We start from the raw sequence: 72,089 nt of genomic DNA, 5'->3' as shown, positions 1-72,089 counted from the left end.
CTGGAGTAACCCAAAGGGATTGTCTGATATTAATTGTGGAAACTTCCTCTAAAATGCAGTTACTCTCAAACATGCAGGCCAGATTATAATAGCATGTATATATATTATTATAGCACATATAATAGCATATTTTATATATACATATATAGTGTGTGTAGTGAATATCTGCCCAGAGTCCATTACTTCTTCTCTATTCATTTTTGAGGAAATATTCTTTTGCCACACAGTCTAAGTTGTTTTGACTAGCTTAAATGGGGCTAAATCTACCCTGCCCTGACTCTTAGTCCCTAGGGGTGAGCAAATAAACTATGTCTGACCAATTAGCATATTTAATTTCATGGGCCAGGGATTGGTTAAGACATGTGCATGTGACCCAAACCAAGTTAATGAGATTCATTCCAGGAGTTGTAGTGGTATTTAACAATTAAAGAGAAGTGGTCTGTCCAGTAGAATTGCTAGCTGAAAAGAGAAGACAAGCCTAAAGCTATTAAGGGTTCACTCTAAAAATAGAGTCAAAAATTGAGACAAGAGGAAGAGACAGTCTTAGTACGTTGTTTGAGCTCCTGAATACAGCTTTACCTAAACCTAATGCTTCTTTAGACTTTTTATTCTATACCAATGAATTCCCTTTTTTTCCAATACAAATATGAACAGATGAATAAGACATGACTCTGTCCTTGTCTGAAGCTCAGAGTCTGATAAAGGAAACATACAATACAAATAAAGGACAATAATATAAAGGGATATAAAGAACTTAGAGATAATAATCATCCTATTTTATCCTTAAAAATTCTGACACTCAGGGAGTTTAAGGTGCCATGGCTAGTGTTAGCACTTCCACATGCTTCCATGGGATCTAGCCTATTTCTCCAATAAAAATACATGTACTTTTTGGAAAAAACTCATCACTTTTGTCCTAAAAATATTTAGTTTAATCCAGTCTCTTCTAATTTTCATCAGTATCCAAACTGAACATCCTAAGGGAATGATGTTGTCCTCTCTTTGTCCTCTGAAAGTCATATGGAAAAATAGAGAAGGTGAAGAGATAAGTAGAAAATAAAAACTTTGGTATCATAAGATGAATTAAGAGTTTGTGAACCAAGGAGAATTCAATGGCCCACTGATTTTTTGAAAGTGATGTACACAGTTACCAAAATTTAGTTAATGTGGATGCCAGTTCTTTATCTTTTATCCTTAGAGGTCATATCATTTATATAACTAGCATTTGTTCATTTATCAAACAGTATACTGAGTACTGTTTTCTTGGGAACAGGGGAAGGCATTTAGTGTGTTGACGTGAAAATATTTACTGCAATGAGATAGCCATAGCAAGAGGGAAAATCACACTTTTGTAGAGAATCATAAGATCTTAGATGTGGAGGAAGTCCCGCCCAATGGAAGAACCACTGAACTATCATCTTAGAGAGTCCTCCATGATTTCTGTTTGAGTGAGCCTAGAATAGAAAACATTGCCTTTCACATAGTATATGCACCACATGTATTTGTTGAATACATGATGGAAATTCACCACTTCACAAGTTAGATGTATCCCTTGTTGGCCCACAAAAGGGGATCTTGTTATAGATTGAATGTTTGTGTTCCCCCAAATTCATATGTTGAAGCCCTAAGCTTCAATATGATGGTATCTGGAGGTGGGATCTTTGGAAAATAATTATGTTTAGATTTAATCCTTAGGGTGGGGCTCCTATGATGGGATTAGTGTTTTTATAAGAAGAGAGAGCCCAGAGTTGGTGCTTTCTCTCTACTATTTGAGGACACAGGGAAGCCAGCTGTAAGCCGGGACAAGGGCCCTCACCAGGAATTGACTCTGCTGGCACCTTGATTTCAGACTTCCCAGCATCCAGAAGTACAAGAAATGTCTGTTATTTAAGCAACCCAGGCTATGGTATTTCATTATAGCAGCCCAAGCTTAGACAGAATCTCATTTCAAAAACACACACTTTTACATCCCAATGACAAAACAGGATTACTAATAGATTAGTTTTTTATATTTGACTCATTCTCTCCTTTCCAGATCTTGTGGTTCTCTCTCCCTCTTTGGGTTTTCCAAAAGCAGTGGTAACAATCCCAACACTGGCCACTTAAAAAATATCTTTAGTACATATTTAGTTAAACCTGATATCTTTAGATCAACATATTGATCCTATCATGGAAAGACAAAGTTCTAGTTACAGAGAGCTGATACATTACCAAGGTCTCAAGAGAAATCCACTTTAGTCTTGTCATATTCTATGTTGGCATCCAGACCCAAAAAAAAGAAGAACGTTAGGAGAAAAAGCTTGAAATACTCTGTCGGTAAGATGATATCTCAACCAGATTTTTGGTGTGGTAGGTTTTGTAGATTCTATAGAACCAGAAAATCTCTATTTTAAGAACTTCAGTTGGTATTCATTATTCAGCCTAAGCATATAAATAATCCTACTCTGAGTAAGCAGAGAGAAGGTGGAGAAATCGCCTACTGATTGGTGCAAGCAGCAGGGAGTTCTGGGATTGGCTATGCTCCCAGAGAGCAGCATCATTTGACATTAGGAACAGAAAAACAGGTGATAACAGGGAATTGAGATTAAAATAAACAGCTCACAGAGATCAGGAAATGTAAGAGGAAAATGTGCGCCCATCCTATATTTACTGCTAAAATGTCTCTTCAATATCTATTTTGCCTGAGAACCAGGGTCAGTTAAAAAAATGCCAACTCTTCCACACAAAGGGGGCAGAATGATGTTGCATTTAAAGCACATTAAATAATAACATGAGATTTTCTGGGTGTGGATATAGCATGTATTTTCTTTTCAAATCTGTCGTGGGGACTGCTGCATTAGTCTGTTTTCTGAACAGACTTTTTTTTTTTAAATCCTTATATTGAGCTGTCATCTACCTGTCATATTTTCCACCCGTAGGTCTTGGTTCAGCCTTCTGGAACCACTCAAAATGCATCTAACACTTGCACATGGCTGCATTTGTGCATTTGAAGACAGTTATCATTCTTGCAAATATCTCAAATGTCTCCTTGGGTCATCTGTAGCAAATAATTTTCAAAATGTTTGAAAATTTTGCAGAGTATTTTTTCTGTATTATATTTTATTCATATCAACAATGCAGTTATTACTTTATACACACGTGCATGCACACATACATACACACCTGCCAAGCACACTTACATAAAAAGTGCTCCCTTTCATTCAAGACTATGATAATAATAATGTTAACATTAGTAGTAGGATGACCAACTGTCCCAGTTTGCCTAGTAGTGAGGGTGTGGCCAGGATAAGGGAGTTTCTGTTTTAAACCAGGATAGTCCTTAGACAAATCGTCCAGTTTGCCTTGAACTCTGGGGATTCCTGGAGCACAGAATCTTCAGTGCTAAACCCACAGAAAATCCCAGGCAAACATGGAGGACTCAGTCTCCCTAATTATTTGCTACCATTTATTGGTTGCTCACAGTGTAGCCAATGTCGGGCTAGGTGCCTTACACATGTGGTCTCTGACCCTCTCATCAGCCAGAAATTCAGAGATTCAAAGATGGCTGACTGCCTGCCACTATTTGTGTACCTGAGCTTGCAGTGGAGAATTGTGGCTGGGAAGTGAACTTGCAGGCTAGGGCTGCCTTTTCCTGGCTTCCTTGCTTCTAGGTGTGACCATGCGACAATGTGCCACTAACAGAATGAGAGTGGAAAATAGCATGTGACACTTCTGGGCCAAAGCTCTTAAGAATTGAGCATGTTTTTGTCATGCTTTCTTTCTTCTCCCACAAATCGGGTACAGAGACCCTCGGTGTTAGTGGAACCATGAGATCGAATGAGCCTGGATGCATGAAGTGCCACATGTAGGAAAGCTGCCTGTGCCCCAGTATCACCTGCTGGATTGATGAATGAAAAACAAATAAACTTCTATTGCATTAAGGTATTGAAATGTTGAGGTTTAGTTTTTACAAGTGCTGGCATCATATTGACTAATGTAGTAGTTATTCACATTGTATTAGGAAACTGTTACTCAAAAAGACTATATTATGTGTCCAAGGCCACTTGCTTAAAAAGTAGTAGAGCCTCGAACACACTATCTTGCCAGTCATAGACTGAAAGTGATGAAGTAATTTGTCCACAGTGATTCAGGCCAGGTGTAATTTCAATCCCCATTTTCCTTTGACTCTAGATTCTACACATTTTCCATTTCAAAGAGAAACCACCTGGATCAAATGTCTTCCTTAGTTTTGGATTTTCCACTTTTAAATAATGGCTCAAGAAAATTATGTAATAAATTTTAAGGATATATTATTACTGAAGCTCATAGATCGTAACATATAGCTTTAATTGAATGCATTGCAGTAGGAGACCCATGCTGGTTTGCCTTCTAAGATCTCATCCCACCTGATTTCTCTATTCCCTTTACATTCTTATTGTTATATTATTTTCTAGTTCTTTCATATGTAATATGAGGAGCCTAGAGAAATAAATACTATTATTGCTACCCAGAAAGTAAAAGAAGTAATTGCACATTTCATTTCCATCACATACGAGAACACTAGCAAACATATATTACAATTATTCAAAGTAAATTAATAGGTGTGTGTTTGGCACAGCACAAGTTAATATCTGTGTTTGTGGATATATTCTACTTCTGTGGCCTATTTATGTGACTGCCTCTAGGTTTGATGGCATAAAATAAAAGCAAGAACTCAACCTAGTCATACCTTTTCACAGATTCAGATTTTGGAAGAACCGATGGAACAGAAATATTCATCTTTCTCAATTCTTTCCCAGCATTTGACATAGTCTTTAAGAAAGATTAAACTTTCTTTTCTTACTTTCTTCTGATGTCACTGTACTCTACTGATGTTCCTGAATGCTTCTTGCTTTCCATAACATTTGATGATTTTCTTAGCACTTATTTATGTGACTGTCCTTTATCGTATCTACTGAATAGTGACAATAGTTACCATTTCTGAGGGCAACAAACAGGCTGTGTGATAATCTCACGTCAGCATTCCACTCTCAAATGTAGATTTTGTAACCACCATTGTACAACTAATGTAGGCAAGGGGAGGTTGAGCAAAGTGCAAATAACCCATAGTTTGTAGGTTGCAGAGATGGGATTTGAATTTAGATCTTTGTGACTCAAAGTCTATACCTTTAAGCAGTAAAGAAGATCCCGTATTAAACTTGATTGTAAAGCTGTCAATTCTGCTGTAGTCCTTTGAATCTCTCTGAGCACTAGTATAGGGACTGTGCAAAGCTGATCATCAGTAAAGGTGAATGGATAGATTGTTGAATGGGAGGAAGGACAGATGAATAGATTGTCAGTTGTCTAGATGAAGTGCTCAATGATTGTGCTCAGCTGGTTAGAAAATGACAGACAGACACCTTAAACTATGAAAATAACTAATGAAGGAAAAATTTTTTAAGAAGATATCATATATCATTCCAAGTTTCACCTAACCCTTTATTCTTTCTTCTTTGTGATGGTTTTCTTGATTTTCTGTGTATAATTCAGACAAGTGTAAGAAGATACCCTTTTTGATTTAAAGATTTAAGTAAACATCCATGATATTAATTTTCACATATCTTGACCAAAACATGTTGACTTGAACAGCATCTAACTTTGCCATTGCTCTGATAGTTATTAAACAAATAACAATGGAAAGGAAGCTTCCGAGCAAGCACCTGTATTGCAATATGTAAATTATGGAAATGAGTCATTTCATGGCTGAAGTGAAGATGATTAGAACTGGAATCAGAACTGTTGGTTTGGCTTAAATTAGTAAGAACATATTTTTTCTTAAACTATCATCTCTCATGGTTATGTTACAGTATTTCTGAGGGAAATTAGGAAACAAACGTGAGATGCTCCATGTATCCTAAAATTAGAATGACAATATGGAAAATGTTTGTATGGAAAAAAGTGCCATCAAACATAGAAAAGATGAAGCAAGTATGGAAAACTCTGAAGAGTGAGACATTTTATGAAAGCTGGAGACCAAAATTCTCATGTCATTCAAGAACAATTTTCCCCAACACTTATTCTTTGATGTTTAAACTGTAGGCTACACAGAAAGTCTGCCTGCAAGAACCAAGAAGCTTGGAAAAGGAACCCATCCAGTGGCTAGTGGTGGCTAAAGTTAGAACTGTAGATATTTTGTGATTATTACAAAACAGAATGGGAAATATAAAATTGGATTGGTCAAGCCTCTCCTGAGAACCAAGGGCAAGGAAATATCTACTGAGGATATTTGCTGGCAACTTACTTTGGTTATATGTGAACTATTATAGGTTTTGGGTGTTTTGTTTTTTTTTTACAGATTACTGTAATTACAATTAAATCAATATCTGGTGTTTTATAATATTTTGCCATATGATAACAAAGAATTTGAAAAAACATTCATTTAAAGTTTTTTTTTTTCCTTTTCATCAACAGTTTTTTTTTTTTTTTTAAATCTGAACAGTTGGCTTTATATAAGAAAGCATCATGGCAGAAAGTAACTCGCCAATTCAAGTAAAATGTCTTTATACATTCCTTACCTTCATTATGTTGTTTCTGAAAGTCAGCGTAGTTGGTTTATATGGTAGTCACTTTTAAGCTTAGAGCAAACGTATACCTGGGTGAAGTGTTTTCTAGTTTTCATTGTAGAAATACACTATTTAGTTTTTAAAAGAAATCCCTAAGCTTTTCATGGGGACACTACAAAAGGAAACCAGGAAGAGAGCAGTAGATGATCATCAAAATTATCAAATGTTTCAAATATTATAAAGAACTAAGAATCTAAATAATGTGGAATATCATATAACATTCAGTCTGCTATGTAATTGTTTAATTTAATATTTGATAATGGCAACATCCATGTACCTGAAATTAAATACATTACTGCTTACCTCATTATTTTGGAAAACTGAAATTGGTAATAAAATTGAGTTTAAAAGTCACTTTACAAAAACTTCAGGGCACTATAGTGTTATTACAATTGTAAAGCTTTTATCTTGAGTATTCTTACTGTTAATTGTGAGGTTTAAATATGGAAATCTATATGGAATACTAATATTTCTTATCTTGGTATGGACAAAGATTTGTAACTAGATTTTGTATTAAATCTTGAATTTCATTTTCCCAAGCTCTACGATATTAAAAGTGAAGGCGATCAGGATGAAGACAGAAGTAATTGAAATTTAGGCATTTTATATGCATTGTTTAGATAGTCCTGAGAGTTAGATATTTTGAATTCTCATTTTGTAGGTGCAGAAACTGTAGGTCATATTACTTCCATGATTTATAAAAGTTTGCTCTTCCTATAAGTGCATGGCTAGGATTAGAACCCAATTGTGTCTGGCTCACGAAGTCAATGCTTTTTTTGTTTTTTCTCTCACTAAGTAAGGATGTCATGCCAAAGAAAGATGTTAGACTTCCAAATTTAACCAAAATTAATTGCAAGCACATGATCAGAGTGGATGTTTCTTTACTCTGGGTATACATTAGCAGTTTGAGCTAATTAGGCTGTTAATTTCCATGCTAACATGAAAGAATCATGAAACATTTTAATATAAGTCAATTTTCTTACAAAGTCTAACTCTCAATGTCCTTGAAGTCACCTTTGGTGAAATGATGGAGTTGAAAGTAGTAATTGGAGCCCAATCTGTTTGATTCCAAAAATCTGTTCTCTTGTAATGTCCATGTTAAAGTGCCTTACAGTTAAATATCTGAAATCTGAAGCCAAATTTTGTGGGTCACTGTTGTCAAACTGTGACATGAGCTTCGCCATGAGGCTTGCTGCTCCCAGATGTCATATGGTAGCTGAAAGCAGGCAATTCTTCTTTCTGTTTTCTATTTAGGTTCAGCTTCCATAGCTTTATTTCTTTATGATTCAGCAACTACATTTTACTACAAGCTGCAATCATTTGTTTGATTCTTTCTTTCATCCATTTAATGAAATTTTGGTTATGCAATTAAATAAAAACATAACAAATTCTAGATTAGTTTTAATTATTAATGAGGTATATAATTTCTGCATCATATTCTTTTTGTATCCTTTTGGATTGTAATTTTATTTTATTTTCTAAAAACTATACAAATATAAAATTTTCAGCTATACTCAAATTGGTAGTATCTCATGTCTTCATAATCATTGGGAATCATGTGGCTTTTGTTTTAGAAAGATAATCAATCACCAATTATATTATAGAGATAGGCAGTAAAGGACTTACTCTTTATTTTAGACAAACAGCTTAAATTAATTGCAAGATTTTCTGCCATGGATATAGAAAATTTGAGGAGCATCACTCCCACAATTAAAAAAATAGTCAGATTAATTTTTAATTCTTGACTTTAAGTCAATTTAGAAGAGCACCCAACTGACTCAAAAGTCTAAGGAGAGATAAGAGAAGTAGATTAGTGCATTTGCTCATGTGAAGGAGACACAACTTGACACTGGTAAGAAGAGTTGGCAAGAATCGTTGACAAATTGGTGAAGGCTGAATATGGGAATGCAGGATGGTGTAAAACCATTGTGGGCTGCAGAAATTGGCAGGATCCAAACCTTTTTGCAAGAAACCCCACTGGGCTCACCTACAAAATATTGGAACAAGCCTGTATAGGTGTCATTGTCGGGGAGACCTGTGGAAAAGCCAGCAGAATACTCTGTCTTCTCAAGTACACATGAAAAATTGACCAAGATAGATCATATCTAGGCCATAAAACAAATTATAAACAATTTAAAAGAATACAAATCATACCAAGTATGTTCTTGCTCATTAATGATATTAAACTAGAAATTGATAACAAAAAGATTTCTGGAAAAAATATGAGAAAGTAAGCACACTTTGAAGAGAAATTCTAAAAGAAAATTAAAAAAATATTTTGAGATAAATGAAAATTTTAAACAATATATCAAAATTTGTATGATGCAGCTAAAGCAGTTGTTAGTGGAAACTTAATTTAGAGATAATAGAGATTTAAAAATCAATAATCTATGTTCTGCCATAAGAAATTAGAAAAGGAAGAGAAAACTAAATGCAAAGCAATTAGAAGGAAGGAAATAAAGCAAAAATCAATAAAATTGAACACAGAAAAAACAAGGAAAATCAATGAAAATGAAAACCAAAAACTTATTCTTTGTAAACATAAATAAAATTGATAAGTGTCTAGTCAAACTGACCAAAAAATAAAAAAATAAAAGGAAGACAAAAATTGTCAATGTTATGAAAGGAAGAGGATATATCACTGTAAGAACTCACAAAAGGAAAATAAAGGAATACTATAAAAAAAACTCTATGCCTATAAATGTGACAACTTGCATTAAAGGAATAAATTTTTTTTTTTTTTTTGAGACAGAGTCTCGCTCTGTTACCCGGGCTAGAGTGAGTGCCGTGGCATCAGCCTAGCTCACAGCAACCTCAAACTCCTGGGCTTAAGCGGATCCTACTGCCTCAGCCTCCCGAGTAGCTGAGACTACAGGCATGCACCACCATGCCCGGCTAATTCTTTTCTATATATATTTTTAGTTGACCAGATAATTTCTTTCTATTTTTTTTAGTAGTGACAGGGTCTCACTCTTACTCATGCTGGTCTCGAACTTTTGACCTCGAGCGATCCACCCGCCTCGGCCTCCCAGAGTGCTAGGATTACAGGCATGAGCCACCGCGCCCGGCCAGGAATAAATTTTTGAATGACACTAATTATCAAAACCCACTCAAGCTTTTGTCTTTTGCCCCACACATTGAGGTGGGGCCCCTTGTCCACTGTTCAATATCCAGGAGGGCCCAGGGGTCTATGCCACAGCCTCTGTTGCCTTGTGACCTGCAGGTACTGGGAGATCTGTAGGGAAGACACTGAGATGCCCTAGAAGCTGGGAAATGGGAGCCAACTAAAAACATCATGAAGAAAATTCAGGCAGAAGGGGGCCAAGATGGCAGACTGGAAAGAAGCAGTCTGCATGGGGCACTCTCATGCAGAGGATTGAAAGTGTTGAAGGTGATGAGTGGATATCCACCTGCAGATCGATTGTCTAAGAGAGAGCATTCTGAATCAAAAGAGAGGTGACAGGAGGCACATATAACAGTAAAGGAGAAGGAAGAGAGGTGACCTGCTCTGTGGTTTGAAGGTACAAAGGGAAGATGAGTACATATGTGGGGAAGGCACAGAGGGAAGAATCTCAGGGCTCCACACTCCCCCCACGATCATAGCTATCTGACTTGGAGCAGAAATCCTTCACTTCAGTAGGCTACAGGACTGACTTAGGAACCTATTTGGAGACTGTGCAGAGACATTGTTCTGGAGAGAGGACAAAGCAATGATACACTGGTTTGCAAACCCTGGGCACTGTGGCTGGACATTTTAAAACCCTAGACCAAGAGCTCTGCTTTTATCCAGGGGTCAGATCCATTGCTGCTGCCTCCCCATGACTTCTGCCAGTAGGGGCCGGGGGGTGGGAGCAAGGAGGCTGTGCACTCTTGTGAGTCCCATGGGCAGGTGCCACATGGACCTACTGCAGTTGGGGGACCTGAACAGTCTGACAGTCGCTGTAATCTGTTGATATGAGAGAGGCTGGGCATAAGCTGGTGCCTGGGCAACAAATGTGGCAGCCAGAGGTTCCAAAAAAGGCAGCTATCAAACTGGAGTGGGCTGACAATCACCACCAACTGTGGGCATGAGGGAGCTGCACTCAATCCGGCACATAACTGACAAATGCTGCCATCTGTGGATCTGAGCAGGCAGTCCTCAACCTGGTGCAGGGCATAAATTGCTGCTTTCAGAGGGCATGAGTGGAACTACACACAAACCACAAGGGGCAACAAATGCCACCACCACGAATCTGAGCAGGGCAGCTCCCAAGGCACTGCGGGCAGATAATCGCCACCACCCATGGATGTGGGTAGGGCTGTGCTAAAGCTGGTGCAGGTTGACAAAAGCCACGCTGACAGAACTAGTTGGGGCATTCACTCACTCTGCAAAGCAGAAACTGGTAATGACAACCATGGGGGAAAGGTAAGATGCAGAAGAGCAGCCGTGTTAAATGCTCATAGTACATCTGTCCATCTAGGGCTGAGTCAATCCTCCAGAGTAGGACACAAGTGCACCGCCCAGGAACCTCTCCTTTTCACCAAGGAGAAGAGTTCCCAGTAGAGAACAGGTGCACTACAAGCTTATCTGTCTTAAGCTGACAGAACAGATTTCAGATGAGAAGGAACCAGAAGAAGAACTCTGGCAATATAAAAAAAAAAAAAGTTTCAACATCCCCAAGGGATCACAATAGATTCATAGCATTGGGGCATAACCAAAAGGAAATTATTGAAATGTCAGAAATGGAATTCAGAATATGGATGGCAATAAGATAAATGGAGTTGAAGAAAAGGTTGAAAACCAACAAAAAGAAGCCAAAAATATCTTTTAGGACCTGAATGAAAAAATAAAAAAATCACTACAGAGATAGACAACATAAGAAAAGATACAGCAGAACCTAAAGAAATGAAAGAGTTATTTACAGAATTTCAAAATACAGCAGAAAGCCTCAAAAACAGACCACACCAATCAGAAGAAAGAATCTCAGAGCTTGAAGGCAAGGCTTTTGAACTAACCCAGTCAAACATGCAGAAATAAGAATAAAGAAAAATGAACAGTCACTCATAGAAATATGGTACTCTGCAAAACAAACCAATAGAAGAATTATAGTCATCCCTGAGGGAGAAGAAAAAAAATGAGGACACTCACTTGAGGGAATTACTGAGTAAAAATTCCTTGGTATCACCAGATTTGGATATCTAGGTATAAGATGGTCATTGAACACCAGGAAGATTCATAGTAAATAGGACATCTCCAATACACATAGTCATCAATCTGGCCAGTCAAAATAAAGAAGAAAATTCTACAAGCTACAAGGCAAAAGCAACAACTAACCTACAAAAGGAAGACCCATCAGGCCAACAGCAGTGTTCTCAGCAGAAACCTTACAAGCCAGAAAGGATTGGGGTACGATTTTTAGTCTTAGTAAACAGAGCAACTGCCAAGCAAGAAATTTGCAAAATTAAGTTTCATAATTGATGGAGAAATAAAGACTTTTCCATACAAACAAACACTAAGGGAATTTGTCACTACTACCCCTATCCCACAGAAAATATTCAAAACTGCATTATACATGGAACAGCACAATAGATACCCACCAGTGTAAAAACAGCTGAAATTTAAAGCTCCTAGCTCTAATAAAACAACCATAAATGTGTGGATGCATATGTTAACTAATTTGATTTAGCCATTTCACAATGTACATAATATGTCAAAACATCATGTCTACACCAGAAAGAGTATATGTGATTTTTTTTGTCAATTAAAAAAACTCTGTGTAATATTTTTATATTGAAAAAATAGAGGAAGGGGATGGTTCTGCTGCTAGAGTTTAGAAAATCACTGGCCTTGGTACCTATGAAGTTTCATATATGCACATTAATAATATATATCAAGACTGAAGGCCTATAAACTCCAATTAAATTTAACATCATTTTGTGTATAATTGAGAAAATAATGTTGAGTTGGTTTTACTCACATAATGCTGAAGTAGTAGAAATTTCAAAAAGTCATTTTCAAGTGGAGGGGAGCAGCAGCAGCCGAATTGGGTCTACACTTTAATACTGAATTAGTGACTGGCTTATTGTAACATTAACTCGTACGTGACAGACATTATGCATGAATAAATAATCACAGCTAGACATATTAATGGCTATAATGTTGTCACGGGATCATTTAAACAACGTGTAATAACAAATTATTTCAAACTTCAAGGTAAAATTACCTAATAGGCAGAGACGTTAACTAAAAGTCATACTCAGCATACACATGTAATATTTTAAAAATGCAATTAGAACAGAATTTCCCTCCGGATAGTGTGGAAACTCACTGTTAATCATGCTTGGAAAACAGAAAGTTAAAATAGTTATATAGCAAGAAGGATAAAACTGTAAATAGCCAGTGCAAATCTAGTGAAGGAAAGACAAAGAACGTAACGTTTTTAAACATGTCATTTTGGGAATCCTTTTTTCCCTTGAATTATGATGTTGCCAAAACCTCACATATACATACAAGCTATAAAATGTGGATGAATCTATGAAGTTTAAATAATATTTAATATGCTAGAGGCATTTAATGCAGAAGGTCAGGATTTTACCCCCAAAATACCACACCTATCTTCCTCTGAGTTTGCCTTGGGGAAAAGACAGTGAAAGGAAAAGACAGTATGCCACAGTTTTGCATTTCTCCTGGTTTTTACTCAATAATTTTCATATTCGGGCTCTTAAGGAGCTGCCCTGAAATTAGTCAGGCTGTGAGCCTGGTAAGGAACAGATTTTGCTTGATTTCTGAGTGATAGTTATTTGGACTCACCTTACCAGAATGAGAGCACCCTAGACTGGTCATTACTCAAAGGACCCCGAAAGGGACAGTTCCTGCAGAATGGTTTTCCATGCTTCCTCTTTTGCTAGCTTATCCGTTTCATGTTTTGAAGAGCACTTATTCATGCTGTTATTCGATAAATGATTCTTAGGCATGTATCATTTTCCAGGAACTGAGCTAAGAATTTTTCTTTGACATACTTAGATATTTACATATCAGACATATTACATGCCAGAATCCTTTTCATGTTTGTGTATTTTCTGAACTTTTAACCGGGGTGCTTACCGAAGTTGGTAGCAGAGTGCTTGTGCTATCATTAGCTAACATTTATTGAATACTTACTTTGTGCCTGGCACTTTGGTGAGCACTTTGTGGTCATTACTGCTTTCATTTGTTTGCTGACTTCTGTAGTCTTTTCTTAGGAGAATGACAGTCATACCAGTCGACATTGGGGTTATTAATGGGACCAACACACTCAGAATAAGTTGCCATTGATCCCTTGTGCAACTTTGCAGGCATTGTAATTAGCTGGCATTGACTTTTGAGTGAAAGTCACTGGCCATGACCACCACACTCATTGTTTTTGGATTCTAAATTAGGCTTTTATTCTCAGCACTGTAGGAGATTTGTTCTGGAAAATGGCATTAATTAGTCACTGAATAAAACCATATGACACAATTGGAGCCTAATGGAGAAACAATGAAATTGTTTGGGGAAAAAAGAAGTGGATCTCTTAACTTTACGGTTCCTAGAAACTAATATTTGTGCCTTGGTAACCCTCATCCTTGCCTTAAACAAGGTCATTTTTATAAGTAGAATAATGAAACATCTGATAGTTGAACAATAACAGGATGGAATTCATTTTAGTCCTTCTATAACAATTATGCATGGAATAAAATAGTGGGACAATATGCCAGTCAGCAAAATTAACGTAGAAGTGATTGTTTTAAAATAATTAGGAAAAAAACTATTTTAAGTACTTGTCCATTGATGTAGTAATTGAAAGAATGGTGTGAAAAAATAGTTAACATATAAAGGTCAATTTTTAATAAGAGAGGGAGAAATTATCAAAATACAGCAATACTCATTTTCAACATCATTTTATTATTTTTCCCAGTATTTCATTTCAATCTTCTTATAACTCTTCAAAATCTCTCTAATACAGTATATTATAGTATACAATTTATTGCTAATATGAAGTAACTCCTACCTATGGCACAAAATATTTCCTAACTAATGTGTTGACTCTGGGGATTAATGTTATTTTAAAGATATCTCACAAAGGACAAAGTTTTAAAGTCAGAGAATAACAGATTTTAAACAAAGCAAATTTCCACTGCAAAATATTTTTAGACCAATTGTTTAGAAACTGTAGGGTGTGTGTGTGTGTGTGTGTGTGTGTATAGGCATGTACACAATATTTATATAATAGATTTAGTACAGTAGTTCAGAAATATTGCAATCTTCTTTAATTTTCTCTCATTCTTACTAACAGGAAATCATAAAATTTAAGGAGTAGTTAGAACATTATCATTCAGAAAATTATGCATTCTAATTACGATTTGTTTGTCAGAAATTGCATATGGTGCCTTTAGGATTGCGTGTGGAGGCCCTATAGGAGAGGAAGCATAAAGAAATAGATACGGCATAGGAAACACACCGCGTTTCAGACAGAATCCATCAGGGCCTTCGTAGCCCCCACTCTGTGTTCCTGCTCCCACTGGCTCCGGGGCTTGAGTGGTTTCTCCTTTGTTCCTCCACAGACTCCGCCGTCATCATAGGCGTTACCTTGTTTGCTCTCCTTGCACCTGTGCTACCCCATTTCCTACGGGAACCAGTTTCAAACGTCTCAATTTCATGCATCACTCCCTGTCCCTAATTTCCAAAGTCTTTTTTTCTCACGTGGCTTACTACCCTGTAATTCCACTTGCATTTTGGATGAATATCTTGAAGTCCTTATGTCTGTGGTTAACTCTTCTTCACCCAAACTTTTTCCCTCCCTTTGCTTCCTATATTTGTTATCAATGTCACAGGAACTCAGATGAGTCACTTGTCATACCCACTCTCTCCCTATTGTCCTGCTAATTTTCCCAAATACATCCTTAGCTATTATCCTCTATGTATCCCTAAGTTTTTAACACAACAGCTGCGTTGAGCATTGTAACAAAAACTCTTATATTTCTACAGCACTTATGTGCAAGGTTCTGTGCCAGGCAAGTTAGTATATATTTGTTCATTTAATGACACTAATAAACCTGTTAAAGAATATTATAATTATGTTTATTATTATTCAGGAGGAACTTGATGTTAAAAACAGTTAAGACATGTATATTGGGTTGACACGTACAGCTAGGAAGTATCAGAACCAGCATCTGAAGCTATTCATTTTAATTCCCAAACCGTGGCTCATGTTATATAAACATTCACTGTTGCCTCATTGGCCTTTCTTGACTCTTCTCATCTCATCCATCTCCCTAAAGCACGGAAGTGATAAGTCACACTCTAAAGCACCGTGATTTCCCATAACTTATATCCGAACTCCTTGGCAAAGCATTCAAGGCACTTGAAGCCTAATCCCAACTTCGGGGTCTGGTTTCATCTCCAGGCTGTTTGACATGTGTCTGCACGCCAGCAACACTACATTCTAGGCTGGTCCCTGCAAAGGCTCTCTCCCATACATCTGTGCCTTCGAGCTAATGGTTCTCTCTGCTTAGAATATTTTTCTACACTTTGCCTTATTGGTATAATCCTACTTCTCTTTTTATTTATTTATTTATTTATTTATTTATTTATTTATTTATTTATTTATTTATTTTTGAGACAGAATTTTACTCTGTAGCCCTGGCTAGAGTGTAGTGGCATCATCCTAGCTCACTGCTACCTCAAACTCCTGGGCTCAAGCCATCCTCCTGTCTCAGCCTCCTGAGTAGCTGAGACTATAGGTGCACACCACCACACCTGGCTAATTTTTCTATTTTTTGTAGAGACTGGGTCTTGCTGTTGCTCAGACTGGTCTCAAACTCCTGACCTCAAGCGATCCTGTTACCTCAGCCTCCCAGAGTGCTAGGATTACAGGCGTGAGCCACCACGCCCAGCCAAAATCCTACTTCCTCTTTAAGACAAACGAAAAATTATAAACAGAACAAAGATAAATAGATAGATGGATGGATGGATGAAACAACAGTAACAACATTGAATACTTCTGTGTACTAGGCACTGCAGAGCTCTCTGTGTATTGACACATGTCATCTATGTAATTACTGGCTCAGTATTTCACCAAAAACATCAATTATTCTTTTGTTCATGTTCTTATTACCCCTTATGCACTCTTCTATTATCATACTTTTTAACATTAAAATAGGCTTTATTTCTTAGAGCAGCTTTGGGTTTACAGAAAAATCAAACAGAAAATACAGAATTCCCTTATACTCCCTACCTCCCATCAGTGCAATTTACCCTATTGTCACCATCTTGCATTAGTGCAGTATATTTGTTACAATGGATGAACCAATATTGGTAACTAATAGAAGTCCTCAGTCAACATTAAGATTCACTGTGTTGTTTAGTTCTAAGGGTTCTGTCAAATATTAACACATCACATGACATAACTACCATCACTGTATCATACAGAATAGTTTCATTGTCCTAACAATCCCCTGTGCTACAGCTGTGCATCCCTCCCTGCCTCCCAAATCTTGGCAACCATCTTTAGTTAATCTTTGTGTATCCAGCCTCTTTAGAGTTATATATTTCTTCCTTCTACTTTGTGTCCTCCTCTGAACTTTTTATAATTAATAAGGTATAGCTCCTCCTATGCAAAGTGGTGCCTAACTCCTCTGAAAAGAAACCATTTTATTCATTCAAAATTCTCTCTCTTTTCATGTGTTCGTCCCTGTAGCATTGATCATATTAATATGTATCTATATTTATATCTCTCTATATAAATACATTTAATAAATAATACATTAATATATTCTCATTTTTAATACTGAACATTTCAGGTAAAACTAGAGTTTCCATGAACATCTCCTTGGTTTCAAATTTTTGCCCAGTGGGAACCACTGTTCTCACTTCATTTACATTTTTCCAGGCTTTTCCCCTAACCATCTCTATACATGTTACGTGCCCATAAATACATTATATTTATATGGTCAGACTTGTTCAGCAACTTGCTTTATTCATTAAAACTCTGGGTATTGGAGCTATTTTTTGATCTACTTACAGCTGCTATGCTATTCCATATTGTGAATAATTCATATTATTTTAGCCATTTCTCTCTTGATGAACATTTATGCTTCCTCCAAATACTTATTTTTACAAATATTACAGCAATGAACATCCTTGTTACTCAATTTTGTGCACATGCATTTACCTTTTATTATATTTCTGATCCTCCTGATCGGTACGTGACCTTCAAGAGAAGAGTCTATCTTGCATCCTGTGCGGCAGTGAGTCTGGTGTGTTCTGTAGAGCTGGTGCACGATGGTATGTGAATAAATGGAATAAATGATGGACAAATGAACTTGTCAGTGAGCTGATATATTCATGGGAATATTTCAGCTTGGCTTGCCATGTGCTTCAAGATCATTTAAGATCTTTGTAAACAAGTGACAATAGCTAGACATTAAAAACATTAATTCTAGATCTAGACACGAGCTGATCAGATGTTAATTTTATCTACTAACAGTTTAATGCCCTTTTAAGTTTGTCTACCTTGAAATTGGTAACACATTCTGATGTTAAGCATTCCTCACTAACAATAAGTCCTTCTATAAAATATTTCTCTGTGGAATCCTGAGCTCATTTTTATTATTGCCAGACTCTACGCTGGTAGAGAACTGGCAAGGGTTCTCAGTCATCAAATCTCCTAGGTAATGAAATATGTTTGAGAATTAACTATTAGAGATGATCTTTCATTGCTTTGTTTTTCCAGTGAGTTCTTTCTGGTTTTGTGTTTGAGAATTATGCGATAAACATCAAGTTGACTGGACTCCATAATCATAAGAAATAAAATTGAAGTGAAACTGCTGAAGTGTTTAATTCTGGCTAGTGTAGCTGGTTGGTTATGAAAAGTTCATTGCCCATTATCGTGCCACTTATTGTAGCTCCACTGAGAAATTTTATACAGTAAAATCACTGGCCTTTTGCATAAAACCAAATAAAAATAAGTCAATATGCTGAAGTGTAAAGTAAGTCCACCCTATGTCTGCATGCTACCAGTCTTAGAGCGCAGGAAGCAAGAAGAAGAAAAAGATTACTGCAATTTTCCTTCACTGACTCTATAGTTTCTGCTAGATACTTTCATGAAGAATGTTTTAGTTTTGCTTTCTTTTGACGGTTTTGTTTTATCATTTGATGTTGCTACTGTGTCTCACAAATTCAATGAAATGATATATGCAAAAAATAACTAGCATAGTGCCTTCAGCATAGCAGGTGTTTTTTAAAAAATGTGTACATCTACCTTCAGATTAGCCTCTCCATGCTGCATATCATTTATCTATAAAGTGAGTGCTGCAGATCATTTTTCTGTAAAATGAGGCATCTATTAATTCAATAGATGTGGAGTGGCTCCAACGTGCCACAGATTGTTTTCAACATTGGGGTACCAGAGGCCCTAGACTCATGATAAATTCTAGTGGTTGAGTTTATATTCAAGATATTGTGGTAGTGATGCTGACAAGGAATATGATGACGAAGATGATGAAAAGGAAAAAGAAGTGGGAGAAGAGGAGTAGAGGAAAAAATAACTCCAACTGTGTTGTGAGGATTAAATATGATAATGGATTTTAAGATGCTATGTCAAAAGTAATGTTTTCTTCCAAGCTCTATATATTGTGGTGCAATAATGTAAGGAAGTTATCATTCATAAACTATAGCTATAAAAAGAAACATTACATGGTGGAAGAATAGACTGGGTGAAGCGATCTTTGTTATGGTCCTTGTTTTGTCCCACTTAGTAAGTAATCCTGGGCAAATAACTCCAGCTTTTATACCATACTTCTTTAGCTACAAGCAAGCTGGCTGTACTAGCTCATTTGTTTAAAGCAATAGTAACAGATGTTACAGAAATAAAAAAAATAACTTATGGTCCAATGAGTTTGAACATTTTTTCTTTGTTTTACTATAGTCATTTCTTGGATAGCCACAGTGCCTGGGGATGGTCCTGCAGGATCCAAACATTTCTCAGTCAGTTTAAGTCAACATTTCACCAGGTCATTTGAACTGGGATACTTTAGTCATGGGATACCCATAATTCTTGCTGAATTGGCATTTTAGGGAATAGAAGTTAGAAATACTGGACTAGGAAAGTCTTTTTCAGCAGTAATATTTCTGAGAATATGCATTTGTTGTCCTCCTTATTTTTGCTACTTCTTTTTGTCCTAGTCAAATTACATAGCCAGAGATGTACTCATAAATGTCACCAACACAGAAATACAATACTGAATTCATTCCCATGCATTTAAACTACTTGTTCCCCAACAGACATTGTAGTTTGTATCCTAAATGGTGATAAAGAAAGACAATTGTCATTTACGGCTGCATCATAGTGGTTTGAAATGCCTTGGGGCAGGGCTCTCAACCTCAGCATGACTGACATTTTGTACTGGATAATTCTTTGTTTGGGGGGCTTTCTGGTGCATTGTACAATGTTTAGCAGTATCCTTGGCCTCCACACACTTGATGGGTAGCATCCCTCAGTCTTGACAATCAAAAATGTTTCCAGACATTGCCAAATGTTTTGTGGGAAGCAAAATTGCTCCATCAAGAACCACTATGTGGGAGTCACCAATATTACAAAACAATATCTAGTTGAAAATGAAATATATTACGTTAGAACTGGACCTAGGATGTAACTGAATTCCCCAGATGGCATACTTCGTGGTGTCATTAATGACTGTTTTTGCCACCTGTGTACTCTTGCTTGGAGTCGTGCTTCTGTTTGTGGGTTGAGCTGTGGCGTTGACGTTGCTGCCAATCGGATTTAACAGGAAATGAAAAGCAGCTGCAATATTTCAAAGCACTGGGCAGATTGGGCAGAAGGTATGTGGACAAATCCTATTAACAAATAACGGGATTTGTGCACACACAGTGCCTCCCACACTGCGCCTTGGAAATCTACACCAGGCTATTTCCATCACTGTTATGCATAAATCACAGAAATTATAATAAATTGAGAAAAATGTTCTCACACACATGGAGGTTCAACCTACATTCTGATGAGACTAGACATCTTGGATCATCTGTCAAAGATGATATCTGACAAAACAAATCTTTAATCCAGCTTCGTTTTAATGCAGCCAGGAGATATTAAATATATCTGCTCTTAGTTTGCAGTCTTAACCTTAAAAATAACAATAAACTCATTAATGGGAATTTTTATGGGGAGGAAAAAGAATTTTAAATAATAAAGTCTCCTGAATGGGCCAGATGCCACTGAGAGGTTTGAACAGAATGACCTTTAAGTTCCCTTCCAAATCTCAGTGGCTATGAATTTCCCATCTGGATTCCTAGGAGATTCAGTTGTTTCACATTATGAATATCCTATTCCCTTCCATTCTTGAAATACTCTGTGCTTCCAGTTACATTTAAATTGATGCCATCACTGTGGGAAATGGCTACCTTTCCTTTAGTGCTTTGGTATTGCTGTATACACAGTTGTTCTGTTGCAGGGTCCAATATTGTAACTGTATCTGCTAAAAAATAAATAGTGGTAGGTGACTTGTGATGGGGTTAGCATGATTGAGTTTTCTCAACATCTGGAAATAGCCATGTGATATATTTGGTTTTTACAACCTGGTAGAAGGAATCAACAAGTTAGAAGTGGGGAAATGTGGCTATAAACTGAGTGATAGCTGATGTCTAATTAAGGAGACCGATTTAACAAAGGGCCATTTACGGAGAGATACTCAAAAACTCCTGACTACATCACACAAAGCATAAATGTCTGCAGGTCTGTATGCATTCTGTCTTCTTTCTTCCTTGCTCTATTCTCCTCCCTTCTCTCTCTACATTTTGTCTGTCCTGTATTATTCCATCATTCATTTGAGAAGCAGTACAGTGCGGTATAGTGCACTAGAAAAGAGCAGGGACTATAAAGTCAGACTGCTTGGGTTAATGTTGCAGATCTTCTTCTTCTTAGCCATGTGCAATTGGGCAACTTCCTTAACTTTTCGTTTGTGGTATGGGGATAATAATAGTACACAGATCATTGCTATGGAGATTAAAGATTTAATATACATAAATCATTTGGAATAGTGCCTAGAACATAGTAGGTTCTATGAAAGTGACAGCTGTTTTAATTCATTCATCCTTTTTTTTATTTCAGAATATTACAGGGGTACAAATGTTTTGGTTACATGAATTGCTTTTGTACCATTTCAGTCAAAGTTATAAGTGTGTGCATCACCCATATAGTGTACATGATACTCATTAGGTGTAAATTTACCCATCCCCTCCTCCTCCCTCCCACCTGCTTGATTTCTGTTGAGCTTTACTTCCATATGCGCACATAAGTGTTGATCAATTAGTTCTAATTTAATAATGAGTACATGTGGTGTTTGTTTTTCCATTCTTGCAATACTTCACTTAGAAGAATGGTCTCTAGGTCCATCTAGGTTGTTACAGAAGGTATTATTTCACCGTTTTTTTCATGTCTGAGTAGGTCTCCCTGGTATACATATACCACATTTTATTATTCCACTCATGTATTGATAGGCATTTGGGTTGATTCCACATCTCTGTGATTGTGAATTGTGCTGCAATAAACATTCGGGTACAAGTGTCTTTTTGATAAAATGGCTTTTTTTCCTTTGGGAAAATATGTAACAATGGGATTTCTGAATCAAATGGTAGGTCTACATTAGTTCTTTGAGATATCTCCATGCTACTTTACATAGAAATTGTACTAGTTTGCAATCCCACCAACAGTGTATAAGTGTTCCTTTCTCTCCACATCCATGACAGCATCTGTTGTTTTGGGACATTTTGATAAAAGCCATTCTCACTGGGGTTAGATGATATCTCATTGTGGTTTTGATTTGCATTTCCCTGATGATTAGAGATGTTGACCATTTTTTGACATGTTTATTGTCCATTAGTCTATCTTCTTTTGAACAGCTTCTGTTCATATTTTTTGCCCACTTTTTAATGGGGTTATTTGATTTTTCCCTGTTGATTTGCTTGAGTTCTTTGTAGATTCTGGTTATCAGCCCTTTATCACATGTGTAGCATGCAACTATTTTTTCCCATTCTGTGGATTGTCTATTTGTTCCATTGATTGGTTCATTGGCTGTGCAGAAGTTTTTTAATTTGATCAGGTCCCATTTATTTATTTTTGGTGTTGCTGTGATTGTCTTTGGGGTCTTCTTCATAAATTCTTTTCCTAGGCTGATGTCTATAAGAATTTTTCCAACATTGTTGTCTAGAATTCTTATAGTTTCATGCCTTGTTTTAAGTCTGTGACCCATCGTGAATTAATTTTTGTGTGTGATGAGAGATATGGATTCTGTTTCAGTCTTCTACATGTAGCTATCCAATTTTCCCAGTACCATTTATTGAATAGGGATTCCTTTCTGCAGTGTATGCTTTTGTCTGCTTTGTCAAAGATCAGGTGGCAATATGAGGATGGTTTTATATCTGGGTTCTCTGTTCTAATCCATTAGTCTATATCTCCGTTCTTGTGCCAGTACATTGCTATTTTGTTACTGTAGCCGTGTATCATAGCCTGGAATCTGGTAAACTGATGCCTCCCAATTTGTTCTTTTTGTTTAAGGTTGCTTTGACTATTCGAGGTCTTTTGTTGTTCCATACGAAGCATAGAATTATTTTTTCTAGATCTGCCAAAAATGGCATTGGTATTTTGATGGAAATTTCATTTAATCTTTAAATCACTTTGGATAGTATAGACATTTTAACAGTGGTGATTCTGCCAATCTGTGAACACGGTATGCTTTCCCATTTGTTTACATCCTCTGCAATTTCCTTCCTTAGTGTTCTGTAGTTCTTCCTGTAGAGGTCTTTCATCTCCTTGGTTAAATATATTCCTAGGTATTTTCTTTTCTTTTCTGCTGTTGTGAGAGGTATTGAGACTTTGAGTTGATTCTCAGCTTGACTGTTGTTGGTGTATAGGAATGATACTGATTTATGTATATTGGCTTTGTAGCCTGAGATTTGGCTGAATTTATGTCTCAATTCCAGGAGTCTCTTGGCAGAATCTTTGGGGTTTTCTAGATGTATGATCATATCATCAGCAAAGAATGATAGTTGACCTGTTCTTTCCCCATTTGGATACCCTTTATTTCCTTCTCTTGTCTGATTGCTGTGGCTAGGACTTTCAGCACTCTGTTGAATAGAGGTGGTGGCCGTCAGCAACCCTGACTGGTTTGAGTTCTAAGCAGGAATGCTCTCAATTTTTCCCCATTCAGTATGATGTTGGCTATGAGTTTGTCGTACATGGCTTTAATAATTTTGAAGTATGTTTCCTCTATGCCTATTTTGTTAAGAGCTCTTATCATAAAAGGGTGCTGAATTTTCTCAAATGCTTTTGATGCATCCATTGAAAGGATCATATGGTCATTGTTTTTGCTTCTATTTATGTAGTGAATCACATTTATAGATTTGTGTATGTTGAGCCATCCTTGCAACTCTGGGATGAAGCCCACCTGGTTGTGGTAGATTATTATTATTATTCTTTTTTTTGACTTGTAGCTGATTTCTGTTTGCTAGGATTTTACTGAGAATTTTTGCATCTATATTTATAAGGAATATTGGTCTGTATTTTTCTTTTTTGTCATTGTTGTTGTATCCTTTCCTGGCTTTGGTATCAAGGTGATATTGGCTTTGTAGAAGAAGTTGGGGAGAATTCCTTTCTTCTTAGTGTTATGAAATAATTTCTGCAGTATAGGTAGCCGTTCTTCTTTGTAGGTCTGGTAAAATTCTAGTATAGTCTAGAATACTAGACTGTGAAACCATCTGATCTGGGACTTTTTGCTTTTGGTGAGGAGATTTTTTTATTGTTGCTTCCATTTTGTTACTTGATATTGGTCTGTTCGGGAATTCTATTTCTTCTTGATTGAGCCTAGAAATGTTGTGTGTTTCCAAGAATTTTTCCATTTACTCAACTTTTTTGATTTCATGTGCATAGAGATTTTAACAGTATTCAGAGATTGTATTTTGTAATATCAGTTGTCTACTTTTTCATTTCTAATTGAGCTTATTAGGATCCTTACTTTTCTCTTTCTGGTTAACCTAGTAAGGGATCTGTCAATTTTGTTTATCTTTTCAAAGAACCAACTTTTTGTTTTTATTTATCTTCTGTATAATTCTTTCAGAATCAATTTCATTTAGTTCTACTCTGACCTCTGTTATTTCTTTTCTTCTGCTGGGTTTGGGATTGATCTGCTCTACCTTTTCCAATTATTTGAGATGATTCATTAGATTGTTGATTTGTGATCCTTCTGTCTTTTGGATCTAGGCTTTTAAGGCTCTGAATTTTCCTCTTAGGACTTCCTTTGCTGAATCCCACAGATTTTGATAATTCATGTCCCCTTTGTCATCTAGTTTGAAGAATCATTTGATTTTCATCTTAATTTCCTCCTTGACCCAATAATCATTCAGTAGTATGCTGTTTAATTTCCATGATTTTGTGTAGAATTGAGTGTTTCTGTTGGAATTGATTTCTAATTTTATTCCACTGTGGTTTGATAAGATACATGGTAAAATTTCAATTTTTTAAAATTTTTTGAGACATGTTTTGTGTTCTAAGATGTAATCAATCTTAGAGAATGTTCTGTGAGCTGATGAGAAGAACATATATTTAGTAGTTTGAGGCTAGGACATTCTGTAAATTTTTGTTAGGTCCATTTGTTCTACAGTCCTGTTCAAGTCCATTGTTTCTTTGTTTATTTTTCCTGCTTGGAAGATCTGTCTTATTCTGTCAGTGGAATGTTGAGGACTCTGGCTATTACAATGCTGCTGTTTATCATTTTGTTTAGATGAAGTAGAGTTTGCATTATGAATCTGGGCCCACCTGTGTTAAGTGCCTAAATATTTAGATTGCTATGACTTTTTGTTGAATTGTTTGAACATCTTTGTCATTCTTTACTTTTATTGATTTGAAGTCTACATTATCTGATATAAGAATGGCTACACCAGCTCTTTTGGTTTCCATTTGCAAGGATATTGTTTTCCATCACTTCACCTTGAGTCTGAATGAGCTTTTGTGGGTTAGATGTGTTTCCTGGAAACAGCAGATACTTGCTTTTTATTTTCTTATTCATTCAGCCAGCCTATGTCTTTCCAGTCGGGAGTTCAAGCCATTCACATTTATTGGAAGAATTGATAAGTGGAGTGGATTTCCATTCATCCTGTTGCATAGAACTTTATTGCTTTGTTTTACCTCTTGAGCCATTGTGATATTTGGGCTTTGACCTTTACCTTTTGGGTGGTTTTACACTGGTGGGTGCCTATTGTGCTGATCCACGTATAATGCAGATCTGAATACTTCCTGCAGGGCAGGTCCAGTTAGGACAAATTTCCTCAATGTTTGCTTCCCTGGTAAAGACTTAATTTCTCTATCAACTGTGAAACTTAGTTTTGCAGGATACAAAATTCTAGGCTGGCACTTGTTCTCTTTGAGAAGATTGAAGATGGGGGCCTACTCTTGTGGGGCTTGTAAGGTTTTTGCTGAGAATTCTGCTGTTATCCTGATAGGTTTTCCCCAGTAGGTCAGTTGTTGCGTACGTCCAGTTGCTTGTAGAATTTTCTCTTTGATTTTGACTTTGACCAAGTTGATTACTATGTGTCTTGTAGATGTCTTATTTGCTATGAATCTTCCTGGAGTTCAATGACCATCTTGTATCTCGATATCTGGATCTCTGGCAATATGAGAGAAGTTTTTCTCAATAATTCCCTCAAATAGATTTTCCATGCTTTTAGCATTTTCTTCTTCTCCCTCAGGGATACCTATAATTCATATGTTTGTTCACTTCCCATATCTCTTTAAGAGATTGCTCTGCCTTTGTTGTTCTCTTCTCTGCCTCTTTTAATGATTGAGTTAGCTCAAGAGCCTTGTCTTCAAGCTCTGAGATTCTTTCTTCTCCTTGGTTAAATCTATTGCTAAAACTTTCTGGTATGTTTTGAAAATCCCTAAATGACTCTTTCATTTCTTTAAGTTCTATTATATCTTTTCAAATTTTGTCTAGTTGTTAAGTAAGTTTTTCATTAATTTCCTGAAATATTTTTTGGGCTTCTTTTTATTGCTTTTCAACTTTCTCTTCAATTTCATTCATCTTATTTGTCATCCATATTCTGAATTCCATTTCTTTCATTTCAATAATTTCCTTGTAGTTGGGGTTCACTGCTGTAGTTCAATTGTGATCCCTTGGGGGTGTTGATCTGTTTTGGTTTTTCATGCCGCCCGGGTTCTTTTGCTGGTTTTTTCTCATCTGAAACCTCTTTTCTCACTCAAGGCTAACAGGTTTACAGGGCTCCTATTCCTTGCAGGAAACTCTCTTGCTTGATTAGATTAAGGGGCAGTCACTAGATAGCCTTCTTCCCACCCCACCCGCTGACTCTGGAATGTTGGCATGGCAGAGGAGGATCCGTGCACTAGAAGCCTACAATGTAGCTGGTCTGGTTTGTTCTCTGTGATTGCCTCTGCCCAAGCCTGTGCTGAATGCTGTTCGGCTTGGGTGTTGGGGTGTTCACCAGGTAGTTGTAGGATGTTTGAGTTGGGAGCTGGGTGAAGAGAGCCTCTTCACTGAGGCTGGTGTTGTAGGGATTGCTCTACCCAGGGTCTCCCCACAGAAGTAACAGCAGCAGCTGGATGTGGTTGTTGTGGTTTCCTGGGCTGTGTGCATTTGCTCAAACCAGGTTGCAGTGAACTGGTGGCTTGAGGCTGGAGGGTCCCTGACAGGCCCAATGCCCTTTGGAGCAGTTCTTCTGGCCCTGCTGCAGTGGTGAAGGCTCTGGGGTAGGGTCTTGAGGTCCAGGTACAGCGCTGGAAACTTGGAGATGGTGTCTTGGGCCGGGTGGTGGTTCTGGAGGCACAGAGGCATAGCCTTGGGCTCCAGTGTGAGAGCTTGGAACCAGGACTTGGGAGGAAGCAGAAGCAGAGCTTCTGAGCAGGGCCAAGGAACCAGAAGCAGGGCTACGTGGTCAGTGAGGCTGATCCAACCTGGAGGGCAGGATCAGAGCAAAACAGGCAGGAGGCATTTGGGGCCTGGAGAATGGAGTCAGGGCCAAGCAAGTGGCAGGCTGTTCTGCAGGCTCAGGGGCCCTGCAGATGCCAAGTCAGATGGGCAGATGTAGGTTCCTGTTGCCTAGGGACTGTGGAGTTCTCCACTCCCCACCCAGGACCTGCTGAAGTGGTCACCCAAGGCCTCTCAGGTCGGAACCTGCTGCTGCCTGGTCAATTTCCATGTTCAGATCCCACTGTGCTCTAGGGGAGAGGTGCTTGGCTTCAAGTCACTGGCTATGGCTCAGGGAAGCCACAAGGCAGTCTACCCCCTCCCTAGCTTGGTGCATACCTGGCATGGTGCACCCAACAGCTCAGGGTAGCTTTAGCTGCTGCCCAATTCCCACCATGGCTGTCATCTAGGGCAATAGCTCTGCACATACTCCAGGCAGGTCCCTGGTCTGACCAGGCAGAGGTCTGTGGGGGAGGTGCAAGCCGTCTTGCAGTTCAGTTCACCCTGTGCCAGCAGAGGGAGTGCGGTGCCCCAGTGCTCTATCCTCCTATTGTTCCCCACCTGTTCTCTGATCTTGTTGTATATATCACCCCATCACCTCCCCCCCACCCCACTCTGAGTGTCTCGCGTTGCTTCTCTGTGATTTCACAATGCTGCTTCAGAGAAAAGTGATCCATATGTAGGCTGCTGCCTGCACCTTTCATTTCTTTCCTTGGCAGCAGCCTGCCGGCTCCCAAGGCTGCTTCTAATCTGCCATTTTTTTTCTGAGCCTCATTAATTCTTAAAGTGACTTGTATGTACCACTCTTCTAAACCCAAGAGATACAATATTGATAGTCAAAAAGACTTTGTCTTTGCTCTCATGGAGTATGGAGTTTGGTGGAGGAAACAAATATTGTGCACACAAAAAAATGAAGTAAGATCTCTGAGGTTGAGTAACACTATTTTTTTGGGAGAACATGTAACAAAGAAAAATGACTTAGGTAGTAGCGGGGATTTTGAGTGTGGGGGTGGCAAGCTGGAATTAATAGATGAGAAGAAAATGGAAAAGTTTTTAAATAATCACAGCAAACATTAAGTTAAATGTAATAGATGATGTGTGCCCCACCCAGATCCCATCGCCCAGCTGCTGTTAGGGTTGGCCACAAGCAAAGCACTGCTCTAGTCCTCTAAGAATTGCCCTGGGCTGAAGGTAGCCTCCTTGCCCAGTAATGCCTAGGAGGTTATTCCCTCCCTGCCCCTAGGAGACAGACAGCTGCTGGATGAGGGGGCCAGGGGATTTCTTGCCCCTGTCCCATCTGGTTCAATTCTGTGGTGCCATTTATATTCCAGACAGATGCCTGTGGATTGAGTTTGATGCTGGAACTCAGTGAAACCCTGGCCTTTGCCTTGCTTCTGCCCCTGTTCTATCCTGATTCCATCACTCCTTTATAAATCACTCACTCAGAGTCCTTGTCTCAGATAATGTTGCCAGGGAACTCCACCAAAGAGCAAACATACTGGAAAAATCTTTGAGAATTGCCTGGCAGGATTGATAACCTATTGGAAATCTATTGGTGATCATGACTGTATGGTGATTCTAAACTGTCTAGTATGGGTCTATGTCCAGTATTGCTTGGCTTTTAAAATGCAGGCCCAGTGAGGGCATTGGTTAGGATTCGTTTAGGGTGAGGTTTTGCCAGAGGGATAGGATGAAAAGATAGAAATTGAATGGAATGTGGGTGTTGATATAACTATTGGATTATCTAAAATGAGTAAGGAAAGATGTCAAGAAAAGAAAAGGGAAAGTCAGAGGGTGAGAGGATGAGAAACCCCAACATGGCCAAGGATTAAGGAAGAAAGAGTAAATCAGAAAGGAGGGAGGGCAATAGCAAAAATGTAACATATGTGAATGTATGGTTTAGTAGGTGGCTCAGTTTCTGGTAATGACAAGGTCTCAGGTATAGCTTTTGCAGTGGATGGCTGTAACAGTCTCAGGGCTGAGAGGTCAAGGAATTCAGAGAGCAAGCAATGGGACATTGATGAGGCTTTGGCCTGGTTCCAAAGATCCAGATAAATGAATGGAGAATAGACAAGGGTAGCAATTAGGGTGGGGGTAAGGGACTAGCCTAGTGAAATGAGTTGGTATTCAAGAAAGCAGGAATTATTGTACAAGAGACTGGAAGAAGTGGTCTGGAAGTGGCAATGGGAAGCATGGGATACACCAATAGCCCTTCCAATATTTGAGGTCCATGATGGGTGGCAGATGAAAAAGATGCTGATGTCAGTTGGCAGGGCTGCAGAGGAGTGGTGTCTTCCAGTGAGAGCCAGATTTCAGCACAGGGAGGGACAAGTAAGAACTCAGAAGCGGTTACAGACAGTGTGGGGCTTTCTGATGTTTCTCTGAATCAGGAGGTGGTCAAGATATCATAGAGATAAAGTATTTGGGCAGGACTGGCTGCATAATTTGTGGAGCCAGGTGCAAAATGAAAATGCAAGGCCCCTTGTTAATAAGTTCAAGACAGTGACAGCACCATATTCACTTAAGTGTAGCACTCTTTTATATGTGCGCCCCTATACAACAGCACAAATTGCAAGTGGGCTCTGGATCTAGACTGCTTAGACTCAGATCCAGGCTCTACCTAATAATGGTTTTCAGCAAGTAACTTAGCCTTCTCACTTCTCCCCCTCCTTAAAATGGTGATAATCTAAATATCTTACTCTAAGAATTTGGGAGAAATTAGATGGATTGATATGTATAAAGTGTTTGGCACATTATAAGCACTCAATAAATTTTTAAAATATTATTATTATTGCCAATGGAATGCATGTCAGCTAGTAGAATCACTGGTCAGTACTATTATTATTCATAAATTTGGAAGTTGTCAGGGGAGTTCGATTTCAAAAGAATATCGGTCCTTATAGACAGACCAGTGACTGTCCATGAGACCATGGGAATCTATTTAAGTTTATTTATGTTATCCCTATATTTTCATACAGTGGCTTGATCTTGTAAGTGGTCATTACTTGAAAGGGGCTGTCGTATTCAATTTGTCCTCAAGTGAAAAGTTGAAATGTGGTTTGGTCTGTTGCAAGTCTTGTGTTTGTGAGAATAATTGGGATTCTGCTGCTTTAACAAAAGTGAAAGTTTGGGTATTATGGGATAGTTTTGCCACTGTCAGGGAGCTGATGGCAGAAGGTGACTTAGCATTCAGCAAATTGGTAGTCTGTGCTAGCCCTGAAGACTGACCCACTAATGTAAATGAATGAGCTGCAGGCTGATTTGTGCTCCTTCCCAGATCCCCTGAAAACCTACAGACTTTTCTCTTTCCTCCATTTAAAAGTCCTTAGCTCCTCCAGGGATAACAATGCTAGGAATTTTGACTGCAAATGGAGAGTTTTGTGTGGTCCTTAATTGGGAGAGGAACCTGCCAAAAATAAGATATTCACAATACTCTCAACCATTATGGGCCTGGTGACACTATATAAACTGTCACACAGCTGGTGGCAGGTGAGTTGATTTTTCAGCAACATGAAAAGCTGGCAGGAATGTCTTTCAGAAATCTACTCCCTTGAAGATCTCTAGTTAAGGTATTAGAAGAGGTAGGGAGGGGAGAAAGGGAGACAAGAAAGGTATTAAGGAGCTGGGTAACTGCTGTGCAATATTTGAACCATGACAGCTGATTTCTGTTTAATTTGGGTTTGGAACTAATCTGCTTTGAAATCAGAAGTTTTAGTAAGTTTGAATATTTCTTCACTAGGCTTGAGCTATAGATAATTTCGGGAAAACTAATGAAAAGAGTAGCAGAATACCCTAAGAGAAAATAGAAAAATAGAAGGATGGAGGCCTTTGTCTTTTTATGAAGAGAATGCTACTACGTATGCATGGGATAGTGGTGGTTTAGTGTGTCATTTTTGTTTCTTTTTGCATAGAAATCAATGTCTCATTTCTGATCAATTTCCGTCCTCATGCAAAGTGTTGGCCACGTAAGTTGCTCACTGTTCCCCACACACCTGCAGATACTTTCAAGTGAAACAGGGACTAAAAATTGAATGAATACATATTAGCTGCTATTTTCAATTGCTCCCCCTCCTCCAGCTTCTCCGTAGTTTCAAGGGTTCTTAAAATGTGTTTGGTGCTATGGGCCTCTTTGGCGATCTAGAGAAACCTATGGATCGCTTCCCAGAATAGTGTCTCTACAAGCATAAAATAAAATGCATAAGATTATAAGAGAAACCAATTATACTGAAATACAGTCCTATCCTGAACCTTGTGGATAAGAACCCCTGCCCTAGTTCTTGGGCCTTATTATGCAGATCATGCTAATCGGTGGAGGGAAAACCCGAGTAGGGAATTTGAATTGTGCCAAAAGACATCCCTACAAGGGATCAAAGTAAAGAGAAATAGAGAAGAGAAAATGGAAAAGGAAAGACCCCTTGGGACGAAGTATATTTTGATGCTATGTGGAGAAACAGAACATGAAGAGATGCTTCAGGGGAAGCAGGAGGGGGTAAGAAATACAGAATGAAAGGAACGGCAGATGTAGGTTTTAAATTGTGTACCCTTTGATGTTCTTTGATAGACACAACTAGAAATTGGAATTACTTTCTTTTTGTTACTGGAGCCTGTTTGTTTGAAGACTGGGTCATGGGAGGCTCAGAAATGTATTCAAGTTACATGTGACTTCTTGAACTTACTCTTGTTGTTGTGGCAGTCTTAAATCTCTTTACAATCTTCTCAAATTTGGAACCGTGTTCCTCTTCCATGATCAATTGTAAATCTCACCACTTCTGTGATACTTGTCCTAATACCATTTCCTTCTCTCACAACTGGCCAGCCCAGTTGTCTCTGTTTCAGAATTGCTCTCTTGCTTTGCATTGTAGGTGTTTGCCTTACTCTCCTTCGCTTGTTTGCCACCCCCTACCTAGCATATTAGGCTGAATGAATAGCTTTGATAAATGAATGATGGCTACATGGCAAAGTCGCTACCTACATTTGGATAGGGATGCCCATGAAAATAGAAGACATTGTCTACATAGTCATCACAAACATGTACCGAGGGAGTTTTAGGTACAAATGCCACACTGTACTCTTCATATATACTATCTGTTATTGTCAAAACAACCCTGAAAGAGAAATTTTGTTAAGCCCACATCAGTGATGAAGAAACTAAGACTCAGAGAAGTAACTATCAATAAATGTGGTTTGGATTGAATATATTTCTTTCTAATATGAAAACCTACATATTTCCCATTATATTAAGCTTTTTGAGAAAATGGACAGTTATCTTTTAATATGATTTTATCATTAATATTGGTAATTATTCCTTTTTTGTTTGTTTTTTCAGACAGTCTCTCTCTGTTTCCCTGGCTAGAGTGCATGATAGCTCACTACAGCCTCAAACTCCAGGGCTCAAGTGATCCTCCTCCCTCAGCCTCCCTAGTAGCTGGGACTACATGTACATGCCACCACACCCAGCTAATTTTTTCCATTTTTTGTAGAGATTGGGTCTCACTCTTGCTCAGGCTAGTCTCAAACTACTGAGCTCAACCCATCCTCCCGGCTCCATCTCCCAGAGTGCTAGGATTACAGGCATGAGCCACCTCGCCTGGCCTGGTAATTATGCTTAATATTAACAAGAAACATCGATATATTAATAAATGGAAACAAGTCTCAGAACTAAGACATTACATAATCCTTTCATACTCTTTATAAAAAACTGTTAATATCCACCATTATTTGCTGTAACCCCCAGAGCAGCAATCTGTTACCTTGGGCAACACTGATAGATTATCCAATTGGACTTTACTTAATCATGCTTTCAAACTTAAGTTCTACACTATCAACATAAAAAAAAAGCATTAACTTATCTGGCATAATCCTAACATTGCAGATATCTTTTCTTAGTCAGTTACTCTTACTAATGTTTTATGACAGCCACAGGATTTTGAAAATGAAGGCCAAAATAAGCACTCCTGTGATTATGACAATTATACTCTCACAACAGACTTGTAAGGTAGATATTGTGAGACTTCTTTAGGGAAGGAAGTTAAACGAAGGTTCGGAGATGTTGACTAACCCAGTCAAGGGGACACAGCTACTAAGAGCTGGAATAAGCATTTGAACATATGAAACATCCAACTATTACTAAATACAGATTTCAGTTTTTCTCAAGTGGCTTTGTCATTTAAACAACCAAAAAATAACTAACATCTGCCTTCAAGTATTAGGGTGATAAAATCCTACCCACCATTGAATCACTGGGACTTGAAATTATTTGAATTGGTGATTAGGTTGAGGAAGGGGTAAAGAAAGAATGGTGTAACATAATGAATTTCATACTCTTATAATTACTTTTGTAAAGAACATTAATTTCACAGTAAATCTGTTTAAATAGTTTTAATTAAAATAGTTTCTATAAATATATTAAACCTTATTTTATTTAAAAAATAATAAATTCACAATGTAAACTAATTTCTCGTTTCCATATAAACCAGCTAAATGGATAATGTATGAATAGAAAAAATATTTTAGTGATCTCACTTGCTTTGGGATTTCTAAAATAGTCTTTTTCTTGATACTCCCATTGAATTATAAGATAAATATTTCATTCAATTGTTCGCAATAGTGCAGTAAATATTAATAATAATTTAAAGAAATAATTTGAGGTTATTAATTTTTAAATTTATTAATGAATATTCTTATTTCATATGTACATAAGTTAGCAAAGGAAAACAGTTATCAATTCTTTTTCATATTTCAGTTTAATTACACATGGCTGTTAAACACCTACTATGTGTTAAGCCTACTTTAGGAAACAAAATGTTTTTAAAAAATACCTGCTTAAACTTTACTTAAGTGAAAATATTTGTTATCCATAATTATTACTAATTATTAATTTTTTAAAAAGGGACTAAATTTGTATCTATATATTTTTAACTGGATTTTGATTTATCAATACAGTTGATTTCAATCAATAATGATATGAAAATATAAGAACTACCTTTCATTATTACAAATTTGCTTTGTATTCTGGTCCAGATAACTTAGTATTCTGGATAGGAAAACAGTGTTTTAAAACTCTGGGATCTCTTTCTGTATGGAAACCAAACAAGTTGGTGACAACAGGTAGCACAGTCAGTATGAGATTAACTAGACTTTCATTTGTGGGCAAAACAGAGAATCATAATAAACTTGGGGAAAACTAATGAACTATATCCTGTTGAAATGAAATCAATTTCAGTCTCTGAGATTATATATGTAAGAATCAAACCAATTAATTTTTTAAAAAGTGATAAAAATTTCTACTAATCAAACCAAAGTAAATTGGCCTGGAATAATAGTAAATTTGTTGAACGTTTAATCCTAGAAAACAAATTAGAAATCTTAATGCAAGTCCTGCAATCATATCTTGATTCACAAGGAAAAGACTACTCTAACCTCTCCAATCCAAATTTACAGGGACATGAGAAAAGTGAACCCCTAATGAAAACCATACAGAACTTTGGGGAAAAAAAAAAAGGATCTTTCTTCTTCTCCTAATAGTAATGAGCTTAGTGCTCCTCAGAGACTGAGAATAAAAAGAGTCAAGTCTAGAAGATTGATCTAAGAACACAAAATATTAGCTTCTCCTAAAACCCATGTGCATATATATATATATATATATATATATATATATATATATATCTCCTGAAATCATCAAATCCTTTGCAATGTTAAGTCATAATTAATTAATACAACAAAAGATTCAACTTTTAGGAGTTCAAATTTAGGGAGGGGATGGCTACAAAGGCACAGTGTGATAGAAAGTTGGGAGTGATAGAACTCTTTATGCGCTACTGTGCTAGGACATGGGTATTGTCAAACCTATTGAACCATAAACCAATTAATAGCTCATTTTTCTCTATGTTAATCTTTATGAAACAAAATCAGCCAGATGTCTGAGGAACCCAAGATGGAATGTAAACTGTGACAAATCCACCTAACTGTATTAGAAATATATAACATAACCACACTGAACGGGGTGGGGAGGAAAAGATTTGACTTACCTTTTTGTTTTTTTCCTAAGGCACGGTCTCACTCTGTCACCCAGGCTAGAGTGCTGTGATGCCATCATAGCTCACTGCAACTTCAAACTCCTGGGCTCCAGTTATACTCCTGAGTAGCTGGGACTACAGATGTGCACTGCCACACCTGGCTAATTTAAAAAAAAAAAATTTTTTTTTTAGAGTTGGGGTGTGGCTATGTTGCCCAGGCTGGTCTTGAACTCCTGGCTTCAAGCAATCCTCCCATCTCAGCTACCCAAAGTGCTGAGACTATAGGCATGAGTCACCACACCTAGCCTGACTTAAGTAACTTTTGAAGGCAGTGTTTTGATTGGATACTTGAAGGCTAACTACAAAATGAAATGAGTTATTCTTGAAGGCTGTAGTCTTCCAAGGCCATGGCTTAAGAATTGTGAAAAAGATTCTTTCTTCGGCTTGATCTAACCTATTTTTAAGGCTTTCCACTGTGTTTTATAATTCCTTGAATGAATTTTTCATTTCCAGAAGTTCTGTCTGATTTTTCTTTAATATTTCAATTTCTTTAGTGAATTTTTCATTTATTTCCTGCATCCTTTTTGTGGTCTCTTTGTGTTGGGTTTCCATTTTATCTTTCATTTCATTGAGCTTCCTTACAATACATGTTCAAAATTCTTCCTCTATCATTTCAATATTCTGATTTTGGTTGGTATCCCCTGCTAGAGAGCTGGTGTTCCCTTTTGGGGGTATCCTTTTGCTTTGATTCTTCATACTTCCAAGTTCTTTCACTGATGCCTTCTCATCTGGAGCAATTGTTGCTTCTTACCTTTGGATTTTATTTTGTTTAGATAATGACACACCCAGTTTAATCTCTGATCCAGTAGGTGGTGCTGTGGGTGAGAAATGACCACACCCTGTATGATGAGATAGTAAATGCAGTAAAAGTTTGTGCAAATTGATCTCCCTGACAGTAGGTGGTGCTTGTGGGAAGGAACAAACTGCAAAGTTGTTTTTGGGTCCTGTGACCAGCTCTAGTTTCTCAGGAGAAGCACTGTAATGCTCCAAGTGGTGGATTGAACCCTGGAATTTCCAGGACTGAAACAGGATCCGCACCTCTCACCTCTCACCTCTCACAAAAATCAACTCATGATGGATAACAGACTTAAACCTAAGGCATAAAACCATAAGAATTCTAGAAGAAAATGTTGGAAAAACTCTTATAGACATTGGCCTAGGCAAAGAAGTTATGAAGAAGACCCCAAAGACAATCACAGCAACAACAAAAATAAATAAATGGGACTTGATCAAATTAAAAATCTTCTGCACAGCCAAGGAAACTATCACAAGAGCAAACAGACAACCTACAGAATGGGAGAAAATATTTGCATGTTACACATCTGATAAACGACTGATAACTAGAATCTATATAGAACTCAGGAAAATCAGCAAGAAAAAATCAAAAACCCCATTAAAAAGTAGGCAAAGGACATGAACAGAAACTTTTCAAAAGAAGACAGGCTAATGGCCAACAAACATATGAAAAAATGCTCGACGTCTCTAATCATCAGGAAATGCAAATCAAAACCACAATGAGATATCACCTAATCCCAGTGAGAATGGCTTTTCTCAAAAAGTCCCAAAACAACAAATAGGAACACTCATACACTGCTGGTGGGACTGCAAACTAGTACAAACTCTGTGGAAAGTAGTATGGAGATACCTCAAAGAACTAACAGCAGAACTACCATTTGATCCAGCAATCCCATTACTGGGCATCTACCCAAAGGAATAAAAGACATTCTATAAAAAAGACATCTGCACTCAAATGTTTATAGCAGCACAATTCACAATTGCAAAGGTGTGGAAACAACCCAAGTGCCCATCAATACATGAGTGGATTAACAAAATGTGGTACATGTATACTATCAAGTACAACTCAGCCATAAAAATCAATGGTGAGCTAATACCTCTTGTATTATCCTGGATGGAGCTGGGGCCCATTCTACTAAGGGAAGTATCACAAGAATGGATAAACAAACACCACGTGTACTCACCATTAAATTGGTACTAATCAATCAACACTAATGTGCACATATGGGAAGTAACATTCATCAGGTGTGGGGCAGGTGGGAAGGAGAAGGAGAGGATGGATAAATCCATACCTAATGGATGCAGTGCACACTGTCTGGGGGACGGGCACACTTGTCCAGCAGTGCAAAGGCAATTTATGTAAACAAAGCGTTTCTATCCCCATAATACTCTGAAATTCAAAAAGAAAGAATTGTGAAACAACTTTACATGTAAACTAGGATCTACTGAACAGATACACAATATACAGAATAGATGAGAGCCAGGATTCTTATTACTGGAAAGAGTAGTTGCAAATAAGCAAAGGGGGATACTAGAATAAACTCTTTAGTGCTGGATTGGAGCTATGTGTATCAGTGTGAACTCACATTTATTTTATCTCTCTCTATGTATATGTACAGAAATAAATATAAATATGTGTATATGCATGGGTCAGTATATACATACATTTCCTAACTGTCCTTGTAGAGAGCTTAGACCCAGTGGGAGAATGAATATGCAACTGGCAATGGTCAGACCATGCATATAAAATAAAACTGACCTGACTCACAATCTGCAGCAGCCAGCTGAGGAAACAAACCCATCATCTACAGTAACTTCCCCAGGAAGCCAGCCTATTACCTATAAATCACACTTATAGGCAGTCAGACTGCTATCCTCTAGCAAATGGTCCAGGAAGCCCAACAATAAACCCTATAATAATCAGCCTCAAATGGTCCTGACTTGATTGATAACTGGTAGCTTCCCTAATTTGTGTCCCTGCTTCCAATTTAGGACCTATCAGAGAACACCAAATATTTGCCCATAACCAATTGCATAGGGCACTCTGTTTCTAGCTACCCACCCCATCTCCAGCTTGCCCATGCCAAGAGCCTCCAATCAGGGCACACCTGAGGCCTTCCCTTTCTTCTTTAGAAAGCTTTCCCTTTCCTCTTTCTGCCTTTGAGCCTCTGGAAAAAAAACAAACCCACAAGTAATGGTGGCTAACTCCCTTGCTGTAGTAGGTTCTGAATAAATATTCTTTGATTTTTCTCATTTGGTTGGTCTTTCATTTATTTCCACAGTAGAAACACCCCAGTAACAATGAATACACCCAGATCTTGGTTTCTGAAAATGATCCTACCGTAAGAGGAACCAGGGCTTCTTGCAGAAATGGTTGATTTCATGGATGGAGCAGGGAAAATATCAGCTGAGCTTGGTGCCTCCTATGATGTCAGAAAAATAAGAAAGTCCTAAAGGAGAGGAAGAAGAGGAAGAGAAGATGGAGGAAAAAAAGAAGGAGAAGGAGGGAAAAGAGGAGGAGGAATGAAATGAGGAGAAGGGGCATATCAAAAACCCATAGGTACCAACTTAATAACTCTTCCATGGCCAAAGCTGAAGCAATTTGAGCAACCAATTAAAAAATAATTGTAGTATAAGATTATAGCCCAAAGAAAAAAGTGAATATTCACTAATCCATACTGATATAAGTAAATGATTGATTGAATAAATGAATGAAAGCGGCAGAAGGGATAATTTTCTTGTAGAATAATTCTAATTGGTAAATATAGAAGGAATGCAAGAAATAGAAAATTACTATTAGATCACAATAGTAATAATTTTCTCAGGCCAAATCCACTAGTGAACGTTAAAATTGGGGGGCAGAACTTCAAGGAGAATCAGGATAATTTATAGCCTTAAAATATTACACTCAATATATTTATCAATCACTGTGGTGGTTTTAACACAGGTCCACAAATTCTTTGAAAGTCCTTCTTCCAAGAGCTGTAACCCAAATTTTCTCCTGTTAAGTGTGGGCTGGACTTAAGGACTCACTTCTAAAAAGTAGAATATGTAAAGGGAAAAATGCAAATGTTATGGGCTGAAAATCCTGGCAGAAATTATCTAAACCAAATAATCAAGCTTAACATTAGCCGTAATAAGGCACAGTGAGGGCACATCGTGGTACTATTTCGAAAATTATACAAACTCAGCTTAATTATGAGAAAGTCCCAGACAAGCTCAAACTGAGGGATATTCTAGAAAATATCTAATCAGTATCCTTTTAAAGTGTCACATTCATGAAAAGCAAGGAAAGACAGGAATTCTCACAGACTGAAGGAGACCAGGGAGATACAATGATTACCTGCAACATGGTAGGTACCCTGGGATTGGCTCCTGGAATGGAAAAAAAAGATATTCATGGGAAAAGCAGGAAAATCCAAACATGGTCTATAGTTTGGTTAATAGAATTGTACCAATATTGTTTCCTTCATTTTGATAAATGTATCATGGTAACAAATGATCTTAACATCGGGGGAGGATATGTGAAGTGTTAATGTGATCTCTGCAAACAATCTTTGCAACATTACTGTAAGTATGTTATATTAAAATAAAAATATTTTTAAAGTTCAAGTTTAGAAACAATTAAATGTTTGTTTTTAGATAAATAAAAACAAATGAATAATATAATGGCAACAGTAGGATAGGCTATGAAATCACAAAGGCGAGTAGCTTTAGCTCTTCACTAAATGGATATGACCTAGCCTTTCCTTGGTTTAGGATCATTACAAAATGGTAACATTCTGTTACTGTTTTCAGATGAAGCATTAATGTTTTACATATTTTAAATAAACAGTTATGAACAAACATGAAGCATGCCCACAAAAAAGTGTGTATTTTAAAAAGCCTAAAAACTTACAGATAGATAAATAATAGATAGACAGATAGATTTGGCAACGCTAGACATTGGAGAAACTTGATCTTTTAAAATATATTATTAAAATTATGAAGACGAAAATAATTCTTCTAACAGATACGAAGAAATTAATACTTCAAAGCTGATGACTTTCATTAACACATGTAAGAGTGTTGCAGACTAGTAAATTATCTGACAAGCTTCAATGTTTTTCTGTATGTCTTTAACTGTAAGTGTACTTTCATTGTATTCTCATCCTATCATGGTATCATTGCAGAACCTAGGTTTCTACTAATCCTCATATTGTTCTCCTTCCCTGAAATGCATTTCCATTAAAATTATTTACTTTTCACTCTCCCCTACCCCCATCATATTCAAGCTCCTTTCTCTCCAGAGTCACATAATGATTGTGACCCTCACTCTTAGTTGAACTTCTATATCCCGTCTTTTCCCCGCTTAGTTAGTATGAGTGTCTCAGTGGTAAGTATTAGACATATGCACTGTCACTTTCTTGTATTTGTTTTTCCCCAAAGCACCTAGCACAGTGCTGAACTGAAGTAGGGACTTAATGAAAAATTGATCGTTTAATTAAACCAAATGCTTGTACAACAGGATAATCCATTTCCTGACTCTGTATGACAACACAGAAATTACCGATTATCAGGGGCTGCTCTTATTGCTGAACATTTATTCCAGACAAAATATTAAAGCCTCCAGTGCAAAAACCATACCAGATTAATGCTCATCCCTGTATTACATGCCAGAAGTTATTTCAGCCAGCTGCAGGGTGGTGACTTTTGACCTACTTTCCATTTTTCAAATAAGATTCAGAGGGAAGCTCTGCAGAGCAACAACATTCTTTCCTTCTTTGCACAGCTCAACAAATATTAGCATTACCTAAACAAACACACAAAACAAATATATAAATAAATATAAAACCTCACTGGTTGAAAGGCTATGAAGTTCAGAATCTTTTCTTTTAAAGATCCTCTCTTTTACCAAGAGGAAAACTCTCAAGGTAGTATATTTGCAGAGAAAATCTGAGTAAAACCTTATGAGTTGAAAGTTAAAATGAATGGACTGTGGAACCAGGAGGTGGGAATGAAAGTTTAAACTGAATAAAGAAGAAATGGCAAATAAAGGGAAACAATAGTATGGTCTTGATATTCTTTCTTCTTTAAAGTTGTAGGAGCTTGAATTATTTTCTACTTTCTCCCAAATGACCGTGAGCCCTCAGATCCTTTACACATAGGGAATGTGACCTGCCACATTCTAATTGATAGCACTGACCTGCTTGAGAATTTCAGCAAACATACATTCTTAGTTGACTAGTTGACATATCCACAAGTTTTTGTTTGAGTTGAAGCATGAGGACTCTATAAAGGTCAGAGTTCCACTTCAGTTGTAAACATTGCGCCAGGGTGGAGACCCTTATAATGAGTTCACTTTAATTTTAATTAGTAACTCACATAGAAACCTTACAAAATAAATAAAATCTATTCATTGGACAACATATGGCAGGTACAATCTTGTTTTTTCTTCTTCTTTCTTTCCTCTTTTGTAACATCCATATTGTTACAAAGTAACTGTGGAATTTGGCTGTGGAAGAGAAAATAAAATAATGGCTGTCATTTTCAAATATTTATACTTCTTTTAGATAAAAAAATACTATAGAAATGTGAAAAATAAAGAAGGAAAACAAAGATGTTCTTATACAATTCATGTGAGATTATAGCTCATGTAGAATTTTTTTGAAATTCATTTACAATTCAAAAGTCTCTGACTTCATTGATTTTGTAAAGCAATTAATTTAGCTACTACTATTGAAAGCTATTACCAACCTCTTTTCAAGAGGACACTATTCTTAAAACAATGGTTAGAATTTAATCATCATTTCACAGACTAACCTACATATTTTTAGGATGCAATAAACTAGAACAATTACTTCTGTGTGTTTTTGTAGAATCACAATACATTTGAACTCATTCCTTTTGACCCAGAGGTTATAAGGCTCCCACTAGAAATGGATGGGATTTTTTTCTTAGCCCGAAGTTGAAATAACAGAAATAAAACCATTAATGAAATATGTGGCAAGCATGCACTTCACTCAAAACAACTGGGAGGGTAATATTTAAATTTTTGAAAATTTCCTGGCAGTTTTAAAGTAGCATATTTCCAAATTCTAGATTAGCCAGTAAGTAAAAGTTCTACTCATCTGCTTCCTGTATTTGAGAAAGGACATGTGATACATGGATTACTTTACAAAACTGGTGAGGACTTTACTCTTCCTGGTGTCTTTTTTTTCATTCACTCTCTCATTCTTTCCTTCACTCACTCACTCACCGATACATTCAACAAACATTTGTGGGTTGCTAAACACGTGTGAGCTGCTGCTCTCCTAGCCACTTGGAAACAGTAAGTAGTGAGCAAAAAGAGGTTTGATTCCTATTCTCATGGAGCTAAGAGTTAAGGCAAAGAAGTTGGTGCTAATCAAGTTATCAAAAGAAATAAATGTAGAAATACAACTATAAGTATTATGGTGAGAGAGACATGGTACCATTTAAGTTGTGTGTCAGGCTAAGAGAAAGCTTCCCTGAGGACGTAATATTTAAGCTGAAATATGAAAAGTACATAGAAGTAAACCAAGTTCAGAATGAGAGAGGAGAGAACATTCCACAGAAAGGGTGTGGTATGCATTCAGTCACTCATGTATTCAATACTATTTATGGGTGCTAGGGAAACAGCCACAGTGAGACTTGTGGCATGGCCCTGAGACAAAAGACACATGGGTGTTTTAGGAAATGAAGGGTCAATAGGCTTGGTGCAGGAGGTGGGGGAGGGGAGATATGAATTGGAACGTAGTGCTTGGTAGCAGCAGAAGGAATATACAGGGACCTGGAGCATTGTTTGCATCCCGAGAGCAATGGGAAGCCATTGAAACAGTCCAAGCAGGGAGTAGGGACTTGGGGGTGAGTTAAATTTTATAATACATTCATGTTATGTTTCAAAAATTACCCTGAGTACCTATTTGAAAAAGATTTGCATGGGCAATTTTAAAGTCCTTCCCAGATCCCTTGCTCTTTGAGGCACCCCCCAGTCTTTATTTTCCAGAAGGTCTGGCACGAATGAAGCATATGCAAGCAGACTCTATTCACTCTACAATACTCAATCTTTTAGAACATACCCATCAGCCCCCTTTTATAACAAATCTTACGCTGTTCACTTGGATAAGTGGAAGGATCACATAGGACTGGGAGCTGGATGATAAAGTCAGTGTGTTCCTTGATCTAAACAGTGTACATATGTTTGCATGCGCACGCAATGTTTTTTCTTATGACGAAAAAATGTGTATGTTCCCTTAATTTGCTTTCATGTCCTCTTTCCTTAAAGGGTTTGAAGTGACTGAAAATCTGTTCGCCATCTTGATTAGACTAGTACTTGTTTGTTCCTGTAACATATTTTAAATAGGTTTCCGCATTTGCATTCAGTCACTTTTATTTTTTATCATGACAAGTTGGTGGTAGCATTATTTGACTGTCAAAATAGGCTATTATGATGTGTATTTGTTAAAACAACAAGGAATTATTAAGAAGCCATGCATGAGCTCTGCTGTGTGCTTCTGTCGTTCTCGTAGCTTTTTATCAGATGGAGCATTTTATCTTGTAAAGATCCTGGCTGCATACGCACATCAAGCGGCCAGTGGTTTTCCATGCACAGTGTTTTTCCTCTTCTGTCTTTAAAAAGAGCACATTATGTCTCAAACAGTCACGTAGGTATTGGGGAAGATTCTTTTGCGGGAGAATCAAACATGTTACTGTGTCATTTCCTCTGAATATTGTTGACTTCTAGGGCATAAATGTCGCTCACCAGCATGTTTCTACGGCAAGACTATATGTTATATAATTGCTTCCAGTCGATCACTTGTAGAATTGAGAAATGGAGCCAGAGGTGTAGTTGTTATTGTAGAAATAAAGTTTTACAATATAATTTTCAACTAAAAAAGCAAAAGTTTTTCTCCATCCACTGGCCTAAAAGGGGTTCTATAAGCGTGAGAGGAGAGGCAGAATAATGTAAGAATTAGGTGTGCAGTGTGTAGAGGTAGACAGGATGAGCTGTAATCCTGTCTCCACCATTTGTCACCAATGTGTGACTTTTTATGACATTGGCCAAGGTACTTCCTCACTCCATGTCTTAGTTTTCTGGGCTACGAAATGGGTACAACAATAGTGTCCAACTCATTGAGTTCTGATGAAGATTAAATGAGACAGAGAATACGAAGTACTTAAAAAATTAATGAATAGTAATTACATTACATAAATTGAGTAAACTGTATGATTGAAAGTGGTAAAAGCATTAGCTCTGTAAGACTCAGACCTTCTGGGGAACAAGTTGCTTGGTTCTCAACTGCTTGCAATTTTCTGAGTGACAGCTAAAGGAAGAAAAAAATGATATAGGGAAAGATTGACTTATGAAATTCAAATAAGTGGCATTTCAAACCGCCGTTCAGTTCTTCATCACTGAGAAACAGCTTATTTTTGCATATTTAAAAGATGAAAGAAAATGCGTACATATTAATTTTAAATTAGGCTTTCTAATGGGGGAATTTTTCAAGTGATTTCCAATGGTGGGAAAATGAAGAATTCATGCTCAACTGAACTTCTTAGTGCTTCGGGTGAGAATAAATTAATTATAGCAATTGAAGGTATGCCCAAAGCTCTTCATATTTTGAAGAAAAGATTTGACTTATATATATGTGTATGTGTGTGTGTGTGTGTGTGTGCACGCGCATATAACATCAAAAACACTCATTGCAAAACAAGTATAACAGCCATACTTTTGCTCACTGCTTTACCATTGATGGAGATTTGTAAGATTTCTGGGGGTTATTTTGTGACATTGAAATTACTATTAGGAAAGTAAGAGTGATTTACTATTTGAAGATGTAGAAGGTTGTTGGTTTTCCATTCAAGGTGCTACGTAAGGAGTTCACTTAACTGGATTCTAGAAAATCTACACTTAATAATTTGTTTTTTCCCTAAAAAGCAAATCAGAAAATGGTCAGCAATAGAATAATGGTGTTAGTAAGTAAATCATTAGATGATGTTTACACCTCAGTTCCCCTTGCTTTAAATCCATTTACAATGAAATTACAAAGGATCCAAACCATGTGGAGGTTGATGTTGATCTCGGTCATGATGTGTTAACACACTCTGCTTGGAATTCTCTTTCCTCTCTAGCTCTGTGAATCTCACCTATCCATGTGGTCTGTCTCAAGCACTACCTCATCTACAAAGCTTTCCAAGCATTGTCTGATACTAGCCATAATGTTCATAATGTTTGATAGTTCTTATATTACTGATGATATTATTTGTACTACTCCCCATTAACATCAGTATCATCATCATCATCTTTTTCTTCTTCATCAGTAATATTTAATGAGGGCTCAATGTAAGCCAGGCTCTATGCTAAAGGCCTATGTTCACCATTTTAATTGATCATCTCAATGCTATAATACTATTATTAATATTTTTCTCTGTTTACCTGTGAGAAACTGAGTCTTGGAAAGTTTAAATACCTAAGTTCACACTGCAAATGAAATCCCAGCTGGATTTGAGTCCTGGAGCTGGTGCTGGTCCAGCCATCTCAGAATATGATATTGGAAGCCACATGCTGAGGATGGTTGAGAAGAAATGCAGAACAACCCTGAACCCTTGACACTGTGCCACAGTGAGCAACCCTAAACCAACTCCTTCCAGACTTATTTCATTTGAGAGAGAATACATTTGTACTGTATTTATATTGTAGTTATTTTAATTTTTTGGTCTTTTTAAAGCCAATCTAATCCTACCAAATATACTGGAGGGCAGAAAGACTTTTATACAAGCAAAAATACTTTTAACATGTTTAAAAAGTACTTCGTAAATATCATATTGCCTTATGGTAACTATAAACTTCCAAATGTGTCCAAGACATATCATTAAAAATCACAGAGTCTATTATACATAAATGTAAAACTGTGGTATATTTGAAACCCTTAGAACTGGATAGTTTATTAGGCTAAGGTTTCTTTTGCAGTGACTTTAGCCACTTCTTCCATATTAACTCAGGGGAGAGCTGACATAAAATGCTATTGTATTTAGTTGGGCATACTACGAGTCCTGATAGATTATGAAAAACCGTGTTTTAAAAACCAAAATTCCCTTTTTGAATAGATGTTATCTCTTATAGTAATCTTAACTGGCATTATTAAAGAATGTCAGCAATTACTATATAAATCCTTATTCTTACACTCACTCACACTCTTGTCCACTTAATCGAGGTTATTATAATACAACAGTACAAAAAGAAAATTCTGGAAGTTAGCACAACCAACTTAAGAGGGAAGACAGTCTAAGAACTGCCTTCCAACAAGAGCTATCAATGATACAGAGCTGAGATGCTAACCGAGAGAAGAAAATGAACCATAAAATTATTTAAAAGCCAATCTTACACAGTTTGGTTTTGCTTTTGTCTTGGGAACAGTACTTTTTCAGAACACATGACAATCTTGTGATAGAATAAAATAGTAAAGGCATTCACATTAAGTCATTCTTTTTCTTTTATTTACTCACTCAATCCTTCAGTAATATTTCTGAGTGCATACCATGGGCAAGGCACCAATCTCATATCTAGTGAGACAGGAAAAAATAATATTGACAAAAGTCATGCCTTCTTTGAGCTCACTTTCTTATGGAGGAAGACAGACAACAACCATAAGCAATTAAAAAATTAAACTTAAAAAAAGATAATAGTTAATATTAACAATATATTGAGATTGAAAGTGTTTGGAGGCAGGAGGAGATGAGGTCAGAATTCTCTGAGAATGTGTAATTTGAACTGAGACTTAGATGACAAGATATGTCAGTGTCATGAAAATTTGAGGGCAAAGCCATCCAGGCAGAGGAAACAGGAAATGCACAGGTCTTGAGGTTGGAGCAAGCTTCACTGATTCAAGAGATGAGAGATTACTTCAAAGTTTCTGGAACAAAGTAGAAAAGGAAAGAGTAATTGGTGCTTAGATCAGAGACATAGGCAGGACTGGGTCATATAGGACTTTGAAGGCCGTGGTGAGATGTTTGAACTTGATTCTAATTTCTTTCAGCATGAAAGGCAGTGGACGTGACGATTTTATGTTAGAGACCTATTGTTCCTTGGCTTTCTACAGCTTCCTACTTAAACTTAGATTTTGGGGATGTGAACTACTTAAGTTCTCATATCCATATAACTTAAGTTATATTGCTAGAAATCATCAGGTATTTCATAAGTGCTCATATTAATGGGACTATGAAGGCTGGAATGCGTTATGAATTATTGTAACCTGTGATGAATCATGAATCTTACTCAATTATCAGCCTCATTTTATTCATACTGAAAGCATGCAGAAATAGTAAACTCAATCTCACCTCTCGATAGTATATTAAGTTGATTAAATATTGATTTTTAATTTTAAATCTGTCATTTCCTATTTAATAATTTTTCATATTTGCCTCTTCTTTTTTGTTACACTATATCCATTTTTAAAACATATTTTTGAAAAGCTGTAGAAAACTATTAAATACATAGATAAGAGTGGGCACATGAAGAAACAGTAACACCAAATTGTATATTTGTGAAAACATTCTTATATTGTTTGCAAAGGGTATAATGTATATTCTGCTCATTGGACCTAACATTATAGAATGAAACATAAGAAGCAGATTCTGAGTTTTATTTGTAGGATCTGAGTCACAGGCAATGAATACACATACATGTAACCTGCTGCTATAAGGAGCACAGATGTCCCTAATCAGCTGGCTCTTGGAAAGCCCTGCCTCAACTTCGGAATCCTTTTCATTATTGTGTTTTAGTCAGCCACTATTCATCAGTGAGTTACCAAGAAAAACTAGTCCATCAGTTGCCCTTACCTTAACCCAAAAAGGAGCAAAGAAGACATGCATCTTCAGGTGGGAAAATTCTCTGTTCATTTCTTACAATAGAGGAAAATTTAGAAATAACGTGGATATGGATGTTAGAGTTAAATAGAAGTAGGCTTGAACCTGGATGGGGTACTTATACTAGGCAGGTTCTTAGTTCTTCTTGAGCCTTTCTTTCTTTTGTTTTTTAAACACAGAGTCTCACTCTATTGCCTGGGCTACAGTGCAGTGGTCTCATCATTATAGCTCACTGCAACCTCAAACTCCTGGGCTCAGGAGTTCCTCCTGCCTCAGCCTCACCAGTAGCTGGGACTATAGGCATATGTCACCATGCCCACCTAATTTTTTTTTTTTTGGTAGAGATAGGGGTCTTATTGTTACCCAGGCTGGTCTCAAACTCCTGGCCTCAAGCAACCCTCCCACTTTGGCCCCTCAGGGTGCTATGATTACAGGCATGAACCACTGAGCCTGGCTCTTTCCTTAAGGATAAAATGAAAATGATATTTTCTTAATGGACTTAATGGAAGGTAAATAAAATGCTTAGTGAAGAGGAGGTATTTAATAAACATTTGATTCTGTATTTTTCCTAGAAACCTAAATGATATTATATTGGTGTCTGAGGTCCAAAAAGTTTTACTTACCAATGGGAATCCTTTCTACTCCCATTTTCAATTGTATCTAGGCTCCTATGTAAGGGAACATGCACAGGAAAATGCACACACAAACACACCCCCCGTGTAGCCATATACGAGGGCTGTCTGGAAAGTATCCAGCCATTGTTAATAATATTTTTCATCTTACATGGCTGGATACTTTCCGGACAGCCCTGGTATATTAAACTTATTTGTTGTGATTTCAAGTCAGAACTTTATTACTCTTGTCTTAAGGTCTTTGCGAGACTTTTAATGATTAAGAACACTGTGATCGGCCGGGCGAGGTGGCTCACGACTGTAATCCTAGCCCTCTGGGAGGCCGAGGCGGGTGGATCGCTCGAGGTCAGGAGTTCCAGACCAGCCTGAGCGAGACCTCATCTCTACTAAAAATAGAAATAAAAATTATCTGGACAACTAAAAATAAATATAGAAAAAATTAGCCGGGCATGGTGGCACATGCCTGTAGTCCCAGCTACTTGGGAGGCTGAGGCAGTAGGATCGCTTAAGCCCAGGAGTTTGAGGTTGCTGTGAGCTAGGCTGACGCCACGGCACTCACTCTAGCCCGGGCAACAGAGTGAGACTCTGTCTCAAAAAAAAAAAAAAAAAAAGAACACTGTGATCTTTAAAATAAATTCTAAAGAAGATGGAAAAGTAGAGGAGGGAAGAAGTGAGAAAAAGTCCATTGCTTTTGGTTAAGAATAAGGAAACACATTTTTAAAAGAATTTAAGTTTGCAATATTTGAGCAAACATTAAAGATTTAGTCTTGATAATAATATATTACAAAATAAGAAAGTAACATAAGTCACTGGGCATAAAATATCAATTACTCCTTGTGTGAATTTCTATTAAAGAAGAATTAAAACTTTAGGTAATTACTCATGATAATTTCATTGTTAATTTTTTTGTACTAGGATAGCATTTCTGTATAATTTGTGTAACTTCTTGGAAATATCTTCAATAGTAAACTCTGTATTCAAAGCAAGCCTTTCAATGTTCTGTGTTCTTTCTATGTTACTAAAATGTTATCATTTCACTCTATTAGAGGTTCTCAAATTTTATAGTTAGTTTAGTGAAGAGTGTTTATAATAGGGTGAGATGTAGAGGAGAGACCTCATTCTAGAAATTTCTAGAGGTTGGGAGACATATGGGTAACTCCCAGACAGTGTTATTTTATTTATTTTTAGTTACATTGTTTCATTTGTTTTAAAATTTCAAATAGTATTAAAATACAGTATAGAAGTCTCACTTGATTAAAATGAAGGGTTAAAAAAGAAAATTGATTCCTATACATAGGACATTAAAAGGGAACAAGTTTTCTTTATTTCCCAGTCTTCTGTTTAGTGCTGGTCACTCAATATATGTTTGTCAAATAAATGAATAGTCTAAATGAAGCTTTACCTTTTTAAAAATGAGATGACAGCTCTACAAATGAAATATAAATGCAAAAAGACACCTCTATAGATTTTAATTTCCCTCTAGACTTCCAAACTGCAACAGCTGTTTTATATACTACAGGAATATTGCTCATACTCACTAACTCTGACCCTGAAAATGTCTGTTACAAATAACTGAGCTCTCTAATAGTTCATAATGACCCTGCTCTGTGAGCAGAACTAATCAGTGATTTAGAATCAAGTCGGCAATTCTAAAAACGAGAACTTTCTCACATTGATTCTTACATAGTCATCATATTTGCATTAAAGGATGCAATTGCAATATGTTAGTATCAATCAATATTATAAATAAACTTTCAAACTATGAGGGATGATGACTATGACCTATTGTGATGTTAATTTCTTCTTCACCTCTCCTGTCAATTGTTTGCAGTGAAAAAGCTAATATTACTCTGGGAAACTCATACTTCTACTTAAATTGCTAAGATTTAAGTTTTTTGTTTTTCACCTCCCTTTAAATTGCTTACAGTAATATAGTGAGTTTCTCACCCATATTATACTTTAAAATGTTTTTAAACACAAATCAGAAAATTGGTAATGCTCATTGTGTTGACTGATGCTATATACAAAAGTCTTTTTTTTTTTTTTTTAGACCAGTCAAGTGCAATAGTGAGGAGGGGGGAAGTAGTAGAACAAGGAGTTCAATCTGTAACTGACTGTGAACAATCAAGTGAGATAACTCACTACCTTCGGACCAGCCCAAAAGTCTTAAAAGGTATTTTTAGAAGATACTGATAGTCATTTTTTATAGGAAAAAAAATCGAGGTTGTCCCATAAACTGATGGTTGAAAATGTCTGAACCTGTTAGGTCCCTTATGAGAGCAAGGAGGTCAAGGCCATGAAATAATGAGGCCAGTTAGCATCACTTGGAGAAAATCTCTTGACCAGCCAGCAACCCAAATCCTAAACTACTGACTCAATGACTTAGGCTACTATTCAGCTGCTGATTAGGTGAAAGAGCTTAATTGGCTCAATGCAAATTCACTGTATTAAATTATTTTTAAAAATAAAACATAATTTATAGTTGTTGGGTCAGAAAAGTGTTGCCTTCATATTTGATTGGCATTTTTATTATATATTTTAAATGATTAAAAATTCCAAATCACAAAAGGCTTAGGTACTAAAATAATGTTAATCATGACTTCATAGTGAATAAATTTATCCATGGAAACCAATCTTGAAATGTGCTACTAAGCCCTGGGTACCTCTTTCTTTTGGGGAAAAGTTTGATCTCAAATATAAGGCAATTAGTCTAAGTCTTTCTTTCTTGATAACTAAATGATTTTGAGCTAATGATCTATAATTTGATATAAGTGAAAGGATAATTGTTGGGTTTACTTTCTATTCAAATAAAAAAATGCTTTTTCGGCCGGGCGCGGTGGCTCATGCCTGTAATCCTAGCCCTCTGGGAGGCCGAGGCGGGTGGATCGCTCGAGGTCAGGAGTTCGAGACCAGCCTGAGCAAGAGTGAGACCCCGTCTCTACTAAAAATAGAAATAAAAATTATCTGGCCACCTAAAAATATATATAGAAAAAATTAGCCGGGCATGGTGGCGCATGCCTGTAGTCCCAGCTACTTGGGAGGCTGAGGCAGTAGGATTGCTTAAGCCCAGGAGTTTGAGGTTGCTGTGAGTTAGGCTGATGCCACAGCACTCACTCTAGCCAGGCAACAGAGCGAGACTCTGTCTCAAAAAAAAAAAAATGCTTTTTCTATAAATCCTTACAGTGTGTCTAAGTAAGAGCTAAATATGTATGTATTCCCTCTCATTGAAAACCAAGTTTAAGAACATCTATTATCCATTGTAAAAATATATTTTCAGATATTTTTTCCTTTAAATATTTAAAATTAAAAATCCATCTCTAAATTTAACAGAGTCTCTATTACTTTTTATATTTAAGTATGTGATTAATTTATATATTTTTTAATAATATAAATGGTTATCATTTGTATGTTTGTTTAACTGCTCAAGTTTTGTCAGTGTAATTTTATTATATTTTCCTTCATTGTTTTTTAAGAATATTTTATTAAGAGTATCCTGTCAACTTGAAGTCCTAGTAGAGTCCCTTAGAAGATTTTGAAAGCTTGTCAAAATCAAACTGCAAGAAGACACTGCTTTGCACTAACTCTTTGCCAATTACCACAAGTCACATAAAGCTCCCAAAATAGATAGGAAGAAAGCAGTGGTACCATCCCTATTATTAATACATGTCCAATCATAGTCATTTCATGAAAATCTCTTCTTTGGGAAAATATAAACAATGCACCTGGTAAGATACCACAAGATGTTAAATGTTGTCTATAAAAAGAGGGAGATACTAGCTGATTCATGAAAGAATTTTCTTCAAAGGAACATTACATGCAAATTCATTGACACAGTGTTTTGAAAGTATTTGAGAAATACAAATTGTGTTGTGCTTGCCATTTTTCTCTGAACACATTTCAGCATTTAGGATAGTAAGTGGCAGAAACTGTTTTGATTATATTTCATAATGAGAATACATCAGAAATGTTGTTGATGCTTATAAATCACTAGGTTGGAATAACCAGGACCTGAAGTTGGCCATCTTTATTTCAAGAGGTGTACACAGGTACCGTGCATAACTGATGTTTCAGAAGTTGTTATTACTCAACGTATTTTCTTAGTATGGATTTTCGTCTTTAGTATATTATAATCCATTGCCATTCAAAGTTATGTAATAGATTAATTTTGAAAAAATATTTTGTTCCTCCCAAGGCCTACTTTCTGGCTCTACTTTTGAAGGTTAAACAATATTCATGTAATGAATATTGTTAAGAAGATATATGCTGGATATTTGGAAAATACCATAATACTTTGTCATAGAAACCATAAAAATAAAATACTTTTCAAAAGTGGAGGGGGTCAATGGAAAAATAGTATTTCAAATTCGTAGTGGTGAGGTTGATTCATAAAATGATTTACTTTTTTTAATCAAGTATCAATAGAATCAAATTCAGTTAGTAACATGTGCAAGGGTTCTTCTGTGAATCGAGAAATATCTTATTCAGTTTGACATATTCCAGCCATTCTTAGTCAATAGCTCCCTCTTTAGACCTATGAGAGTTATCAACATTTATTTATGCCACGGGAAATCAAACTTACAGGGACTTTGGTGTAGGCACCTGTTGAAATTTAGCTACTCTATTTTTTAAACAAGAAACCCTACTTACGGAACAAATAAAATTTCTAGAAATAAAGTGTTGAGAATATAGGAATAGACTGATAAGAATGGAATAAAAGATATTTTAAGATAGATAAATCTGGTACTTTTGTTTAATGATTTTAATAGCAATAAAACATAAACACTTAAAATACCCAGCTATTTTCAACACAGCTCATGAATTAATATACTCAATTGTTAAGTTTGGGGGATTATTGTTAAATTCGGTGATGTCATATTTTCTTATTTGTCAGCTTTCTCAGCATGTTTGCATCTTTCTTTTGATCCCCATGAGCACAACTCTACCAAGTTATATGCTTATTATGGGATTCGGTTAGCTTCTCTTCAGATTAATTCTTGTAGATTTCTATCACCAACTGGAATATTCTTTATTAAAGTCTGAAGCTATCTCCATGCTTGATTATCAAGGTTGCATCTCTGCTTTCTCTGTCTCTCTTTTTCTCTCCATCTCTCAATCTTAAGGGACATGTGTATTTCCCCCAAATTAGAAATTTAGTAGATTTTAGAGAAATTTTAAAAATTTAAAAATTGTCACAGAACCCTCAAAAGAAAATAAAATAACAATCATTATTCATTATGCCACCATACAAATATAACTGTACTTAATATTTAATATACCCCTTTGGTCTGTTTTTATAGAGATGTGTATTTTTATAAAATTGGAACAAAGCTGAAAATAAGGTTTTATATCTTTTCAAAAAAATTATAACAAGAGCCATTAATGATACATTATATGCATTGCCTTCATGTAATTAAATATCTTTTAGAAATACCATTAAAAATTTCTGAATAATATTTCCTCAAATGAAAATACCAAACTGATTTAGGCACTATTGCACATTTAGAATATTGCTGTAATGACCATCTTTACACTGATGTTTTTGAATGGCTTTCTGATTATTTCCTTAGATAGTATCCTGGAAATGAAATGATTGGGAGGAAGAACAGGATATCTTTGATACACTGTCAAGTAGCTTTTCAGAGTGGTTGTACAAAGAACTAGTTCTAAAAGGAGATTCTGATTTGAATGACTTAAGATTGATCACTTTAAACTGGAATTCAACCCAGCCAGCCTCTCCACCCCCATTCCTGTGCCCCCAACCCCCTCACACAGTAAACATCTTATTGGCTCTATGTTTGTGAACACACTGCTTTGGAATGAGCAGAGAATATAGATCTCTCATAGAAGTATATAATAAGAATCCTGATGGCATTTAACTGAGGTGTTTCCAGTTATTATTTAATTTGCATTTTAAAAGCATTTATTATAAGTTAATTAATCAATTGATACTCCAGGGAGCATTTAATAAGATTTATTGCCTTATAAAATTTATATGGCTCTGAGCTAAATAACTGAGATTATAATTATTAGCAGTTGCATAATTACATTTATGGCAATTCTAGAGATGACCAAAGATAAAGAATGTCTATAACTTCCTACATTTTATATAGAAATAGATGACTTTCGAATGTGATTTTAAAACATATTAATAACTTCAAAGCACCTGCATTTATATTTTTAATTTGAAAAGTATAAAGTAATCTATGAACTAAAGATATAAGTCCTTCATAACACCAATAGGGCTGAGAAGCCGAAAGGGCAATTCATTAGGAAATGTTAAAATCTGCAGAGTTTAAAATGTCATGTTGCCCAAGTAATCTACCATTCCCAGGCCTAGTTTTCTGAGTGTTTTATGAGCTGGCCTCAGGCCTCTCCTGCTCCTCCTTTCTATGTTCTAGCCCACCTGGCTCTGGGAACACAAGCAGCTCCATCACTCAGTGGAAGACATTTCTCTTCCCTACATGCACTTTTTCTTCCTTTCCTTTTCCCCCTTTCCAATTGCTACTGTGAGATCCGCCAATGTCACTTTCCCCATGAAACCTCCCAGAGCTGTCTAACCTCTCAGACTTGCCTTCTCACCTATAAAATGAAGAATCTAACCCCCTGTAGATTAGGTCCAAATGACATAGCGTAGTAGTATGTCCTACCCTTGGGGTATCTCATCTGACTCATAATGTCTGGATTCATTCTTGGCTCCATCATGAACTTACTGGGTTTCCTCTTTCCTATGTCCTTAAAATAACAATTTATTTTAAGATCTCTGTCTCCATTTTATCACTTGTAAAAATGTGTAAAGTAACAGTACTTGTGTATCAGTTCTGATCCTTCTCCTGCAAATGACAGAAAACCTGATTTCAATTTGTTTAAGGAAAATAGGACTATGGCTCAGTTAAATAGGCATATGGCTTACTTCTGGATTCTGGAGTTTAAACATCATTAGAACATCATCTCTCTCTGTCTATAAACTACTCTCCCCCATGCTGGTATCATTGTCAATCTCCACAAAGTGTCAAGATGACTGCCAGCACTTCTGTATCTATAATATTTCAAGTCCAGTCCAGTGAAAGAGGGAAGACTCTGTCAGCTGCACCTGCAAAAGTTTTATTGGCTCTGATTAGGTTGTAGGCCTATCACATAGGCCAAAAGAGACAATGTTGATTGCCCAAACCTGAGTCATTTTCTTAATCTCGGACCTCAGGTTAAGAGTCCCCCTCCAATGGCAGAGAAACTAGTGTTGGGAGACAGGGCGATTGTTCAGAGTAATATCAGAGGATTGTCACTTGAACAAGGCTAGTATAAACAAAGAATAGCTCAGCCATTTATTTCATAGACAACAGCAGATCTAAACACACATGTGAGCATACTTGCCCACACACAAGTGCATGTATAACTGGTTGAAATTAGGTCTGGATATGGTCAGTGGCTTATATCAATGTCAGTTTCCTGCTTTGATATTACAATAGTTATGTATGATATTACCATTGGTGGGACTGGGTAAAGATTATTTATACAAAGAGGATCTTACAACTGCAAGTAAATCTATAATACAATTATCTCAAAATAAAAAGCTTAAAAAAACCACAAAGTAAAGCATCTGCCATGTAGTTGACGTATAGTTGAAAGGTAATTATTATAATCATTATTTGCATTCTAATGTAATTAATGCCTTTCATTAAAAACACAAACTTACTTTTAACCTCCTCTAAGAAGACTCCCTGGTTTCCCTAGAAGGAACCAAGACTCTATTTCAAATAATATCACTATTATACTTACCAGGGACAGCTGAGTATCAGAGTTCTTCATTTATGTCTCTGTCTCAATAAATTATTAGGACCTGGAAGGCAAGGAACATCTTATTACAATTTAATTTTATTTATTTATTCATGCATGCAGGCATTTATTCATTCACTTGCATTTTGTACCTATCCATATCTCTTATACTTTTCCCATATTGGACTTTCAGTACAATAAGATTTGATATTCCTGTCAGCTTGTATTTTTCATGATTTTAATGATTGTCAAAGAAAGACATTCAACATTTTAATTGTACTTAGAACTATTTCACAGTGGCTAATATTTTTCTCAATTGGATTGTCTTTGGGAGTTTTCTTATCTGTGTTCAAAGAGACTCGGAAGATAGGAGATAGCTACTAAAAAAGGGTTTTATTTTACAGGAGCCTGGGGATCTGAGATTAGCTCTTGAACGATCATCACAGCAGAGCTTCAATTCTCTTTTTATTTAGGTGTTGTGGGTTTCTGTCGTAGAGATTTTAAGTAGAAAGGAGTTCATGATCTCCTCCCAAGGAGTTTGAGATTCAAGAGAATTTTTGGAAGCAATGGGGGAAAAAAAAAAGGCCAAGTGAGTTTTTTAATAGAGGATTACTCTCCCAGAAGTCGACTATAATTCTCATATCTATAAGGTTTCCTGCCCATGGCTGAGTGAACAGATAATAGCCTGTTTAGAAGCATTCGCCTTTGTTCAGTGAAGGGCATTCTGTCCTCCCACTACTCAGCCTTTTTTTGGTTCATCACGCCCACCAAATAAGACTGATGCCAATTCCACAAATAGAAAACCAGACCATTAACATATCAAGCACTTCCAAGATCAAAATACTGCATACAGCATGTGTGTTTTAATGAAAATCTAGAAGCAGAGGCAACTGAAGTCCGTATTGTGTGAGTTTCCAAGATAAAAGTATAATTTCAATGAGAAAAGAAACTTTGAACACTCAAAGGAAAAATTGCTTCTTACATTCAGTGCCAATTAGTTTCCCACATTACAATATATATCGCTGACAAATTACTTTTCCCCCTGAATTTCTTTTTGCCTAAGGGAATCTACCTGCTATGGTCTAGTTCCTGCTAGAAACTGACTTGCAAGTTGGTCATTTCATTTATTTGGACCCATTCCTCTTGGGGACTGGTGCTCCTGATGGCCTTATCTGTTACCCCTTGGTTTTGCATTTCTTCAGTTGATGGCTTTGAAACTAATGTTATTGATCATCCTGGTAGCATAGCCCATCATCCTGGGGAAAATGAGGTTACTGACTCCATTTCCTTTTGTCTAGCATATGCTTTGATGAGCTCATATATTTCTTCCCCTTTCTTTAGTGTTTCCTTTTTCTCCTCACCTACCTGACACCTTTCATATGAGAGGAAGGGAAATACAATCTCAAGCACAAAGGGATAGGGGATTACAAAAGAAAGGGAAAATTTTAAGGTTTGAGAGTTTCATCATTTGTCCCACAAAAGAATTGTATTCATTTTTTATTCCTATGTAACAAATTGCTACAAATTTAGCAGTTTAAATCAACATGTATTCATCATTGTGCAGTTTCCATGGATAAGGGGTTCAGGCATGACTTAGCTGGATCCTCTACTTAGGGTCTTACAAAACTATAATCAAGGTGTAGGCCTGGGGTTCACTTCAGCAGAGGCTCAGGGTCCCCTGCAAAGCTCATTGGTAGAAATCAGTTCCATGGGGGTGTAGAGCTGAGGTTCTCAACTCAGGCCCAGCCAGTACTATCTCCCTTTTAATTAACTCAAAGTCAATTGATTAGTAACCTACCCACAGGAATGATATCTCCTCATATTCCCAGATCTCATCCACTGTTATGGGAAGGAGGTTATAGAAGGGCAGGAGTCATTAGGGGTCATCTTGGAATGACTTACCACAAGAGAAATACCTGTCTTGTTTATCACTCCCTAGTTCTTAGAACTGGTAAGTGGCATGTAGCATGAAAACAATAAAAATTTACTAAAAAATTAATCACACTTCTCATGGAATTATTACAAGAAATAAAATTTAAAGTTCATTGTGATTATTTATCTTACAGCTGAATCATTCCACTGACAAGCCTTGCAGTTTCTGAAGATGGCTTGGTATTATATAAATATTTGATTCTCTAACACAAAGAAATTTAAACTAGCTGACGTCTGGATTGATTACATATTTTTAGATTTTTTTTTTTTTTTTGTAGGAGAGAAAGCCAGGAATTGCTTTTCATTCTTCAAAACTAGCACCCATCTCCAGGTGTGGATTTAGCTGTTGAATCACTAGAGAAATAAGAGTGGTGTTACGTGCTCAATTCTCCAGCTATTACATGTTTGCATGCTGGCTGTTGACAGGGACGCCATGCTTTTGAAAGCTGTCTCCATATTTCCCAGTGCCTCCTTCTTTCTTAAGGCCGATGTCTCAGCATGTGGGGACCAGTTTCTGCTTTTATAAATCGCAGAAAGAGTCAAGTCCCAAGCTCTATTTCAGGTTTTTGATAGTGCTGTGTGTTGTGGACTTGATTTTACAAGAATTACTAGGGAGAAAAATCACATCAAGAAATGGAGCATTCTTTTGGTAAAAGATGCTAAGGAATGCATGAATACATAATTTTTCCATATTCAAATGTATATTTCATACTCATATATATAGTTTTCATTATATATATTCAACCTGAATATATTTCATATTCCTATATATTTTCAGAGATAATTCATATAGATGTATGAGTACATATGTTAGTATGCCACACAATTTAGTAGAATTGTGACTCTCTCTAAAGATTTAGCAATTAAGTTTAGAACCTAGAAATCCCATTCTGAGGCCCTTAATATAAACGCAGAAAATTTGGGTCATTCCAAGCCACCAGACTGAAGGAAGAGTTCTCGTGCCTTTAGAGACCTTTCTTAACTTTTTCAGACCAGACTCCACATTTTGCTGGAGGTGGTTGCAGTGCCTAGAATTAGAAGCCCTCCTTAGCCATCACATTATATGATCTTGGCAAATCACTTCAGCTCCTTAAACCTAAGATTTCTCATCTGTGAAATAGGAGACGATTGCATTATAGTCATACATTGCTTAATGACAGGGATACGTTCTGAGGAATGTGTCCTGAGGCAATTTTGTTGTTGTGCAAACATCATAGAGTGTACCTACACAAACCTAGATGGAACAGCTTACTACACACCTAGGCTAAATGGTATAGCCTATTGCTCCTAGGCTACAAGCTTGTATAATATGTGACTGTTCTGAATACTGTAGACAATTGTAATACAACACTAAGTATTTGTGTATCCAAACTTATCTAAACATAGAAAAGGCACAGTAAAAATATGATATTATAATCTTATAGGACTTACAGTCTCTATCATTGACCAAAATGTTGTTTGGGGCACAGGACTGCACTTCCTTAAGAAGATAATGGTGAGAATTAAGTTAGAGCACATGTGCATGGAAAGTTCTTAGCGCTCAACCTCTTTAAGCTTGAGATCTCCACTTCTAGTACAAGGTGAGTCCTCAGTTGTTTGCAATTATTTATTGTTGTTAAGATGAAAGCACTTTGTATGTTGAAAACCCTTTTACAAATGTATGGGTATATTATTAAAGTATTCAAGAAAAAGGACCTTATAAAAAATAACAAGCAATCTGATTTGTTAGATGTTCACATGCTCAGTTTAGAGTGTCAAAGGCTACATGGATTCAAGCTCTGAGCTACTTATATTTATTCACATCGTTCCATCTGCTTTACCATGCCCTAGTCAAGCCACCATCATTTCTTGTTTTTAGGATAATGTTCAAAATAGCTCAACAAAGCATATTGGGAATGCAAAATTGGGCTCCTACTTACTCACTGAAGTGGTCTGAGACTCTTTCAGTTCTTTAAATTGTGATGATCTTTCTACCCAAATTCCTTTTCACCCTACACTGCTTGTGTGAAAATCTCTCTGTCTTTCTCCACGCCCCACACAAACACAGGCTTCACCTGCCTTTCTGGTACTTTCCCCCACCCTTCAGCTCAATATCTTATCCTTTGGGAAGACTGCTCTGATGGTTCCCACCTCCACTGCCCCGTCCCCCTTAAATATACCCCTGTAGCACCCAGTACCTCTATTTTTACCACATCTATTATAATTTTAACCAAAAACTTAATTGTACATCTGTCCCCTTTAAACCACCACCACGTTTCCCCAGTCTCTGCCAGAGCTTTTCAAAGAGTGACTCCAAATGACTCACATTTGCAAAATGGCTTTACTAATTTTCTTTTATTCCCAGCTAATTGATTTGGAGCAACTGTATTAATCAAACATCTTTAAACCTCAGTTATAGCTATTCCTAAGTTCCCAAAAAATAAGGATAGAGTTTTTGTTTTTGTTTTTTTTCCCCACATTAGATACTCTAAACTGAGTATGTTCATATCAAAAAAATCAGATCTGTTGTTATTTTTGGTAAGAACCTTTTTCTTTACTACTTTAAGAATTTACCCATACATTGTAAAGGGGTTTTCAACTTACAAAGTGCTTTCATCTTAACAGCAATAAATAATTATAAACAATTGAATGTGTTGAAATAATGAATAAATGAAAAACATCAGAATCAATTCAATGATGGCTTTATGAACTCCAGATTAAAATGAAACATTTTCAACTATACACTCCAAGTCTTTTGCAGTCTTATTAATTGACAAGTACTTATTTGCATGTATTTCCAGTAGTGGAATAGAAAAGAAATGGGGAAAATCTCTCAGAATCTTTGATCTTTAAATTGTTTATGAGTTCAAGGAAAAGTCATAAGAAGATTTCAAAGAGCATCAGTCTTTTCATAATAAAGAATCAAGTTTAATTCCAAAGAATAAAAGTCCAAAAAAAGGAGAAAATCTTCAAAATACTTTCTAGTAATAATTTTTCTAGATTATATTAAAAGTCTAGTTGTGTTTCATAGACCTTGGATGACATTCAAACCTGGTGGTGGCTTTCTTGGGCCAGTCAACAAAAAAGACATCACATGTACTCACCATCAAATTGGTGCTAGCTGATCAACACTTATGTGCACATATGGTAGTAACATTCATTGGGTGTCGGGCAGGTGGGGGGGAGGAGGAGAAGATGGGTATATTCACACCTAATGGGTGTGGTGCACACCGTCTGGGGGATGGACATGCTTGAAGCTCTGACTCAGGTGGGGCAAAGGCAATATATGTAACCTAAACATTTGTTCCCTTTTAATATTTTGAAATAATAATAATAAAAAAATATATTTTAACATTTTCTCTTTTAATTCATCTGCTTTCCTAAAAAATATAGCAAAACAAAATAACTGTATTACTTAAAAAAATACTGAGAATTTCAAGCTGTGTTAATGGATAAACTAGATGGACAATTACAAAACTATGGACTGGCTAAATCATTGTATAATACAAATCATCCAGCTATAAATATTTTATTCACCACTCATGGTTCAAACTTGAACATAAGTAAGCAAGCACTCAGGTGCTCACTTAGAGTTATTTAACACCTCTATTGTTTAGTTTTCATACCTATGAAGTGGGAATAGTAATAGCATTCCCACTAATAGTAACAGTAATCCTATTCTACCTCATAGGATTTTTAACAGGGAATTAATAAGTTAGTTAATAAGTTAATTAGTGTTAAATAATTTTGACAAGTACCTAGCACATGGCAAGAATTCACTTGATCTTAGCATTAAACTAGGATTCAAAAAGCTAAGAGTCTACATAGGATTCAGGAGGACATATTCTGATAGGAGTTGTTAGTACTTTCATTTCTTTTCTAAAATTTCATTTGCATCAGTTTTATTTAAAGTGCCGGTTTATATTGGCATATACATTATTGATGATTATGTAGACATCTAAAGATATACTGTAAGTGAAATCAAAGAGACATTTTTAAAACTGTGACCCTCCTGCAAATCCCAGCTGGAATTCTCTGAGAGAGGTGGGTTTTGCATGCCCAGGCATTGGCCAAAATGACTTACTTTCCCTATCAAGTCAGAGGTGGCATGGCCAGGCACTTGGAGGCACAGCCCCGAGACCTGTGCTCCCTGCGTCTGATCTACTAGCTATGTGACATTGAACAAATCACTTAGCCTATCTTCATTTCAGGTTTCCCCACTTTTAAAAATTTGTTTAATAATAATTTCATCTTCCACTTGAAATTAACGTAAGGATTCAATAAGTTTGATATTTGTAAAGTCTGAACAGTACCTTGTATTTATGTGTTATGTGTTTGTTAATTAATAATAATGAAAATGTCTGTGTTAAACAAACTTTCCTGCAGTTAAATCTCTCCATATACAACCATCTGGGTGGCAAAAGGGAATAATCCATAGATTATTCTTCCTACTTCACCCTCTTTGGCATATAAAATCTGAAATTTAGAGATGTGGGCATTTGGTAAGTCTTCTCATTAGACATCATTTTGTGTGTCAAAGGGCACAACAGGACTTTTCAGGAAAGAAGATAAGTTGTCTCTCCTAATAAGGGTCACTGCACCTTCTCCGTGGCTCCCAATAAGGAGATGAGCCACTCTGCTTTTGAATTTGAAAGTGACGAATTTCATGGCAAGTATTTGGTATAATATTAGAACTTACAAAACACTGATGAAAGCCCTTCTCCCTGAATTAGGCTGGGATTGAGCTTTGCCTGATTCTCATGGTGTGAGTATTTCATTTAGTCATAAAACCTCATATCATCCCAGCCTAATTCAGGGAGATGCTTCTTAACTTACAATACCCAAGATCTCAGGGGGTATGGCTAAGATCTGAAGAGAATGTGGTCCTGGAAATTGTGACAGCTTAAAACAGGTTCTTTCCAGTCTCTTCTTATGCACCTCTTTCTCTCTCGAGCCCTCCCTACCTTCGCAGTTCCCTCACTTTTGTAGCTCTTTATGCTGCAGCCAATGGGTTCTAAATTTTCCCTTAGAATTGGAGCTGCATGAAAACCAAACAATAAGGAGTGAGGTAGAAAAGGCACAGTACAATATATATTTTTTAACACTTGTAGCCTAATTTATTTTACTAATTTAGGCTCTGGATACATTCATCAGTGCTTACTTTCCAAATACATCCATTTTCATAAATACAAACAGAAGTATAGTCATAATTACTTTTCTTTCATTTGATTCTCAAAGTAATTTTGCTTAATTCAAAGTAAGAAATAAAAGAGTATTGTTGAAGAATAACTATTAATAAAAGGGGCCAGATTATGAAAAGGATAGATATTATTCCAGTTCAAATGCATTTCATTTTTGAGAAATTGCCATATTAACTAAGGATCCATTTGCTGAGTTTAAAAAAGGCACGTTCTGCTGAGAGTCAATACCAGGTCTGGGTCACTATAGCAGCAATTGCTCACATCTTTTACAGGGTTTACCATTGCTAGACACTCTACTGCAAGCTTTTCAGGCTCTCTCTTATTCAATCTGCACAACCTACTGAAGTAGGTAATAGATAATATTTCTTAGGAGGGCAGTTGATTTGATTAGAAAAGAGAATGTTGTAGGTTAAGGGTTAGGTACAAAAATGTTATGTGAATTATACGTTTTTGAAATCAAAGCTCTGGTTATGTAGATATGCACACACATATATGAAGATGCTTCAGGTTTATATTTACTTAGAAAAAATTTCTGTTAAATTAGTGACATCAAGTCATAGACCATTCAGCAAGATGAAAAAAGCCACAAACAAATAAAATAAATCCCAGTAAAGAATGGAGCAACACACATTCTTGTAAACTTTACTTTGAAACAAATTTAAATGGAGTTTGGGTTTGAATGACCAGAAGTAGATGACGTGAGTAAGATTGGTTGAGGAAGGGCTTGGACTGGGGAGAATAAAGAGGCCATAATAAAACTGTGTGCCCAAGAGGGTATTGAGTATGGTACTTACCTATTATTTCTCCTGATGATACCATGGAAACCAGTGAAAAGAATTCAATAGTTCATAAAGGCACCTTGTCTCACATCCCTTGCATATCACCAATTTTGCTGCCATGGAAAGAAGAGAATGGGAAATGGTTCACTCTCTTGCTAACTTTTGTGAATTGACTTGAGTTGCCTACAATCGTGACAACTTTTCATCTCAGTTGATTTGTGCCCCTGATGCTGCTAAGGAGGCTCAGTCTTGCCCTGGGAAAGAGGGCTCAAAAGTAAGCATTAAGATTTTCCTTCTGCTGGTTTCTTAGATCATTGGGGAAAAAAAAAAAGCAGAAAAAAAAAGATTTTCTTCACTTGGAGAAAATCAAACTTACAGCAGTGGTTTTCAATCTTGGCTCCACATTGGAATTACCAAAGGAGATTTACAAAACACTATAATATGTCTGAGAAATACCCCCCAAAGATTCTGACTTAGTTTAGAAAGCATTCAAGTTAAGAAAATTCAGCAGGCAAATATGAGAACAGGACAGAAACACGTGGAGTCAGGCTCAAAAAAGCCATGCTGACTCTCCAGTTTCTCACCCTGTGTGCAGCCAGCTGTTTTCATCCCTCCCTATTAGATTAGGAATCATTTCTAAGCAGGATTTGTCTGGGGGCTTTCAAGGAGAGCTGAGGGCAAACAATGGGAGATTTGTGTGGTGGCAAGAGACGGGATGTCATCCTTATCCCAGACAAATCTTCGTGGTAGGAAGTGTTAGAAAAGTTCTGAAATTGTGACTTCAGTATTTGATGGGAAATGATGAATTTAACAGTCTTTTCTCATAAAGATATGTCACAATTAAAAACCAAACAGAGGTTAATGTGTGTAGCAGAGAAGAACAGTTAGCATCGCCATTAATCAAGGTCCTGTTTACCTATCTGCTTGTGCAGGATATTTACTCATTAACTTAAGTGAACCCTGTGTTCCATAACAGATGTCGTTTGTGACCATGTTGACTCTACCTGAATCTACCTGCTTCAAAATCTAAGACTCATGAAGTGCATGCTTTAAGGATTAATCTTTTTTATAATTACAGTATGAATATTCTCACTGTAAAAACTAAAATACGCTTTCTAATGTTACAGTGATCATCTCTGTTAAAATTTTGGTTTATCTTCTTTTATGTTTACTGTGTGAGTGTGTGAATGTCTGTGTGTGTCTGCAAGTTAATATGTGTGTATTTACAGAATTTGTAAAATTGGAATCTTATAATATTGTAGCACTTATAGTTTTGAATGCTGCTTTATTAACTTCATTATATCATGGCCATTTTCCAACTTTATTATATATTCCTTGTGAGGATGATTTTAAATAGCTGCATGAATTGTATATTTCACTTCCTGCCTGTACCCTACTGTTTGACTTTGAATATTTGATTATCAAATTAACATTTTATTAATATAGCATACTGACAAACATACTTGAACATCATGATCTCTGATTTTTTTTCCTTCAGTATAAATCCATAGAGATGGAACACTTTAAAGATTTGGGGCATTTTAAAGCTTTTTATTCATGCTGTCAAATTGCACTCCAGGAAAATTGTACCAATTTACACTGAAGGTATTTACAAGAATGCCATGCCATTCTGCTCTGCCATCTCAGCACTGGGAAGTGCTGTACGTTAAATATTTGTCAATTTGATTCAAAGTCTGCTGCCAAGGACAATTACATATCCGTTGCATGTCTCAATTTTATCCTTTATAAAACAATACTAATAATGGTACCTACCCTATGAGGTTGTTGTATTAAATGTGTTAATACATATAAAGAGTTTAGAACCATGCCTGCCCACAGAATAAGTATTCATTAAAGATCAGCTCAAATTCTTGTCACCAAAAAATTATCTTACCATAATTTGCATCTGTTTTGTTTATTAATACACTTGAGATTTTTCATATCTCAAGTGTATTTAGCTGCGTGTATTTCTTCTTCTCTAAATCACCTGTTAAGATCATTTGCCCTTTTGCTATTGGAGTGTTCATCCTATTCTATACACTTATAAAAGCTCATTATATATAAAAGATATTGTTCTCCTATGATGTTTAAAATTATTTCCTTAACTTCTATTTTCTGTTAATGTATGTTAACAAAGATACTAAACATTTAATATTAACATTAAATGTTAGGTATTTCAACTTTATCCTAAGAATGTAAGGAATAAACTGATACTGTTGTTACTCAGAAGTCCACGAACAAGGCTGCCAAAGCCCCTAGCATATGTACAAATACTCTGAATTTGCATCTACGAGCTGAAAGCCTTCCATGTTCCTTAACACATTGTGCCATCGCTATTATCTTTAACATACTAAATAGCCTTTAGTTATATCTCAATTTTTCTTTTAATCAAAATTAAAACCTAAATAATTCTAGGACTATTGCTCAATTTCCAAGTAATTGGTTAACCTTTATTATTAATTTTCAGTTTTACTGTGCTGTAATCAGAAACGACGGCCTTTACGATCTATACTTTGTGGGAGCTTATTGAGGTTTCCTCTGTAGCCTGGAATATGTCCCAAGTTTCTAATGTTCCTTGCACATATGAAGATATTGTGCATTACACTTTATCGCAGTGCTTATTTTACTATATATTTATGAATACCATCATGCATAGTATCTTACTCAAACTCTCTGTCATTGCTTTTTAATGTTGATGAGGCAGAGGAGAGAGATCCAAATAACAAAATGACTGAGCCCCATTTATTTTATATTCTCAATTCAAGGAGTGATTGAAATCTCTAGATTTATGGGGTTGGGAGTAGAATAAGCATGCACCAATGAGTATTTTGGAAAAACCCTCAGATAAGTCTGCTGTTATTTCCATATCCCACCCTTTCCCTATGGAGAAGCATGATGCTAGAGTCCTCTTTATTTTGTCCTGCTAGATCTGCCATACACTGCAAGTGCTGAGCTGAAGACCTCACAGGGATTGCTTGGTACATGTGCATCATTTGTCTTCCAAATGTCATTCCCCTTCCAGCCTTTATATTGCAGCAAGAACCTAAATTTTTAGTTCCATACACAACTCCTGTTGTTTCTCTTCACCTTGCCTTGTTCCTGCTTTTAATTCTGACCATCTCTCCCAGACTCACTATTTTAGCTGGCTAATTTAAATGTATTCTTTATTATTCAGATCAGGTGTCAGCTTCTCAGGGATGTCTTTCCTTATGCTCTAGGCTGGGAAGGGTCAGGGAAAAAAACGTATTTTTTTTTTCTCTGCTTTATCATTGAGCTTTCACATTGTGTTATAATTGTAGGTTTATGTGTCTATCTACCTAAAGCTGCAACTTGATAGCATCAACTATACATTCCCTGGCACATAGTGGATACTGAGTTAATGTTTCTTAATGATTATGACTTTTTTAAAAAAAAGGAAATCAAGAAAAGAAAGAATAAGAAAATGGAGATTAGATACTTGAGAATACTACTTTTACTTTATTCATCAATATATCCTCTCCTACTGGCAAAGTTCCTGGCACATGAAAGGAATTCCATAAATATTTATAGAAGGAATGAATTGGCCTATAGACTTTTAAGTAAAACCTGTTTTATATTGGGGGATGACTTAGATAATTTTTTGACTTTCTTCCAGGTCTGTTTTGATGAGCAAAGATATCTCTCTACCTGTTTGCAAAATAGTAATTTTCAGTGAAGTTTTCCCCATTTCTCCAAGACTTGAAATTACAAATTTGTTTTCACTGATACTACACCATCATGATTCTTCCAAAAGCAGAGAAGATAGTTTGGTGCTGTTGCTTTCTACTGCACACAAATCTTGATCTTCATTCCAAGTTTCAGTTTGAGTTTTAGAGCAGTTGAATGCACATACTGTCTTGTGTGAAATATGGAAATGTATACAATCAACAGGCTGTACTTTGAAGGGAAAAGAATGTTCTCAATCTTAGTATCTCCCTAAAATGCAATGTAATGATACGGACTCAATAGCCAAGAGTTAAAGTGAAATGGTTGAACGTGGATGTCAATGCTTTTAAATGGATTGCCTTTTTTTTTTTTTTTTATTGTGTGCTGCACATTTTTGTCAAGGGAATTTGATAATTATAAACTGCAACAATAATGAGGTTTTGAATATTCATAGGCAATTAAAATGCCTCTGTGCATTTTAGCAGTGCCCTGTGGAAGTGTTACTCATTTTTAGAAATAACTGGCCTGTAATAATCGAATTCCCAAATATTCTGTTTAAAACAGAGGGGAGAAGAGCCTAATTTAGTAATGTTTTTATGTACTAGAAAGGTTGACACTTAACTTACTCAAGGTTGCTGTTATCATGCCTAATTTGTGGCATTTGGGGTCATTTTGACATAACATATGGCTATAGCATTTTACGTCCTCGAAGGTCACCTACAAGTCTTGGGCATTAACAAAAATGCTCAATTTCAGTTTTACAGACCTCTCAGCTCTGCAGTGGTGTTGGGACAAGGCAGCACTTTTAATTGTGCAGACTGTGGCAGAGACCAACTACCTCTCATCACACCAGCTTCCTCTTCCTCCTGAGGATGTAGGTAGATGACGCTTCCAGCCTACTTTCCAGTGTGGTGTGGCCATGCCGAAGTTGCAACTGACAGAATGATAGCCAGAGTGAGGCACTCCACTTCCAATCTGGTTCATAAAAGTCTCTCACCTGGGGCCTTTCTTGTGTTTTTCCCTTCTAGGGGAAGATAGCCAAGCTACAAGATGGTAGAGCCACAGATGAGAGAAGACTGGAGTCCCTGAATCTCTGCCTGGAAGAAAGCCACTTAACTAAAACACTCACATTAGATTGTCACACTAAAGTAAACATTCATTGTGCCTCTGAAATTTGGGAGTTTCTTTATTACAGTAGCTAACTTTAGGCTAACATGTAAAGAATGGAGAGAGAAGCTTCCAATGCAGTCTTTTTCTAGCCATATCTGAAATAATGGATATAGTTGCAGCTGGAGTGACTCTGAATTCTTCTGTAGTGTGATCTTTGGAAAGATATTAACTTGGTATCTTTGACAAAATTAATTTCACTTAATATAAATATATATGTTTTCTTTTAAATTCATTGGCTTACTGTCTTCATTTTTGGTTCATTTTAGGGTTGTAGCAAAAAAAAAAAATATTTACGAGCCATTCCATTAATATTAATGTTTTTCCCCATTGAATATTTTTCCTATAACCATTTCTTTATTCATTAATTCATTTACAATTTCATAATTGCTAAAGTCTGAATGTTTGTGTCCCCTTGAATTTGATATGTTGAAACTTAAATCTCCAATGTAACAGTATCAAGAGGTGAAGCTTTTGGAAGATGATTAGGTCAGAAGGCTCTGCCCTCATGAATGAGATTAATGTCCTTATAAAAGATGCCTCAGAGAGCTGCCTTGCCCCTTCCGCCACGTGAGGACACATAGATCATGCTATCTCTGGGTAAGGAGCTCTTACCAGATACTGAATCTGCTAGTGCCTTGATCTTGGACTATGAGCAATAAATTTCTGTTGTTTATAAATTATTCAGGCTCAGGTATTTTGTTATAGCAGCCCAGACAGACTAAGACACCAATATTTTTGAACAGCTCTTATGTGCCAAACTCTTTACTGAAGCTATGAAAACAACTGCAAATAAGGCAGATAGGGTCTTTTCCCCTGGTAGAGCTTGCAGTCGAGTGTGAGAGGCAGACATTACACAAAAAATCATAAAAAAATTCTTTATTTGGTGTCTTAGTCCTTTTTTTCTAGCTCTAACAGAGTACCACAAACTGGGTAATTTACAAAGAAAAGAAATTTATTTCTTACAGTTCTGGTGGCCGAGACCAAGAAGTCCAAGGTTGAAGGGATGCCTCTGGTGATGGTTTCCTCGCTGTGTCATAACGTGGCAGAGGGCGTCACATGGTGAGAGGACAAGAGCCTGCCAGCTCATGTCCCTCTTCCTCTTCTTATAAGGTCACCAGTTCCATCATGGGGGCCCCACCATCATGACCTTATCTAACCCTAACTACCTCCCAAAAGCCCCATCTCCAAATGCTATTAATATATGAATTTGGAGATTAAGTTTCCAATACATGAAATTGGAGACCCATTCAAACCATAGCATTTGGCACTATAACAAACGCTATGAAAGAAAACTCCAGTGAACATTATATAATGGAGACCTAATCTAGCAACACTGTTGAGTGATATCAGAAAGGCTCCCAAAGCAAATGATATTTCAACTGAGACATGAAGGTCGGGTCACCTACCTAGCTAGGTAAAGAGAGAGAGAGCAGCAAGGAAAGCATTACAGACTGAAGGAAAGCCATATGCAAAGCCCTTAAGATTGTTATCAAGACCTAGCATGTATTGTGTGCTTAGTAGGAATTGCTCTAACCTCTTTATTGTATTATCTCACTTAAGTTTTCACAAAAGGTCTAGCACAGGAGTATTACTTTCTATACTATTAAAAATAAGGCCTGTCATTGGAATGAAGTGCAAAGTGCTTGAAACAAGTGAAGAAAGACACTAATGGTGGTAAAAGGGTTTGGTGAAGGAAGCAGGGAACAGATCACCCGGGATGGCAGCCATGTGTTAGACCAACAGGGCATATTTTAAGCAGGACAGTTTGACACAAATACAGCTTTTAATAGCTTTCTACCCTCTCTTGTGGAATAGAGACAATTAGAGGAAATAAAAATAATTCACTGTAAATTAACAAATTATTTTTTGATTGACTGGTGGATGGATTCATTGCCTGATATTTTTAGAGAGCTGTCTGCTGGCCCAGCATTATAATAGGTACTTTGGGATATACAAGGCAAGCATAAAACTTTGTCTTTGTTCTCAAGGATAAAGCTCTCCCTTGCTTCTCACCAGCAGGAATTGAGTATTATCTGATTTCAGGAACTAGAAGGTAAAGCCTCTTGTATTAGTTCTTTATTACCAAGTAATAAGTTACCAAACTTAGTAGCTTAAAACAATAGGAATGTGGTATCTCACCATGGCTGTGACTGGGCATGGTTTAGCTGTATCTTGTGCTCAGAGTCTCATCTCACAGCCGCAGTGAAGGTGACAGCTGGGGCTGTGCTTTCATCTGAGGCTTGGGGTTCTCAGCTCCCTGGCTGTTGGCAGAATTCAGTTCCTGTAGATAGAGGACTGAGTCTAGGACTGAGACCCTAGACCCCGGAAGCTGTTCTTCTCTGCCACATGGCCCAATTCACAACATAGCAGCTTGCTTCTTCAAGGCTAGGAGGGGAAACTATTTCCAGTCTGCTAGGAAGGAACCTTCTAGAAAGGAATATGGTCACAGGAGCAACTATGCCATCATAGTAACCTAATCAAAGGAATGATTATCCATCACAGTCACACACAGAGTTGGGGTATATACCCCAGGGTGTGTACCTAATGAGGTGGGCATCTTGTGGGTAATCTTAGAATTCTGCCTACCACAACTGAGCAGGAAGATGGGTTGGTCAGACATAGAAGTATAGAAAAATTG

At 36.7% G+C, this 72,089-nt stretch overlaps 1 long non-coding RNA gene across 1 annotated transcript; it reads left to right on the top strand.

Annotated features, from left to right (window-relative positions):
- Positions 1-42,672: 42,672 nt before the first annotated feature.
- Positions 42,673-69,679, top strand: LOC123623566. Its single transcript, XR_006729906.1, has 2 exons — positions 42,673-42,749; positions 69,310-69,679. It is a non-coding gene; the product is annotated as an uncharacterized LOC123623566 (long non-coding RNA).
- Positions 69,680-72,089: the final 2,410 nt, after the last annotated feature.

Source organism: Lemur catta, chromosome 18, assembly GCF_020740605.2.
Source record: "Lemur catta isolate mLemCat1 chromosome 18, mLemCat1.pri, whole genome shotgun sequence".
NCBI lineage: Eukaryota > Metazoa > Chordata > Mammalia > Primates > Lemuridae > Lemur > Lemur catta.
Note: the sequence above shows the minus strand (reverse complement) of the source record. Positions and strands in the feature narration are given on the sequence as shown.